The 71691-nt window shown below is 51.9% G+C and overlaps 1 protein-coding gene, 1 long non-coding RNA gene and 1 other non-coding gene across 3 annotated transcripts in view; 1 reads left to right on the plus strand and 2 right to left on the minus strand.

The window, feature by feature from the left end:
• Window positions 1-7281: 7281 nt before the first annotated feature.
• fbxl5 (F-box and leucine-rich repeat protein 5) lies at window positions 7282-46406 on the minus strand. The gene is made up of 11 exons (XM_063034735.1): window positions 46283-46406; window positions 37669-37905; window positions 35857-35952; window positions 28674-28863; window positions 24522-24704; window positions 21211-21324; window positions 14255-14391; window positions 13773-13855; window positions 12856-13467; window positions 10175-10323; window positions 7282-7566 (listed from the first exon to the last, which is right to left on the minus strand). Exons 1-11 carry the CDS (start codon window positions 46364-46366, stop codon window positions 7490-7492), a joined length of 1962 nt encoding a protein of 653 aa, XP_062890805.1. The 5' UTR covers window positions 46367-46406; the 3' UTR covers window positions 7282-7489.
• A 10936-nt stretch (window positions 46407-57342) lies between these two features.
• Window positions 57343-57414, minus strand: trnae-uuc (transfer RNA glutamic acid (anticodon UUC)). Its single transcript has one exon. It is a non-coding gene; the product is annotated as a tRNA-Glu (tRNA).
• Window positions 57415-69533: 12119 nt separating this feature from the next.
• The window catches only part of LOC134338795 (uncharacterized), a 12247-nt gene continuing 10089 nt past the window's right edge, over window positions 69534-71691 (plus strand). The window contains exon 1 of the long non-coding RNA XR_010016288.1: window positions 69534-69566. This is a non-coding gene — a long non-coding RNA (uncharacterized LOC134338795). The remainder of the gene's footprint in view (window positions 69567-71691) is intronic.

Genomic DNA, 71691 nt, shown 5'->3' on the forward strand with positions numbered 1-71691 from the left:
ACCTGCCCCGACAGACTCTCGGCCCTCCCCCCTCAGGGTCTGATCTGGGTCTCTGCTGGAGACGGAGAGGAGACGCGCTCCACGCCTGCCGCTGAGAACTTTCAACTCACTCTCTGGACTTTTCTTCAGGACTCAGTCCTCCTCACATCGGCTGTGGCGAGTCCACCCAGGCGCCGCAGTTCCCGCTGGTCGCCAGCAAGAGCCCCTTCCGCGCACCGCCCACCCGAGTCGTGCGTGCAAGCGTGGAGAGTGAGTCTGCCCCCTCCCCACCCACTCCTGCTGACCTCCAGCTCTTCTCCCGCACCATCCTCCCCTCCCCATCACCACGTCCTCTGTTCTCAGAACAACCCCCGGTTCTCCACAACAACACCAAAAGTGGAGGAACTCAGCGGGCCGGGCGGAAACGAATGAGCAGTCGACGTTTCGGGCCGAGTTCTTTCCTCAGGACCCCGCTGCCCAGCCTGGTTCCCCAGTCTCCCGGGCCCAGACTCGTTCCAGCAAATCTCTCCGCCATCCCCCCAGCAGCCGCAGTTTCCCCGGAGTGCAGCGTCCAGAACCGGACTCGACCCCCTCCCCCCACCCACCACCCCCCATCTGTGACCCAACCACCGCATCCGGAAGATATTCAGTTGCTTCTCGGCTCCCATTCCTCGGTCTGCAGAGTCCCACATCCGTCTGCTCTTCAACCTTCTCCGGCTGTCCTGCACTCAACTCAGAGACCCCTCGCCAAGTGCGTTGGCATCCAGATCCCCGCCCCACCCTGGCACTCTTAAAGGGACAGGCACCCCAGGAGCGGCACTCACAGGCAGCCGGGGGAAGCCGGGACGTCTTCAGGTGGACGCGACTCTGCGATGGGAAGTTGATGTTTGTTAATTTATGAATAAATGGCCGTGACCGGAATCCGCGTGTTGTCTGTTAATCACTGCTGCAGCGCACCGACCGGCAATATCACACAGAAAACAGGGACACAGTGAGAGTCTCACCATGGGGGACGGGCGCTTCACACCACGGGAGGGATACTCCCCACTCCAGGAGGGGCTGTGTGGGAGCTCCAAAATGTGGAAGGAGCACTGAGGTAGTTAAACACAGAGGGGCAGTCAGGGAGGGTGCAGTTTCATACAGCAAAGACCCATCACACCGGTATTACACAGTGACAGACCAGTCCCCACCGGTACCGTACCCCGGTGTTACACAGTGACCGACCCGTCCCCACCGGTACCGTACCCCAGTGTTACACAGTGACAGACCCGTCCCCACCGGTACCGTACCCCGGTGTTACACAGTGACAGACCCGTCCCCACCGGTACCGTACCCCGGTGTTACACAGTGACAGACCCGTCCCCACCGGTACCGTACCCCGGTGTTACACAGTGACAGACCCGTCCCCACCGGTACCATACCCCAGTGTTACATAGTGACAGACCCGTCCCCACCGGTACCGCACCCCGGTGTTACACAGCGACAGACCCCTCCACACCGGTACCATACCCCGGTGTTATACAGTGACAGACCTGTCCCCACCGGTACCATACCCCGGTGTTATACAGTGACAGACATGTCCCCACCGGTACCATACCCCGGTGTTATACAGTGACAGACATGTCCCCACCGGTACTCCCTCTATGGCAAGGATGTCTTTCCTCAGATTAGGGAACCAACACTCCAGGTGTGGTCTCACCAAGGCCTGTACAACTGCAGTAGTACCTCCCTGCTCCTGTACTCGAATCCTCTCGCTATAAATGCCAGCATACCATTCACCATTTTCACCGCCTGCTGTACCTGCATACCCACTTTCAATGACTGGTGTATAATGACACCCAGGTCTCGTTGCACCTCCCCTTTTCCTAATTGGCTACCATTCAGATAATAATCTGCTTTCCCTGTTCTTGCCACCAAAGTGGATAACTTCACATTTATCCACATTAAATTGCATCTGCCATGAATTTGCCCACTCACCTAACCTATCGGAGTCACCCTGCATCCTCTTAGCATCCTCCTCACTGCTAACACTGCCGCCCAGCTTCGTGTCATCCGCAAACTTGGTGATGCTGCATTTAATTCCCTCATCTACATCATTAATACATATTGTAAACAACTGGGGTCCCAGTACTGAGCCTTGCGGTACCCCACTCATCACTGCCTGCCATTCTGAAAAGGTCCCGTTTATTCCCACTCTTTGCTTCCTGTCTGCCAACTAATCCTCTATCCACATCAATACCATATCCCCAATACCGTGTGCCTTAAGTTTGCACACTAATCTCCTGTGTGGGACCTTGTCAAAAGCCTTTTGAAAATCCAAATATACTACATCCACTGGTTCTCCCCTATCCACTCTACTAGTTATATCCTCAAAAAATTCTATAAGATTCGTCAGACGAGATTTTCCTTTCACAAATCCATGCTGACTTTGTCCGATGATTTCACCGCTTTCCAAATGTGCTGTTCTCACATCTTTGATAACTGACTCTAGCATTTTCCCCACCACCGATGTCAGACTAACTGGTCTATAATTCCCCAGTTTCTCTCTCCCTCCTTTTTTAAAAAGCAGGGTTACATTAGCCACCTTCCAATCCTCTGGAACTAATGCAGAATCTAAAGAGTTTTGAAAAATTATCACTAATGCAGCCACTATTTCTTGGGCCACTTCCTTAAGCACTCTGGGATGCAGACCATCTGGCCCTGGGGATTTATCTGCCTTTAATCCCTTCAATTTACCTCACACCACTTCCCTACTAACATGTATTTCCTTCAGTTCCTCCATCTCACTAGACCCTCTGTCCCCTACTATTTCCGGAAGATTATTTATGTCCTCCTTAGTGAAGACCGAACCAAAGTAGTTATTCAATTGGTCTGCCATGTCCTTGCTCCCCACGATCAATTCACCTGTTTCTGACTGTAAGGGACCTACATTTGCCTTAACCAATCTTTTTCTTTTCACATATCTATAAAAGCTTTTACAGTCAGTTTTTATGTTCCCTGCCAGTTTTCTCTCATAATCTTTTTTTCCCTTCCTAATTAAGCCCTTTGTCCTCCTCTGCTGGACTCTGAATTTCTCCCAGTCCTCAGGTGTGCTGCTTTTTCAGGCTAATTTGTATGTTTCTTCTTTGGAATTGATACTATCTCTAATTTCCCTTGTCAGCCATGGGTACACTACCTTCCCTGGTTTATTCTTTTGACAGACTGGGATGAACAATTGTTGGAGTTCATCCATGCGATCTTTAAATGCTTGCCATTGCATATCCACCGTCAACCCTTTAAGTATCATTTGCCAGTCTATCTTAGCTAATTCACATCTCATACCTTCAAAGTTACCCTTCTTTAAATCCAGAAGCTTTGTTTCTGAATTAACTATGTCACTCTCCATCTTAATGAAGAATTCCACCATATTATGGTCACTCTTACCCACGGGGCCTTGCACGACAAGATTGCGAACTAACCCTTCCTCATTGCTCAATACCCAGTCCAGAATAGCCTGCTCTCTAGTTGGTTCCTCGACATGTTGGTTCAGAAAACCATTCCGCATACATTCCAAGAATTCCTCTTCCTCAGCACCCTTACCAATTTGGTTCACCCAATCTATATGTAGATTGAAGTCACCCATTATAACTGCTGTTCCTTAATTGCACGCATTTCTAACTTCCTGTTTAATGCCATCCCCAACCTCACTACTACTGTTAGGTGGCCTGTACACAACTCCCACCAGCGTTTTCTGCCGCTCTGTGTTATGCAGCTCTACCCATATCGATTCCACATCCTGCAGGCTAATGTCCTTCCTTTCTACTGCGTTTATCTCCTCTCTAACCAGCAATGCTACCCCACCTCCTTTTCTTTCCTGTCTATCCCTCCTGAATATTGAATATTCCTGGATGTTGAGTTCCCATCCTTGGTCGCCCTGGAGCCATGTCTCTGTGATCCCAACTATATCATATTCATTAATAACTATCTGCACATTTAATTCATCCACCTTGTTACGAATGCTCCTTGCATTGACACACAAAGCCTTCAGGCTTGTTTTTACAACACTCTTAGCCCTTATACAATTATGTTGAAAAGTGGCCTTTTGATTTTCGCCCTGGATTTGCCAGCCTGCCTCTTTTACTTTTCACCTTACTACTTTTTGCTTCTACCCTCATTTTACACCCCTCTGTCTCTCTGCACTTGTTCCCATCCCCCTGCTACATTAGTTTAAATCCTCTTGAACAACAGTAGCAAACGTTCCCCCTCAGACATTGGTTCCAGTCCAGCCCAGGTGCAGACCGTCCTGTATGTACCGGTCCCAGCTCCTCCAGAACTGGTTCCAATGCCCCAGAAATTTGAATCCCTCCCCCTTGCACCATTTTTCAAGCCACGTATTTATCTGAAATATCCTCCTATTTCTCCTCTGACTAGCACCTGGCACTGGTAGTAATCCAGAGATTATTACCTTTGTGTCCCTACTTTTTAGTTTATCACCTAACTCCCTAAATTCACCTTGTAGGACCTCATCCCATATTTTACCCATATCATTGGTACCTATGTGCACCCCGACCACTGGCTGTTCACCCTCACACTCCAGAATGTTCTGCAGCCGCTCAGAGACATCCTTGACCCTTGCACCAGGGAGGCAACATACCCTCCTGGAGTCTCGTTTGCGGCCGCAGAAACGCCTATCTGTTCCCCTTACAATCGAATCCCCTATCACTTTAGCTCTCCCACTCCTTTCCCTTCCCTCCTGTGCCGCAGAGCCACCCATGGTGCCATGAACTCGGCTGCTGCTGCCTTCCCTGATGAGACATCTCCCCCCAACAGTATCCAAAACAGTCAATCTGTTTAGGAGGGAGACGACCTCAGGGGACTCCTGCACTACCTGCCTACTGCTACGCTGTCTAGCGGCCACCCATTCCCTTTCTGCCTGTGTAGCCTTCACCTGCGGTGGGGCCAACTCACTGAACGTGCTAGTCATGACTTTCTCAGCATCGCGGATACTCCAGGATGAATCCAATCGCAGCTCCAGCCGCTCAATGCGGTCTGCCAGAAGCTGCAGCTGGACACATAGTCGTCAGGGACACTGGAAGTATCCCTGATTTCCCACATGCTGCATGATGAACAAACCACGGGGCCGATCTCAGCTGTCATGACCGACCCAATACGTTGCCTCAACTTTTTCAACGCTCGGTGCTCACCCGGCTGACGTCACGCGTCTGCGCACTGGTGCCTCGGAGTTGTTAAAACAACTATTGCTGCTGCCCAGCTCACTTAATAATCTACAGCCTCGCCGCCTTCCTTGCTTCAAATAAAATACCGTTGCAGACCGTTCTCCTATTAAAGGAACTTACCGGCCTTACCTCACTTGGAGTGAAGCTCGTCCTCAGCCTCTCAAGACAAAGCCTTCCTACTCTGTCTCCCTCTACTCCGTCGCCCACTCCGACAAACTGCTCTCTTTTAAAAAAAAGTGTACAGTGACAGACCCATCCCCACCGGTACCGTACCCCGGTGTTACACAGTGACAGACCCATCCCCACCAGTACCGTATCCCGGTGTTACACAGTGACAGACCCGTCCCCACCGGTACCATACCCCGGTATTACATAGTGACAGACCCGTCCCCACCGGTACCGCACCCCGGTGTTACACAGCGACAGACCCCTCCCCACCGGTACCATACCCCGGTGTTACACAGCGACAGACCCCTCCCCACCGGTACCATACCCCGGTGTCACACAGTGACAGACCCGTCCCCACCAGTACCATACCCCGGTGTTATACAGTGACAGACCTGTCCCCACCAGTACCGTACCCCATTGTTACACAGCGACAGACCCCTCCCCACCGGTACCGTACCCCGGTGTCACACAGTGACAGACCTGTCCCCACCAGTACCGTACCACGGTGTTAGACAGTGACAGACATGTCCCCACTGGTACCGTACCCCGGTGTCACACAGTGACAGACCTGTCCCCACCGGTACCGTACCCCGGTGTTATACAGTGACAGACATGTCCCCACCGGTACCGTACCCCGGTGTCACACAGTGACAGACCTGTCCCCACCGGTACCGTACCCCGGTGTTATACAATACCGTACACTGTTACTCATTCCTATGGATGAGCTGTGTTGCAGTGTGGACGGACTGACGAATTCTCTGTGACAAATTCTGTCCAGCAGAGGGCAGCAGCTGTCTGCAAGTGACTGCCACCTGCAGACTGGAGGCCGCCACTGCAGTGTGATTACTGACCGGGACACTCAGCACTCGGAAGGCAGAACCACGGTGAAGGTAGGTTTAATTCAATTGTACACACATTTTGCAAACTGTAGATCAGATCGGAGAGATCAGAAGCAGCAAGTGAATCCAGCCTACTGGACTGGATGGGGTGGACAGTCCGTCTTGCCCACTGTGTCCGAACCTGGGAGGGGCTGTGTCCTCTGCAACCACTGGCTCCAGGGGCGAGCGGGGATAGGGAAGGGAGGGGGGGATAGATGGGGAGTAGGGAAGGGGGGTGAGGGGGAGAGAGGCGTTGAAGGGGGGAGGAGGGGAAAAGATGCGAGAGTGGAGAGGGGGGAGAGACAGGAGAATGGGGAGAGTGTAGGGGGGCTCAGCTACCGGGTAGATGGGAGTGGGGTCCGTGTTCGCTCAGTTCCTGTGCCCTTCCTCCTACAGATGTAGTCATGAGGGGGACTGACTGAGGAGGAGGTGGTGCAGCCCCTCCCCTCGCTGAGAGGAGGAGGGATGGGGTGGGGTCAGCCCGGAGACCCTGCCAGTCCTTGGTCCTCCATATCCGCTCAGTGAAGGGCTGTAAAGTGCTTGGATGCCGAGCTCGAGATTGGGGTGGGAGCGTGGGTGAGAGAGTGTGAGTGCGTAGGTGAGTGTGTGGGTGGGTGTCAGGGAGTGGGAGGGTGGGTGTCAGGGAGTGGGTGGGTGTCAGGGAGCGGGAGGGTGTCAGGGAGCGGGAGGGTGTCAGGGATGGGAGGGTGGGTGTCAGGGAGTGGGAGGGTGGGTGTCAGGGAGCGGGTGGGTGGGTGTCAGTGAGTGGGTGGGTGGGTATCAGGGAGCCGGAGGGTGTCAGGGAGCGAGTGAGTGGGTGGGTGTCAGGGAGCGGGAGGGTGGGTGTCAGTGAGTGGGTGGGTGTCAGGGAGTGGGTGGGTGGGTGTCAGTGAGTGGGTGGGTGTCAGGGAGTGGGTGGGTGGGTGTCAGTGAGTGGGTGGGTGTCAGGGAGCGGGAGGGTGGGTGTCAGTGAGTGAGTGGGTGTCAGGGAGCGGGAGGGTGGGTGTCAGGGAGTGGGAGGGTGGGTGTAGAGGGGAGGACGGGTGGGGAGTCGGTCTCTGGAGCAGCAAGCCCGGCCTGAGCACTGAGTTGGGGAGGTGGCTGGGTGGGTGTCTTGGGAGTGGTGGTCGGTCAGACAGGGTTCTGGGTGGGAGTGTTAGGAGAAGAGGAGGGAGTCATTCTCCGGTGCGACCAGCCCAAGCACTGGACCGGGGAGGTGGGTGGGAGTATTCTGTGCAGAGGGGGGAGTCACTCTCCGGAGCGGCAGCAGGCCCGGCCCGAGCACTGCAGGTTCTGACAACCGCTGGCGGTGTTGGCGTGAGGGCCTGCGGGGACAAACACAGGCTCAGAACCCAGAAAGAGCCCCCCCCCACCAACCCCACTGACCAGCTCACACCACAGCATCCTTCTGCCCCTCCCCACAACTTCTCCCTCCAATGCCGACACCCATCCCACGAGAGGCTCAGGACACTGCGTCTCTGACAGATTAACCCACCACTTCCCAAAAGGCCCATCAGCTCCCCCACCCTCACACATCGAACAGTACAGCATGGGAACAGGCCATTCAGCCCACAACATTGTGCTGAACCAGCTAAAAATCAAATCAAAAACACCCAAACACTAATCCCTCCTACATACACCATACCTCCATATCCCTCCATCTTCCCTACATCCATTTGCCTATTCAAAAAGCCTCTAATGTATTTCCCTCTACCAACATACCATGCAGCATATTCCAAGCATCCACGATCCTGAGTGAAAAAAACTTATCCCTCAAATCCCCCTTGAACCTACCCCCTCTCACCTTCCATACATGCCCTCTGGTTTCAGACATTTCAACCCTGGCAGACAGATACTCTCTGTCCACTCTCCCTTTGCCTCTCACACTCTTATCAGATCCCTCTGCAGTCTCTGCCACTCCAGAGAACACAACCCGAGGTAATGCAGCCTCTCATGACAGCACGCGCCCTCTAAACCAGGCAGCATCCTGATGAACCTCTTCTGCACCCTCTCCAAAGCCTACAGTGGGGCGAACAGAACTGTACGCCAGACTCCAGAAGCAGCCTAACCAGAGCTTTATAAAGTTGCAGCATAACCTCTTGACTTTTGAACTCAATGTCCTGACTAAGGAACTAGGGCTTTACTCTTTGGAGAGGAGGAGGATGAGAGGAGACATGATAGAGGTGTACAAGATAATAAGAGGAATAGATAGAGTGGATAGCCAGCGCCTCTTCCCCAGGGCACCACTGCTCGATACAACAGGACATGGCTTTAAGGTAAGGGGTGGGAAGTTCAAGGGGGATATTAGAGGAAGGTTTTTTACTCAGAGAGTGGTTGGTGCGTGGACTGCACTGCCTGAGTCAGTGGTGGAGGCAGATACACTAGTGAAGTTTAAGGGACTACTAGACAGGTATGTGAAGGAATTTAAGGTGGGGGTTATATGGGAGGCAGGGTTTGAGGGTCGGCACAACATTGTGGGCCGAAGGGCCAGTACTGTGCTGTACTATTCTATGTTCTAATGGAATAAGCCTTCCTAACCACCCTGTCAACCCCTGTAGCCACTTTCAAGGAGTTACAAACTTGCACCCCAAGATCTCTCTGCTTAGCAACATTGTTATGGGTCTTCCCCTCAATAGTGTACTGTCTCCTTGCATTCAACACCTCACATTTACCTGGCTTAAATTCCATCTGCCATTTCTCTACCCATACCTGTCCAGTTGGTGCTGTATTCTCTGCCAATCTTCTAAACTATCCACAATGCCACCAATCTTCATATCATCCACAGGCTTACTAACCCACCCATCTACAATTTCGTCCAGGTCATTTATATACATCACAAACAGCAGACGTCCCAGCACAGATCCCCGTGGAACAGTCTAATTACAGACCGCCAGCTCAAATAAGTCCCTTCAACCAGTACCCTTCATCTATACGAAAGCCAGCTCTGAACCCAAAGAGCCAATTCGCCATGGACCCCATGAATCTGAACCTTCTGGATTAGCCTCCCACCAGGGACTTGCAAACGCCTCTCTAAAATCCATGAAGACAACAAATATTGCCCTACCCTCATCAATCTCTCTCGACACCTACAACAGCACGACCTACTATGCACAAAGCTATGTTGGCTCTCCAGAATTAGGGCATGGGTTTCCAAATGCTCGTATATGTTATCCGCCAGAATTTTCTCCAGATATTTCCTGATAACTGATGTCAGACTCACAGGTCTATAGTTCCCAGAACTTTCCCTTGTCCCTTCTTAAATTGCGGAACAACATCAGCCACTCGCCAGTCCTCCAAGACCTCGCCTGTGGCTAAAGAGGACTTGCAGATACTGGTCAAGTGCCCAGCAATCTCATCTCTTACGTCCTTCAATAACCTGAGGTAAGTCCCATCAGGCTCTGGGGACTTATCCACCTTAGGAGGCCCAACACTTCCTCCTCCTTGTCCTCTAAGCATCCTTATATATTTACACACTAGGCTGGTCCTCCATATCCTTTTCCTTGGTAAATACTGAAGCAGAAGTCTTCACCCACGCTCTCTGCATCCAAGCAAATGTTCCCTCCTTTATCCTTGAGTGGCCCCTAGTTATCCTCTTGCTCTTGATGTATGTATAGAATGCTTTGGGATTCATCTTAACCCTATTTGCCCCTCCTGGCTGTCCTAATTCCCTTTAGTTCTTTTCTGGCTTCTTTATACTCAGGTGCTGCGTTTGATCCCAACTTCCAAAGCTTTATATATTTTTTTTTCCTTTTGACTAAATCCATCACCTCTCTGAACAACAAGGGTTCTGTAATCTTTCCATCCCTGTCCTTCCTACTGGACAGATTCATTCACCCGCTCCCAAAGAGTCCATCAGCTCCCCCTACACTGGACAGATTCACACACACCCCTGCCTCCCACTCCCCGCCCCCCCCCCCCGCCACCGGGTCTCACCGCTGATGTTATCACAGTAGAAGAAGAATTCGTCGTTGAGGGTGGGGCAGGCGGACACCAGCTCCTGTAGCCCGGGGCCAGTCACCAAAAGGCAACCAGACAGATCCAGGTGTTGTAGCAAAGGTAGCCCCCCGTGTCGGGTCAGGGCCCTGGGGTGGGAGACAGGTTCAGTCAGCAGGGACACAGCGTTCCCTCCCCACCCCACCTCTCTCCCCGTGTCGAGTCAGGGTCCTGGGGTGGGGACATGGTCAGTCAGCAGGGAGACAGAGTTCCCTCCCCACCCTACCTCTCTCTGTCGAGTCAGGCCCCTGGGGTGGGGACATGGGGACATGGTCAGCAGGCAGGGAGACAGAGTTCCCTCCCCACCCCACCTCTCTCCCCGTGGGGTAGAGACATGGTCAGTCAGCAGGGAGACAGCGTTCACTCCCCACCCCACCCCTATCCCCGTGTCAGGTCAGAGCCCTGGGGTGGGAGACAGGCTCAGTCAGCAGGGAGATAGAGTTCCCTCCACACCCCACCTCTCTCTGTGTCGGGTCAGGGCCTTGGGGTGGGGACATGGTCAGTAGGCAGGGACAGTGTTCTCTCCCCCCCCACCGTCACAGACCCCTCACACTCCCCACCCAACTCCCACCAGTGAGGAGCAGCTCCTCGTGATCCAAAGAACAACACCGACCTCTGGAAACTGAAATGATCCCCCACAATCGTCCCTTCACCCCTCCGAATGGACTCCCCCTTCCTGCCCAGACCCTCGCCATCCTCCCCCACCAGCTCCGGTCGGGAGGAGCTCAGGGGCTCACGCAGTGAAGGAGGAAGCTCGGGGAGGTGGACGGACGGGAGGAGCTCAGGGGGTGACTCAGTGAAGGAGGAAACTCGGGGCAGTGATGGTCGGGAGGAGCTCAGGGGGTGACTCAGTGAAGGAGGAAACTCGGGGCAGTGATGGTCGGGAGGAGCTCAGGGGATCACGCAGTGAAGGAGGAAGCTCGGGGAGGTGACGGACGGGAGGAGCTCAGGGGGTGACTCAGTGAAGGAGGAAACTCGGGGCAGTGATGGTCGGGAGGAGCTCAGGGGATCACGCAGTGAAGGAGGAAACTCGGGGCAGTGATGGTCGGGAGGAGCTCAGGGGGTGACTCAGTGAAGGAGGAAGCTCGGGGAGGTGACGGACGGGAGGAGCTCAGGGGGTGACTCAGCGAAGGAGGAAACTCGGGGCAGTGATGGTCGGGAGGAGCTCAGGGGGTGACTCAGTGAAGGAGGAAGCTCGGGGAGGTGACGGACGGGAGGAGCTCAGGGGATCACGCAGTGAAGGAGGAAACTCAGGGCAGTGATGGTCGGGAGGAGCTCAGGGGATCACGCAGTGAAGGAGGAAACTCGGGGCAGTGATGGTCGGGAGGAGCTCAGGGGATCACGCAGTGAAGGAGGAAACTCGGGGCAGTGATGGTCGGGAGGAGCTCAGGGGGTGACTCAGTGAAGGAGGAAACTCGGGGCAGTGACAGTCGGGAGGAGCTCAGGGGATCACGCAGTGAAGGAGGAAGCTTGGGGAGGTGGACGGTCGGGAGGAGCTCAGGGGGTGACTCAGTGAAGGAGGAAGCTCGGGGAGATGGACGGTCGGGAGGAGCTCGGGGTGACGCAGTGAAGGAGGAAGCTCGGGGGGATGGACGGTCGGGAGGAGCTCAGGGGCTCACGCAGTGAAGGAGGAAGCTCAGGGAGTTGGACGGTCAGGAGGAGCTCGGGGTGACACAGTGAAGGAGGAAGCTCGGGGAGGTGACGGACGGGAGGAGCTCAGGGGGTGACTCAGTGAAGGAGGAAACTCGGGGCAGTGACGGACGGGAGGAGCTCAGCGGGTGACTCAGTGAAGGAGGAAGCTCGGGGAGGTGACGGTCGGGAGGAGCTCAGGGGGTGACTCAGTGAAGGAGGAAGCTCGGGGAGGTGACGGACGGGAGGAGCTCAGGGGGTGACTCAGCGAAGGAGGAAACTCGGGGCAGTGATGGTCGGGAGGAGCTCAGGGGGTGACTCAGTGAAGAAGGAAGCTCGGGGAGTTGGACGGTCGGGAGGAGCTCAGGGGGTGACTCAGTGAAGGAGGAAGCTCGGGGAGGTGACGGTCGGGAGGAGCTCAGGGGGTGACTCAGTGAAGGAGGAAGCTCGGGGAGATGGACGGTCGGGAGGAGCTCAGGGGGTCACTCAGTGAAGGAGGAAGCTCAGGGAGTTGGACGGTCGGGAGGAGCTCGGGGTGACTCAGTGAAGGAGGAAACTCGGGGAGGTGGACGGTCGGGAGGAGCTCAGGGGCTCACGCAGTGAAGGAGGAAGCTCGGGGCAGTGACGGTCGGGAGGAGCTCAGGGGGTGACGCAGTGAAGGAGGAAGCTCGGGGGGATGGATGGTCGGGAGGAGCTCAGGAACATGGATGAACAGGGTGTTGATAGGGGGAAGCTCACAGAGGGCAGACGGATGGAGGGGTTCAGACGTCGGGGCAGATGGACAGGGGGGGACTCGGTGGGGGGGTGGACAGGGGGGCAACTCGCAGGGATGGACAGATGGGGAAAACTCAAGGTGAGACAGACAAATGGACGGCTCTGTTGCCTCAAACCTTGTGGGGGGGGGAACATAAGGAATATAGAAGGAGCAGCACCTGGGGACACCTCCCCGTCCCTCCCCTGCCCTGCGGGATCACACTGTGCACCGCACCTACCTGAGGCCCTGGTCGGTGACGTGGTAGCAGCCAGACAGACTGAGGAAGCGCAGGGAGCGAGGGAGAGGCCCCCCCTCAGCTTGGACCTCCTTCCGGCGGCCAGGCGACCCCCCTGCCTCTGAGCCCCGGCTCCACACCATCCGGTTGCAGGAGGCCCAGCTGACCCCGGCCTCCGCCGTGCAGAGCGAGTGGCCGCACAGCGCCCGCCCCCGGGCTGAGCTCAGGTCCCGCTGGCAGCGGGAGGCGACGGAGCAGGCGGGCAGCGGGTGCCGGAGATGGGGCAGCCGGGACCCCCTCTGCTTTAGTTCGCCCGCCTCCTCAATGTCCAGTAGCTGGCCCTGGGGCAGGAGCCAAACCCGGCCGTGGCTGTCCTGGGTCCCGTGGTCCGCCTCCTCGGCCGGCAGGCAGTCATTGCAGCCGAGGGAGACCCAGCAGCAGGGATCTCTGTGACCTGCCCTCTCCTCCTCCTGCTCCTCCTCCTCCTCGCCCCCGACACTGGCAACCGGCAGCTCGCCCAGCGCCCGCGACAGGAGCAGCAGCGCGGCGTCCGTGATCCGCTCGCAGCCCGACAGGTCCAGGTGCTGCAGGGAGCGACAGGACCCTGGGCCGCACCTGTGGGAGAGCGAGAGAGAGCCAGACACTGGTGACCAGAATGAGGGGAGGGAGGGAGTTGAATACGGGGATAGAGGAAGGGAGGAGTGCGTGAGGCAGGGTTGAAGAGGGATAGATAAGAGGGTCGTGGAGCGGGAGACTGGAGTGACGGGGAGCTGGGGATGGGAGTGAGTGGGGAGAGGGAGATCACGAAATGGGAGTTGGGGAAGGGGGAGAACAGTTTGGGCAGGATGGGGGGATTCAGGGAAAAGTGTGGTTTGTTGGGGTGTTTGGGGGGTCAGTCTGATCAGGATTCAAGTCCATACCTGTTGAAGGCGGAGTCGGTCACCGGTGTCTGCGTCAGGTCCAGGTGCTCCAGGCGGGGACAGGCGCTTAGAATCTGTCGCACCTGAGGGACCGAGGCAGAGGTGTGGGTGGGATCGTACTGTGCAGTCTCACCCCATCTCCCCGTCACCTCCTCCTCCACCGGGGAGGGGGTCTCTCACCCCCCCCGAACACTCTGCAATCACCCATCAACCCCGACGGCACCCGGCCAAGGTCACGCCCGCAGGTTACTCCTCCCCAGGTGAGGTCACGACCTCAGGACCATCCCACCACCCAAGACAACACCCCCAGGACAAACCTCAGAGGGAAGAGAGCCCTCAGCTGCTGAGAGACATGAACCACACCTCCTCCAACCCCACCCCGACCTCACTCCTTCCCGCCTGCTTGTCCACACCAGGCTCAGCAAACCAGCATCCCCACCGCGTCCCACCCCACCCGCAACCGGACCCTCGGTGTCACCTACCATCTGGCTGGAGACGGTGGTGCTGTAGGCCAGCACCAAGCTGCGGACTGACGGGCCGACCTGCGGCAGGACGTGGTGCATCAGTCCCTGCAGCAGCTGCCCCTCCCTCTGCGCACTCTGCCTGTGTCCGTCCTCCTCTGTAGGCAACAAACCACAGTCAGGCACCAAGGCAAAACTCCTCCCAGAGAGGAGAGGAGGGGACAGGCTTCACCCCTACACGCCCCCAACAGAAGGACCTTCACTCTGTGTCTGACTCTGGGAGTGTGTGATGGGACAGTGTGGAGGGAGTTTCACTCTGTGTCTGATCCCAGGAGTGTGTGATGGGACGGTGTGGAGGGAGTTTCACTCTGTGTCTGACCTGGGGAGTGTGTGTTGGGACGGTGTGGAGGGAGATTCACTCTGTGTCTGACTCTGGGACTGTGTGATGGGACGGTGTGGAGGAAGATTCACTCTGTCTGACTTTTTTTTTTAAACAAAATTCTTTATTACAAATGTTGGTGCTATACAATATGTACAAAAACAGTGACTAACACACTTACTTAACTACAAACAGACAATACATGTTAAACCAATATATTACCATCTTCATCAATGATGGCATTTACACCCCGCAGAGCCCAATGGTCCCGGAACACCTCTACGGTCGCCGTGGACTGTGCGTATTCCTTTTCAATGTTCACCCGGGCACGAACATACCCCCTAAACATAGCCAGGCAGTCCGCCCGGGGAGAACCTCCTGCCACCCTTTTCCAGGAGCCACGGATGGCAATTTTCGCCAGCCCCAAGATCAAGTTGACAAGGACATCCTCATCCCTCTGTGGCCCCCCTCCTTACTGGATGACCATATATGAATAGGGTGGGACTGAAATGCGACCAGAAGGCGAGAAGCAGCCCACGCAAATACGCGAAAAGGGGCTGCAGTCTCGCGCACTCCATGTACACATGGTACACGGTCTCCGCCAGCCCGCAGAAGTGACATGCAGATCCGTGTACAAACTAAAGAATTTATTACAGGGCACCGCGCGATGCAGCACCCTCCAGCCGAGATCCCCAAGGTGCATGGGAAGGACTCCCTCGTAAAGGGACTTCCACTGGGGACCCCCCTCACCTTCAGGTGGAAAGACCGACCGCCATGGCGTGTCGGGACGGTGGACAAGGGCTAGGAAGTGGAGGGTGTGGAGCAGCAGCCCATAAAGGTACCTCGTACTTGCATCCCTGAACGGGATTGTGGGTGTCGATGAAAGACGGCTCAAGTTGTGTAGGTTCATCTCTCGGGTAAGGCTGCGGGGCCTGGGCCCGACGAGCAGCTCAGCCTGAGTCGATCCACACACCTGAGCCGCACTGACATCCGTTGAGGCAGGGCAAGGGTCGGCCAGGACCCCGCCCTCCGCCAGAGCAGGGGATTCCCGGCCTGAGGCAACCATGTTCCAGACTCTCAGTAGGTCCTGATAGAAGCCGGGCAGCCGCTGCAAAGCAGCACGGCTGACACCCGCCGGCGGTAGCTGCATATCTTCGTGAAGGCAGCAGCCCCTCCGGAGGAAGAAAGTCGCCAACACGTGCCACCTGGGAGGGTGCTCGGCGTACAGGAATCTCTGCAGAGTCCCGAGGCGGAGAGCCGCCAGTCGTGTGCGTACACACACCAGCGACTGTCCGCCCTCTCCTACTGGGAGACTCAGAACCGCTGCAGAGACCCAGTGTTTCCTGTTTCCCCAGAAGAAGTCCACTAGCTTCCTCTGCATTCTCGCGACAAAAGGGACGGGGGGGCCAAGGTTACCATCCGGTTTCACAACATGGAGGCCACCAGCTGGTTTATGACCACCACCCTGCCTCGATAGGAAAGCACCCTGAGAAGGCCTGACCAGCGCCCTAGCCGGGCCATGTCCTTTGTCTCCAGGTCCTGTCAGTTCGCCAGCCAGGTCTCCCCAGAAGGACTCAAGTAGACTCCCAGATAGAGAAGGCGTCTGGTGCTCCACTCAAAAGCTCTCATCTCCTCTGGCAGGGAGTCCACCTGCCACTGGCCTACTAAGAGTCCGGAACATTTCGCCCAGTTGATCCTCGCGGAGGATGCTGCCGAGAAAACATCTTGGCACTCGCGCATCCTCCGCAGGTCACAGGGGTCTGTCATCATGAGGAGTACATCATCGGTGTAGGCTGAGAGGACGACCTCCATGTCCGGTTCGTGCAGAACCAGACCTGTCAGCCTTCTCCAAAGAAGGCTGAGGAATGGCTCGACACAGATTGCATACAGTTGACCGGACATGGGGCACCCTTGACGCACTCCTCTTCGGAAGGGAATAGGTCCTGTCAATGATCCGTTAATCTTAACTAGGCACTCTGCGGCAGAGTACAGGAGCCGAACTTGGGCCACAAAGTGCGGTCCGAGCTCAAAAGCCTGCAGGGTGCCCAGCAGGAAACTGTGGTCCACCCGGTCAAACGCCTTCTCCTGGTCAAGAGAAAGAAACGCTGCCGGGGTCCCAGCCTCCTGGAGCAGGTGGATCAAGTCCCATACTAAGTGGACATTGTCCTGGATGGAGCGGCCCAGGACTGTGCAAGATTGGTCAGGATGGACCACCTGTCCAATTACCAAACCCAGACGGTTGGCCATTGCCCGGGTGAAGATCTTGTAGTCCGCGCACAAGAGGGAGACCGGCAGCTAGTTCTTTAGCAGGCGGAGGTCTCCCTTCTTGGGCAGTAGGACCACAACAGCTCTTCGCCATGAGAGGGGCATTTCTCCGGTGACTAGGCTCTCCCCTAGGACAAGGCTGTAATCATCCCCCAGGACATCCCAAAAAGCTTGATAAAACTCAACACTCAGTCCATCCAAGCCGGAGGACTTGCCCCTCCGGAGTTGCCGAAGGGCAGTGGACAGCTCCTCCCGAGTCAGGGGGGCATCCAGACGCACTGCGTCCTCTGGGCTGACCTTAGGCAAATCCTTCCAGACCTCATTACACGCCTCTGCATTTGACGGATCAGGCGAGAATAAGGACCGATAGAATGAACGGACTTTGTTGTTAATTCCTGCGGGGTCCGTGATGGAGGAGCCATCGACAGCCAGCAGCTCCACTAGCTGCTTCTGAACTCCCCGCCACCTCTCCAACGAGTAGAAGGGTGAGCCACGGTCCAAATCCTGCAGCATTTGGATCCGTGACCTCACGTACGCACCTCGGGACTGCTGGAGCTGCAAGTCCCTTAGTGCGTCCTTCTTCTCCTGGTATTCCTGCCGCAGCTGCTGGTCTCCAGCGGTCAGACCGAGACGGGACTCCAGGTCAAGCAACGCTCTCTCAAGCCGCTGAATCTCAGAGCCCCGCCCTTTGGTCGACCCCCTAGTGTACTCCCGACATAAAAACCGGATGTGGGCTTTGCCCACATCCCACCATAGCCGTAGGGAGCAGAACTCTCTCCGCCTCTCCTTCCAGGAGACCCAGAACGCTCGGAACGAATCCCGGAATCGGCTGTCCTCTGGCAGCCGGTTGTTAAAATGCCAATACCCGGATCTCACCCGAGGGTGTAGTGGAATAAATTCCATCCACACAAGGTGATGATCCGAGCACGACACTGGCCGCATGGAGGACACCGACACGTGGGAGGCGTAGGCCCGAGAGATATACAGGCAGACTATCCTGGAACCCCCCTCTCTAGACCTTCTCGAGAAGGCGCTAGAGTCGGGGTGAAGATTCCACCAGCTGACTACCAAGTCAAAGGAGCCGACTAGCTCCTTTAACTTTTCTGCCGATGCTGGGTCGCGTTGGAGGCCCGAGCGGTCCTCCGTCTGGAGGGTGCAATTGAAGTCTCCCCCGAGGATGACGCAGTCCCCAGGATCGATGGAGCTCAGCAGGGTGGACAGCTGACAGAATGGGCGCGTCTGCATCACCCCGCACCTGGGAGTGTACACATTGATAAAATGCAATGGTACACCAGCCAGGCGCACAGCCAGGTGGAGCAGATGGCCGGGCACAACGTCTTGGACTTTTTCGATTTCTGGCTGGAAGGTCGGGGCCAACAGGATCGCCACCCCGCTAGAGTTAGAGCTGAGGTGGCTCATGTAGACCCCGCTCCGCCACTCCAGGAGCCAAGCAGACTCGCCCCAGGGATGGTATGGGTTTCCTGCAGGAAACTCACCGTGTACTGCCCATCCCTGAGGACTGAGAGATTGTTATGCCTGCGAAGAGGACCCCTGCTGCCGTTTACATTGAGACTAGCTATGGTAAGCTTCATGTCGGGAGTACACTAGGCCTCAGCAGCTGTGCCCATTCCGGTGAGAGCGGAGGCGCCCTCCACCACACTGTCCCGAAAGAAAGCAAGGATACCTTTTGCCTTCCGGGCTCGAGCGGTACCAGCAACACCCTGTGACCCACCATCCCCCGTAGGAGCGAGGCTGCTTCTCCCTCTGATGTCCCTTACTAGGTCATCTGGGAAAGATTTTAGTTGCCGTCTGTCGTTCCCCGACACCGCATTCCTCTTCCCCTTCCCCTTCCGTCTGAGGATGACTCACAGGGACCTCACCAGCCTCGGCATGCTGGGCCAGCGAAGCGAGGCTAGTTGAGGCCGGTGCTTGGCACCCTCAGAGGTGAGAATGAAATGCTTAATTTCCTCCACAGGTATCAATGGGGATTTCTCAGGAGGGGTGAGGATGGCCATTGTTTCACTATCGAAGGAGTCCCCCTCCAACCCGTCACTGCAGACAGAATCCCCATCGGCCTCCCCGCATGTTCCAATAGATGGCTGCGCCTGTGACCCACACCGCGCAGCGGGCACCTCGCTCTTACTTGCCCGCTCCACCGTCGCATCAGCCTCATCCACATTTGCGACAGTGGAGGGACAATCCCCAGGGACTCTCTGCAAGCCATTAATTGCTGGGGTCGACGTGCATAGAATATCGTCCTCCCCAGGGGGCAGGTATGAAGGGGAACCCGGCACCTTTGGTCCAAGGGATTCACAAGCCGCCTGGTGCTGAGAATGAGAGAGCTTTGCCTCGTCTCCTCTTACACTATTTGATACGCTTGCCTCCAGAGAGGCGCTGACTTGTAAGTCCTGGGTGGAGGCCTCCAGGGCTGCCTCATTTGTGCAAACAGGGCTATCACAAGCTTTTTGCACAACCACACCATCTACCCCAGGACTGGTGGCTACCTCTGAGGACTCAGGTTTGGAACCAACCCCTACCCGGATTCCCACCCCTTCCTGGGACTCCCCCGCATCTACATCCCCTGCCCTCTTGCGGGAACGTTCCCTTCTCCTCTTCACGCTGGAGGAGCACACAGGTGCAGGCTTCACCGATGGGGCGGTGCTCTCTGTTTCCATCGCCCCGTCTGCTTGCGCACCTCCCCGAGCCCCACGCTCCACTTCAGGCGAAATGGGCGTGAGCTCTGCGGCCCCAGAGGTCGACTTCTTACTGTGTTTGGATTTCCCCTTTGCCTTCTTACTCCGCACAGACTCCACCCCGTCCCCTACCTGAACCACAGGGAGAGGAGCAGGGACCGACCCAACCGTAGGAGTAGGGACAGGGGTAGGGGCAGGGTGAGGGGCCGGGGCAGGATCAGGGGCGGGGGCAGGGTCAGATGCAGGCGCAGGAGTAGGATCAGGGGCAGAGGTAGCTGGGGCACTGGTGCTCGAAGTGGGCTCTCTAGGGTTTCGGGTGGTAGGACAGTCCCTCCGAAAATGCCCCACCTCCCTGCACGCATGGCACCGTGGGCACTCGGAGCTCCAGTACACCTGATAATCTACTCCCTCGTGCCGGACAGTAAACCGGCCCTCAACGTCATCCTCCCTTTCCAGCTGCATGAATACCTGACGCCGGAAAGAGATTACGGTGCGGAGGGTGCGTCTCTTAAATTTGTGTCGGATGGCAGTGATCTCCGACCTTACTTGCCCTAAACGGGCCAGTGGGGGAAGCAGGTCCTCATTGGGAATGAAAGGCTTAACATGCCCAAGCACGATACGTTGCGTGGGGGCTGTCACCAGCTCCATAGGTAAAAAGATGTTGTCCACCGTGACTCCCCTGCTTAGGGCCCGGTGCACTAGCTCTTCATTTGCCAGATAGAACAACGCCTTCCCGAACTCCTTTTCGGTGGCCAAAATACTACCTTTCCCCACCAGCTCATCCATTGCCTCCACTCACTTTTCTAGTGTCATTCCAGGGCGCAAAATACATTGCACCCCACGTTCCACCTTCACCGACCGAAACAGGGCGTTGTCAGAGGCCGGGGAGGCAGCCACCCTTGCGTAACTCCCTGAAGGCCCGTGACTCCCTGGAGACCGGTCTGGCATGCTGGCGCTCTTTCCAGTCCGCGAAATTTTACAGCGGTGTCGACTGGAAGTCCTGGAGCGAATCGAGTAACTGGCCAGGAGAGTTTGCAGTCGACAGTTCCTCGCTGGCTCGGCGCCAGGAAAGGCTCCGTCGGACTTGCAGAGACCCAGGCCGGGAGAGGTCGAAACGTCCTTTCAGATGCTCCGGCTCCGACACCGGACGAAAATCAGGAAAATAAATGAGGAGGAACGTTGTCCCAATGTTAGTGGGGGAACGACGGCGTTCATCTCCGGTTTTGGAGCGAACCGGCTTCCTGGCGAATTGCCAGCGGCCGCAGCTGGGAGCTGCGCAGTTAGCAGCCGCTGACAAACCCAGTCCAAACCGGCAGTAAAACTCCACACCGAGCTTCCACACCAGCGCCGTCACTCACTCAGTTGTCCAAGAGACTTTTAAAGCCACCTCCAAAGTATTCCACGAACTTTATCCAGTAGTTCTCCTTCGATTTCTCCCAGCTCAGTCAGCACAGCTCCACTCTGTGTCTGACCCCGGGACTGTGTGATGGGACGGTGTGGAGGGACATTCACTCTGTGTCTGACCCCGGCAGTGTGTGCTGGGATGGTGTGGAGGGAGCTTCACTCTGTGTCTGTCCCCGGGAGTGTGTGCTGGGATGGTGTGGAGGGAGCCTCCATCAGTGTGGACGCCCATTACTCACCAGATTCATCGACATCGGCGTCCTCATCCCATCGCCGGGCCCGACTCAGATCTTCTTCCCAGCATCGGTCGGGCCCCGTGCCAACACTGGAGGGCGGTCCATTGTACCAGAGACCTGGACAGAGGAGTGGATTCAGCCACCAAGACACGCAGCCACCAGCCCACACCGACTACACCCCTCGCCATCTCTGTTCACCCTCCCTCCCCTACACCACCTTGACCCACTCCCTACCCTACACCCCTCCCCATCTCTGTGACCCACCCTCCCTCCCCTACACCCCTCCCCATCTCTGTTCACCCTCCCTCCCCTACACCCCCCTGACCCACTCCCTCCCCTACACCCCTCCCCATCTCTGTTCACCCTCCCTCCCCTACACCCCCGACCCACTCCCTCCCCTACACCCCTCCCCATCTCTGTTCACCCTCCCTCCCCTACACCACCTTGACCCACTCCCTCCCCTACACCCCTCCCCATCTGTGACCCACCCTCCCACCCCGACATCCCTCCCCATCTCTGTTCACCCTCCCTCCCCTACACCCCCCGACCCACTCCCTCCCCTACACCCCTCCCCATCTGTGACCCACCCTCCCTCCCCGACACCCCTCCCCATCTCTGTTCACCCTCCCTCCCCTACACCCCCCTGACCCAACACCCCCTGACCCACTCCCTCCCCTACACCCCTCCCCATCTCTGTTCACCCTCCCTCCCCTACACCCCCCTGACCCACTCCCTCCCCTACACCCCTCCCTCCCCTACACCCCCCTGACCCACTCCCTCCCCTACACCCCTCCCCATCTCTGTGACCCACCCTCCCTCCCCTACACCCCTCCCCATCTCTGTTCACCCTTCCTCCCCGTCTGCGACCCACTCCCTCCCCTACACCCCTCCCTCCCCTACACCCCCCCTGACCCACTCCCTCCCCTACACCCCTCCCCATCTCTGTGACACACCCTCCCTCCCCTACACCCCTCTCCATCTCTGTTCACCCTCCCTCCTCTACACCCCCCCTGACCCACTCCCTCCCCTACACCCCTCCCCATCTCTGTGACCCACCCTCCCTCCCCTACACCCCTCCCCATATCTGTGACCCACCCTCCCTCCCCTACACCCCTCCCCATCTCTGTTCACCCTCCCTCCCCTACACCCCCCCGACCCACTCCCTCCCCTACACCCCTCCCCATCTCCGTTCACCCTCCCTCCCCTACACCCCTCCCCATCTCTGTGACCCACCCTCCCTCCCCTCCACCCCCCAACCCACTCCCTCCCCTACACCCCTCCCCATCTATGTTCACCCTCCCTCCCCTCCACCCAACCCACTCCCTCCCCTACACCCCTCCCCATCTCTGTTCACCCTCCCTCCCCTACACCCCCCGACCCACTCCCTCCCCTACACCCCTCCCCATCTCTGTTCACCCTCCCTCCCCGTCTCTGACCCACTCCCTCCCCTACACCCCTCCTTATCTCTGGGACCCACCCTCCCTCCCCTACACCCCCCGACCCACTCCCTCCCCTACACCCCTCCCCATCTCTGTGACTCACCCTCCCTCCCCTACACCCCTCCCCCTCTCCGACCCACTCCGTCCCCTACACCCCTCCTTATCTCTGTGACCCACCCTCCCTCCCCTACACCCCTCCCCCTCTCCGACCCACTCCCTCCCCTACACCCCTCCTTAGCTCTGTGACACACCCTCCCTCCCCTACACCCCTTCCCATCTCTGTTCACCCTCCCTCCCTGTCTCCGACCCACTCCCTCCCCTACACCCCTCCTTTTCTCTGTGACCCACCCTCCCTCCCCTACACCCCTCCCCCTCTCCAACCCACTCCCTCCCCTACACCCCTCCTTAGCTCTGTGACCCACCCTCCCTCCCCTACACCCCTCCCCATCTCTGTTCATCCTCCCTCCCCTACACCCCCGACCCCCTCCCTCCCCTACACCCCTCCCCATCTCTGTTCATCCTCCCTCCCCTACACCCCCCTGACCCACTCCCTCCCCTACACCCCTCCCCATCTCTGTGACCCACCCTCCCTCCCCTACACCCCACTGACCCACTCCCTCCCCTACACCCCTCCCCCTCTGCGGCCCACTCCCTCCCCGACACACCTCCTTCTCTGTGACACACCCTCCCTCCCCTACACCCCTCCCCATCTCTGTTCACCCTCCCTCCCCTACACTCCCCTGACCCACTCCCTCCCCATCTCTGTTCACCCTCCCTGCCCGTCTCCGACCCACTCCCTCCCCATCTCTGTTCACCCTTCCTCCCCTACACCCCCCCAACCCACTCCCTCCCCTACACCCCTCCCTATCTGTGACCCACCCTCCCTCCCCTACACCCCCCTGACCCACTCCCTCCCCTACATCCCTCCCCCTCTGCGACCCACTCCCTCCCCTACACCCCTCCTTCTCTGTGACACACCCTCCCTCCCCTACACCCCCCGACCCACTCCCTCCCCTACACCCCTCCCCATCTCTGTTCACCCTCCCTGCGCGTCTCCGACCCACTCCCTCCCCTACACCCCTCCCCATCTCTGTTCACCCTTCCTCCCCTACACCCCCCCAACCCACTCCCTCCCCTACACCCCTCCCTATCTCTGTGACCCACCCTCCCTCCCCTACACCCCTCATCTGTGACCCACCCCTTCCCCTGTGACCCTCCACCTCGCCTATACCCCTCCTAGTCTCTATGCCCCTTCTAGCCATTACAACCCTCCCATCTGAGAACCCCTCCCTCCATCCCCTACACCCCCTCAATGTCACCCTGTCCCTCCCCTACATCCCTCTGATTCTCTGTGACCCTCTCATTCCAGCTCTGTGACGTGTCCAGCCATTGCACACCTACCGTCTGTGACCCTCTCCACCCCCATACCTCTCCCTGTGACCCATTCCCTTTCCTACATCCCTCCCTGTCTCCGTGACCCCCTCATTCCCCTACACCTTTTCCTGTCAGTGACCCTACTCACAACCCCGTCTCCGTCACCCCTCCCTCCCCACAGTCCTCCCAGTCTCCATGACCCCTTCCATCCCCTACACCCCTCCGTCTCCGTGACTCCCTCATTCCCCTACACCTTATCCTGTGACTCTCCTCCCTCCCCTACTCCCAACCCCGTCTCCGTCACGCCTCCCTCCCCTACAGTCCTCCCTGTCTCCGTGACCCCCTCATTCCCCTGCACCTTTTCCTGTCAGTGACTCTACTCCCAACCCCGACTCTATCACCCTCCCTCCCCAAAGGTAGGCCATGCTGGGAAAGCCCCCACTCCTCACCGCCCTCCCTACATTGCTGAGCTCCACCCTCCCACACGTTCCGCAGACTCACCGCGGGCCCAGCTGACGGGGTGCAGGTGTCTCCACAGGGCGCCCGTGCGGGCCACACGAGCCCAGCGCGTGTTGACCTGTCGGGATCTGCACAGCTCGCGGGGATTCAGGTATCCCAGAATCTTCAGCAGCAGCTCTGGGGGCAGCTGTGACACATGCGTGTTGTTCACCTCAGGGTGGGGATCTGGGGGACAGGGTGAGAGACAGGGTGCAGGGACCAGTCAGTTAGGCCGACCCAAACCTACAAGCCAACCACCCCCCCCCCAGTCTGACCCTTGGACTCCCGGGCGGAGACCCACAGGCTGTTCTTGGTATACCTCACTCAGTCGCACAGCGCGATCCCAGGCACTGTGTGCTGACAGGTCAGGTACCAGTCTTGGGTCACCAACCTCCCCCAAGTGATCAGAACAGAGTCAACCGTCCACAGCGTGGTACGCTCTCCTAAACACCCCTCCCACAGCGTGGTACACTCTCCTAAACACCCCTCCCACAGCGTGGCACTCTCTCCTAAACACCCCTCCCACAGCACGGCACTCCCTCCTCACCACCCTCCCACAGCACAGAACTCCCTCCTCGCCACCCCTCCCACAGCACAGAACTCCCTCCTCACTGCCCCCCCACAGCACAGAACTCCCTCCTCACCACCCCTCCCACAGCACAGAACTCCCTCCTCGTCGCCCCTCCCACAGCACAGAACTCCCTCCTCACCGCCCTCAAACAGCACAGAACTCCCTCCTCACCACCCTCCCACAGCACAGAACTCCCTCCTCGTCGCCCCTCCCACAGCACAGAACTCCCTCCTCACCGCCCCCCCACAGCACAGAACTCCCTCCTCACTGCCCCCCCACAGCACAGAACTCCCTCCTCACCGCCCTCAAACAGCAACAGAACTCCCTCCTCACCACCCTCCCACAGCACAGAACTCCCTCCTCACCACCCCTCCCACAGCACAGAACTCCCTCCTCACCACCCCTCCCACAGCACAGAACTCCCTCCTCACCACCCCTCCCACAGCACAGAACTCCCTCCTCACCACCCTCCCACAGCACAGAACTCCCTCCTCACCGCCCCTCCCACAGCACAGCTCCCTACTCACCACCCCTCCCACAGCACAGAGCTCCCTCCTCGCCACCCTCAAACAGCACAGAACTCCCTCCTCGCCACCCTCAAACAGCACAGAACTCCCTCCTCACCGCCCCTCCCACAGCACAGAACTCCCTCCTCGCCACCCCTCCAACAGCACAGAACTCCCTCCTCGCCACCCCTCCCACAGCACAGAACTCCCTCCTCACCACCCCTCCCACAGCACAGAACTCCCTCCTCGTCGCCCCTCCCACAGCACAGAACTCCCTCCTCACCGCCCCTCCCACAGCACAGCTCCCTCCTCACCACCCTCCCACAGCACAGAACTCCCTCCTTGTCGCCCCTCCCACAGCACAGAACTCCCTCCTCACCACCCCTCCACAGCACAGAACTCCCTCCTCACTGCCCCCCCACAGCACAGAACTCCCTCCTCACCACCCCTCCCACAGCACAGAACTCCCTCCTCGCCGCCCCTCCCACAGCACAGAACTCCCTCCTCACCACCCTCCCACAGCACAGAGCTCCCTCCTCACCACCCTCCCACTGCACAGAACTCCCTCCTCACCACCCTCCCACAGCACAGAGCTCCCTCCTCACCACCCTCCCACAGCACAGCTCCCTCCTCACCGCCCCTCCCACAGCACAGCTCCCTCCTCGCCGCCCCTCCCACAGCACAGAACTCCCTCCTCACCACCCCACCCACAGCACAGCTCCCTCCTCGCCACCCCTCCCACAGCACAGAGCTCCCTCCTCGCCACCCTCAAACAGCACAGAACTCCCTCCTCGCCACCCTCAAACAGCACAGAACTCCCTCCTCGCCGCCCCTCCCACAGCACAGAACTCCTTCCTCGCCACCCCTCCCACAGCACAGAACTCCCTCCTCGCCACCCCTCCCACAGCACAGAACTCCCTCCTCGCCACCCCTCCCACAGCACAGAACTCCCTCCTCACCACCCCTCCCACAGCACAGAACTCCCTCCTCGTCGCCCCTCCCACAGCACAGAACTCCCTCCTCACCGCCCCTCCCACAGCACAGCTCCCTCCTCACCACCCTCCCACAGCACAGAACTCCCTCCTCGTCGCCCCTCCCACAGCACAGAACTCCCTCCTCACCACCCCTCCACAGCACAGAACTCCCTCCTCACTGCCCCCCCACAGCACAGAACTCCCTCCTCACTACCCCTCCCACAGCACAGAACTCCCTCCTCGCCGCCCCTCCCACAGCACAGAACTCCCTCCTCACCACCCTCCCACAGCACAGAGCTCCCTCCTCACCACCCTCCCACTGCACAGAACTCCCTCCTCACCACCCTCCCACAGCACAGAGCTCCCTCCTCACCACCCTCCCACCGCACAGCTCCCTCCTCACCGCCCCTCCCACAGCACAGCTCCCTCCTCGCCGCCCCTCCCACAGCACAGAACTCCCTCCTCACCGCCCCTCCCACAGCACAGCTCCCTCCTCGCCACCCCTCCCACAGCACAGAGCTCCCTCCTCGCCACCCTCAAACAGCACAGAACTCCCTCCTCACCACCCTCAAACAGCACAGAACTCCCTCCTCCACCCTCAAACAGCACAGAACTCCCTCCTCGCCACCTCTCCCACAGCACAGAACTCCCTCCTCGCCACCCCTCCCACAGCACAGAACTCCCTCCTCGCCACCCCTCCCACAGCACAGAACTCCCTCCTCGCCACCCCTCCCACAGCACAGAACTCCCTCCTCGCCGCCCTCCCACAGCACAGAACTCCCTCCTCACCACCCCTTCCACAGCACAGAACTCCCTCCTCGACGCCCCTCCCACAGCACAGAACTCCCTCCTCACCGCCCCTCCCACAGCACAGCTCCCTCCTCACCACCCTCCCACAGCACAGAACTCCCTCCTCGTCGCCCCTCCCACAGCACAGAACTCCCTCCTCACCACCCCTCCACAGCACAGAACTCCCTCCTCACTGCCGCCCCACAGCACAGAACTCCCTCCTCACCACCCCTCCCACAGCACAGAACTCCCTCCTCGCCGCCCCTCCCACAGCACAGAACTCCCTCCTCACCGCCCCTCCCACAGCACAGCTCCCTCCTCGCCACCCCTCCCACAGCACAGAGCTCCCTCCTCGCCACCCTCAAACAGCACAGAACTCCCTCCTCGCCACCCTCAAACAGCACAGAACTCCCTCCTCACCACCCCTCCCACAGCACAGAACTCCCTCCTCGCCACCCCTCCCACAGCACAGAACTCCCTCCTCGCCACCCCTCCCACAGCACAGAACTCCCTCCTCACCACCCCTCCCACAGCACAGAACTCCCTCCTCGCCACCCCTCCCACAGCACAGAACTCCCTCCTCGCCGCCCCTCCCACAGCACAGACTCCCTCACCGCCACCCCTCCCACAGCACAGAGCTCCCTCACCGCCACCATCCCACAGCACAGAACTCCCTCCTCACCGCCCCTCCCACAGCACAGAACTCCCTCCTCACCGCCCCTCCCACAGCACAGACTCCCTCGCCACCCTCCCACAGCACAGAACTCCCTCCTCACCGCCCTCCCACAGCACAGAACTCCCTCCTCACTGCCCTCCCACAGCACAGCTCCCTCCTCACTGCCCTCCCACAGCACAGAACTCCCTCCTCACCACCCCTCCCACAGCACAGAACTCCCTCCTCACCACCCTCCCACAGCACAGAGCTCCCTCCTCACCACCCTCCCACTGCACAGAACTCCCTCCTCACCACCCTCCCACAGCACAGAGCTCCCTCCTCACCACCCTCCCACAGAACAGAACTCCCTCCTCACCACCCTCCCACAGCACAGAACTCCCTCCTCACCACCCCTCCCACAGCACAGAACTCCCTCCTCACCACCCTCCCACAGCACAGAGCTCCCTCCTCACCACCCTCCCACTGCACAGAACTCCCTCCTTACCACCCTCCCACAGCACAGAGCTCCCTCCTCACCACCCTCCCACAGCACAGAACTCCCTCCTCACCACCCTCCCACAGCACAGAACTCCCTCCTCACCACCCCTCCCACAGCACAGAACTCCCTCCTCACCGCCCCTCCCTGAGCACCCACTGTACCTTTCCGTGCCTTCTTGCCAGGAGCGTTCTTGGGCGGTCTGGCCTCCTGGGACTGGCTCCAGAGGGGCAGCTCGGTCGGTACGTGGACAGGGTCGACGTGACCCTGGGAGCGGTGCTGGGCTATCACCTTCGTCTTAATGTCCTTCAGCTCCTCGTAGGTGAAGTACTCCATCAGCAGCGGCTGGAAAACCTGACACCGGGGGAGTGAGAGAAAAATGCTGAGGTGATGCAGAGATGTGCAAAAGAGATAGCAAGAGGAGGAAGTGGCGAGGGTGGGGAGGGGGCCGCGGACAGGGGAGGGTGACACGCGGGGGCGGGGAGAGACGAATTTGATGCAATGTTATGTTAGTGAAGGTGGATTTCAATATGCTGGTAGATTGGGAATTTAGATTGGTGCTGATTTTGGATCGCAAAAGATAGAATTTGTTGATTGACTATGAAGTGTAATTTTTGAGCAGCTCGAGGTTGAGCCCACTAGGGGATTAGCTATTCTGAACTGGGCGACCCAGAACTGATTAGGGAGCTTAAGGTAAAAGAATGCTTCGGAAGCAATGATCATAATGTGATAGAATTCACCCTGCAATTTGAGAGGGAAAAGATAAGAGTCAAATGTATCAGTATTACAGTGCAGTCAAGGAAATTACAGAGGGGTGAGAGAGGAGCTGGCGAAGTTGACTGGAAGGGAACACTAGCAGGGATGACAGCAGGGCAGCAATGTCAGGAGTTTCTGGGAGCAACTCAGAAGGCGCAGGATAAATGCATCTCATGGAAGAACCATTTTAAGGTAGGATGACACAAGTGTGGGTGATAAGGAGTCAAAGCCAACACACATAAAAGCCAAAGAGAAGAGTAAAAATTTGAGGGAAAAGATTAAGTATGAAGGCAAGTGAGTTAATAATATCAAAGAAGATACCAAAAGATTTTCAGATATATAAAGAATAAAAAAGAGGTGATAGTGGATATCAGAATGCTGAAAAATGACGCTGGAGAAGTAGTAATGGGGGGATAAGGAAACGACAAACAAAATGAATGAGTATTTTGCATCATTATGAATACCTATTTTAAAAACCATCCAAGAAGCTTGTGGGCCTGGAAAAGTCCAGGTGATAACACTAGAAATCAAATTGACTTTATTACTATAAACCAAAGATTTAGAAACCAGTGACTCACTGCAAAACATATCCAGGTGCAGACTGTAATAGTGACCATAACCCAGTAGAATGTCATGTAAAAGTAAAACTTAAAAAACTAAAGAAGCAAAAACCTGAACAATCCCTTGACTACTTGCAATTAATTAAAGAAAACTTAAGGCAAAAATTTACAATTGAAGTAAGGAATAGATTTCAAAGTCTAGAAACAGAATCTGTTGAAGATGATAGCAATCATATAGAAATGAAATTTAACTCTCTAAAGGATGCCTTGGTAGAATCAGCAAAGTCAGTGATTCCTAAAGAAGAAAAAAGCACAAAGAATAAATGGATGACAGATGAAATCAAAACTCTAATGGAAGAAAGGAGACGGAAGAAAGCAAATCCTATAGAATATACATCCTTAGAAAAAAAAGTTCAAAGCTTATATCAAAAAGCCAAAGAAGAATGGTTAAACCAGGGCAAATAGAAAGAATCCCTATTACTGATCCAACAAGGGTACATCAACAAATCAAGAATATCACTGGTAAAAAGCTCCTCTGTTCTTCAGGTGGGTGTTTGAAAGCAAAGGACAGTACCATTATCATGGAAAAAGATGAGATTATGAACAGATGGACTGAGTATATTCAGGAATTGTTTGAAGACGATTGAGGCAAAAAACCAGAAATTAAGAAAAACATTGAAGATCCAATTATTTTATAAGCTGAAGTTTGTAATGCAATAAATAAGATGAAGAAAGGAAAGGCAGCAGGTCCTGATGAATTAGTAATAGAACAAATTATCACCCTTGAAGATTATGGAATTGAAAAACTTACTGATTTAATCAATGACATTTATGAGACTGGAATAATACCAGAAGAGATGAAAAAATCAGTATTTATCACTCTTCCTAAGAAACCTGGAGCAATAGAATGTGAATTACATAGGACCATAAGTTTAATGAGTCATATCACCAAGATACTTCCAAGAATTTTGATGACACGAGCTAAAAGTAAGATACAAGCTGAAACAGGTAAAGAACAATGTGGTTTTGTGAAAGACAAAGGTACAAGAAATGCAATATTGATATTAAGGATACTATCAGAATGAGCTATTCAAGTGCAAAAAGACTTGTTTGTTTGTTTTATCGACTACACAAAAGCAGTTGATAAAGTAAAGCACAATAAGTTATTTGAAATATTACAGAAAACTCTTGATCTAGATTCGAAAGACCTCCACCTAATCAGAAATCTGTACTGGGAACAAACTGCTGCTATAAGAATAGATGGAGAAATGAGTCAGTTTACGAAAATCAGGAGAGGCATTAGACAAGGCTGTGTTTTCTCCCCTGATTTATTTAATGTGTACAGTGAAACAATATTACCAAAAATAAGAGACATCTTGGGAATCAAAGTTGACGGTGAAAACATCAATAATTTCACATATGCAGATGACATTGTGTTAATTGCAAGTACAGAGAAAGAGCTACAATTGATATAATTGTTGAAGAAGTGCAAAAATGGGTCTATCTATCACGCACACAAAATACTCTGCAGATGCTGGGGTCAAAGCAACACTCACAACACGCTGGAGGAACTCAGCAGGTTGGGCAGCATGCGTGGAAACGATCAGTCAACTTTTTGGGCCGGAACCCTTCGTCAGGACTGAAGAGGGAAGGGGTAGAAGCCCTATAAAGAAGGTGGGGGGAGGGTGGGAAGGAGAAGGCTGCTAGGTTCCAGGTGAAAAACCAGTAAGGGGAAAGATAAAGGGGTGAGGGAGGGGAGGCAGGGAGGTGATAGGCAGGAAAGGTGAAGAAGGAATGGGGAAAACACAATGGATAGTACAAGGAAGCGGAACCATGAGGGAGGTGGTAGGCAGCTGGGGGAGGGGGCAGAGTGAAATAGGGATGGGGGAAGGGAGGGGGAGGGAATTACTGGAAGTTGGAGAATTCTATGTTCATACCAAGGGGCTGGAGACTACCTAGACGGTATATGAGGTGTTGCTCCTCCAACCTGAGTTTAGCCTCAACATGGCAGTAGAGGAGCCCATGTATGGACATACCTGAATGGGAGTGGGAAGCAGAGTTGAAGTGGATGGCTACTGGGAGATCCTGTTTGTTTTGGCGGACGGAGCAGAGGTGCTCGACGAAGCGATCGCCCAATCTGCGTCGGGTTTCACCGATGTAGAGGAGGCCACACCGGGAGCACCGGATGCAATAGATGACCCCAACAGACTCACAAGTGAAGTGTTGCCTCACCTGGAAGGACTGTGTGGGGCCCTGAATGGTGGCAAGAGAGGAGGTGTAGGGACAGGTGTAGCACTTGCACTTACAGGGATAAGTGCCGGGTGGGAGATCCGTGGGGATGGACGTGTGGATCAGGGAGTCGCGGAGGGACCGATCCCTGCGGAAAGCGGAGGGGGTGGAGAGGGAAAGATGTGCTTAGTGGTGGGGTCCTGTTGAAGGTAGCGGAAGTTGTGGAGGATAATGTGCTGGATCTGGAGGTTGGTGGGGTGGTATGTGAAGACAAGGGGAACTCTGTCCCTGTTGTGGAGGGAGGATGGGGTGAGGGCCGAAGTCTGGGAAATGGAGGAGATGCGGGTGAGGGCACCGTTGATGACGGCAGAAGGGAAACCACGATCCTTAAAGAAAAAGGACATTTGAGATGTCCTGGAATGGAAAGCCTCATTCTGGGAGCAGATGCGGCGGAGACGGAGGAACTGGGAATAGGGAATGGCATTTTTGCATGTGGTGGGGTGGGAAGAGGTATAGTTGAGGTAGTTATGAGAGTCAGTGGGCGTGTAGAAGATGTCAGTGGACAGTCTGTCTCCAGAGACGGAGACTGAGAGATCGAGAAAGGGGAGAGAAGTGTCCGAGATAGACCAAGTGAATTTGAGGGCTGGGTGGAAGTTTGGAGTGAAGTCGATGAAATTGACGAGCTCAGCATGGGTGCAGGAAGCAGCACCAATGTAGTCGTCAATGTACCGAAGGAAAAGTTGGGGAGCAGTACCAGAATAGGTTTGGAGCACAGACTGTTCCATATAACCAATGAAGAGGCAGGCATAGCTGGGGCCCATGTGAGTTCCCATAGCTGCACCCTTAGTCTGAAGAAAGTGGGTCTATCTATCAATTGCAAAAAGACAAAAGGTGATATCCAAAAAGAAGGAGAATCCCATCTGAAGGCTGAGAATAAACGGGGAAGACATAAAACAAGTACAGAACTTTTGCTGCTTAGGAAGCTGGGTGACATCAGATGGCAGGTGTGACATGGACATCAAAAGAAGAATAGGGATGGCAAAAGACACCTTTACGAGAATGAAGAGTATACTGACCAATACTAAACTAAGCATGACAACCTGCTTCAGAGCACTGAAATGTTACGTTTCTCCAGTTATGTTACATGGCTCAGAATGTTGGACATTCTAGTAACATGAGGAAACAAATTGTAGCAGCAGAAATGTGGTTTTTGAGAGGATGCAAAGAATATAATGGACAAAACGAATATCTAACGAGGATGTCATGAACAGAGCAAACATAAAAAGAGAAATAATGTATGAGATCATGAAAAGGCAATGTAACTTCATTGGACATGTGATTAGGAAAGAGGAGTTAGAATGCACGGTAATTATGGGAAAGATTGAAGGGAAGAAAGCAAGTGGAAGACAAAGACAAATGATGATGGAGACAGCAGCCAGAGAACTGGAAATGAATACCAATGAATTGATCCACTTGACCCGAAACAGGAGTGTGTGGGCCATGGCAGTCAAAGCTCAAACTGGGCACAGCCCCTGAAGATGATGATGATGATGATTTTGCATCAGTCTTTACTGTGGAAGACACTAGCAGTATGCTGGAAGTTGCAGAGTGTTATGGGGCAGAAGTAAGTGAAGATGTGATTATTAGGATATCCAGTGCGGCCTCCTTTATATTGGTGAGACCCGACAAAGACTGGGAGGCCGCTTCACCAAGCATCTACGCTCCATCTGCCAGAAAACGGGGTATTTCCCGGTAGCCACACATTTTTCTTGAACTTCCGGTAATCTCCCCCCCCCCCTTCTCCACTACCACTCCCCATTCCTATTTCCCTTTCTCACCTTCTCTCCTTTCCTGCCCATCTCTCCCTTCCCCTTCTTCCATGGCCTCCTGTCCTCTCCTATCAGATTCCCCCTTCCCCAGCCTTTTATCTCTTCCACCAACCAACTTCCCAGCTCTTTACTTCACCCCTTTTCCCTTCCTGGTTTCACCTATCTCCTGCCACCTTGTACTTCTCCCCCCCCCCCACCCCCCACATCTTCTTATTCTGACTTCTCATCTTTCTTCCAGTCCTGATGAAGGGTTCTTGGCCCAAAACTTCAACTGTTTACTCTTTTCCATAGATGGTGCCGACCCTGTTGAGCTCCTCCAGCATACTGTGTGTACTGCACTAGGGAGAAGGAGCTTGGAAAGGTGAAAGGCGTGAAGATAGATAGGTCACCTGAACCAGACAGACTACACCACAGGGTTCTGAAAGAGGTAGCTGAAGAGATTGTGGAAGCATTCGTAATGATCTTCCAAGGATCACTAGATTTATGGTTCTGAAAAATTGCAAATGTCACTCCACTCTTCAAGAAAGGAGAGGGGCAGAAGAAAAGAAGTTACCGGCCAGTTGTCCTGACCTCAGTTGTTGCAGTTGATGAGGTTTAGGGTATTTAGAGGCAGATGGTAAAATAGGCAGAAGTCAGCATGGTTTAGGGGAAGATCTTACCTGACAAATCTGTTGGAATTCTTTGAGGAGATAACAGGCAGGACAGACAAAGAATTGATGGAAGTTGTGTGCTTGGATTTTCAGAAAGCTTTTGACAAGGTGCCACACGTGAGGCTGCCTAGCAAGATTAAAGCCCAGGGCATTACAGATAAGATACTAGCATGGACAGAGCATTGGCTGATTGGCAGGAGGCAAAGAGTGGGAATAAAGGGAGCCTTTTCTGATTGGCTGCTGCTGACTAGTGGTGTTCTGCAGATATTGGTGTTGGGACCAATTATTTTTACATTATATGTCAATGATTTGAATGATGAAATTGATGGCAATGTGGTCAAGTTTGCTGGCAATAAGACAGCTGGAGGGGCAGGTAGTGTTGAGAAGCAGGGAGGTTGCAGAAGGACTAGGATAGATTAGGAGAACGAGCAGATGAAACACAGTGTCGGGAGGTGTATGGACATGCACTTTGGTAGAAAAATAGAAGTGTGGACTATATTCCAAATGTTGAGAAAATTCAAATATCCAAGCCACAAAGGGACTTGGGAATCCTTGTGCAGAATACCCTAAAGGTTAACCTGTTGCAGGTTGAGTCAGGCAAATGTAATGTTAAAATTCATTTCGAGACTCGAATACATAAAAAAAAGATCTCCTTCTTCTTCTTCTTATCGTGTCCACAGACAGTCTATACATGGCCCAGCCAGAACTGGACACATTTTTGCGCCTTGTTGATGTAATGTTGAGGCTTTATAAGAGGCCAGTGAGGCTTCACTTGGGGTATTGTGAGCAGCACCCTTATGTAAGAAAGGATGTGCTGACATTGGAGAGGGTTCAGGAGAAAGATTCTGGGAATAAATGATTTAACACACGAGCAGCCTTTGATGCCTCTGGGCCTGTACTTGCTGGAGTTTAGAAGAATGAGAGGGGTTTCTTTGAAAGCTATCTGGATAGAGTGGATGTAGAGAGGATGTTTCCAAAAGTGAGGGCGTCTAGCACAAGAGGGCACAAGATAGAGGGAAGTCCATTAGAACGGAGATGAGGAGGAATACCTTAAGCCAGATGGAAATGAATCTGTGGAATTTGATGTCACAGGCTTCTGTGAAAGCCAGGTCATTGGGTGTATTTATGGCCAAGGCTGATAAGTTCTTGATAAGTTGGGGCATGATAGGTTATGGAGAGAAGGCAGGAGAATAGTGTTGAGAGGGAAATGCACGAGCCATTTCCCTCTTGATGGCCTAATTCTGCCCCTAGGAATGATGGTCTTATTGGCAGCTCAGTGTGAAGGTCACTGTTCCTGGACATCAGTAGTGGGCAGGGCATTACCTCCTCCTCTTCCTTCATGTGAGGGATGAACTCTTTGGTGAAGGCGTCCAGCCGTTCCTTCAGCTGCTGGCTGTAATTCAGCTGTTCGTATTCATTCTGGGAGGACAGATGGAGGCAGAGAGAGACATCAGTCACAGGAAACTTGCTTGTCCCTGACGACCCCGCTCAAGTCACAGTCACAGTCTGTTAACGCCCCAAACCACCGCCCTGTCCCCACACCAGTGTTCCTCACATCCCACACACTCACTCAGTCCACAAGCAAGAAAGAATCTGCGGATACTGGAAATCCGAGCAACACACAAAAAATTCTGGAGGAACTCAGCAGGCCAGGCAACATCTATGGAAAAGAGTACAGCCGAACTTTCAGGCCACGACCCTTTGGCAGGACTGGAGAAAACAAGATAAGGAGTAGTTTTAAAAGGCGGGGGGGAGGGGAGAGAGAATCACCAGGTGATAAGTGAGACCAGGAGGGGGTGGGGTGAAGTAAAGAGATAGGAAGTTGATTGGTGAAAGAGATACAGGGCTGGAGAAGGGGAGTGTGATAGGTAGGAATAGAAGGCCATGGAAGAAAGGGAAGGGGGTGGAGCACCAGAGGGAAGTGATGGGCAGGCAAGGAGATAAGGTGAGAGAGGGAAAGGGGGATGGGGACCGATGAAGGAGAGGGCAGGAGGGCATTATCAGAAGTTCAAGAAATTGATGTTCATGTCATCAGGCCTGACAGCTCCGTTCCTGACATCCCACACGCTCTCACAGTCCGTTGACATCCCAATCCACTGTCCAATCCCAAACACCTCTGTTCCTCACATACCACACTCTCTCACGGTCCGTTAACACCCCAATCCACCATCCAGTCCCAAACACCTCTGACCCTCATGTCCCACACTCTCTCACGGTCCGTTAACACCCCAATCCACCATCCAGTCCCAAACACCTCTGATCCTCATGTCCCACACTCTCTCACGGTCCGTTAACACCCCAACCCATGTCCAGCCCCAAACACCTCTGTTCCTCACGTCCCACACTCTCTCACTGTCCGTTAACACCCCAATCCACCGTCCAGTCCCAAACACCTCTGTTCCTCACGTCCCACACTCTCTCACAGTCCGTTAACACCCCAATCCACCATCCAGTCCCATACACCTCTGATCCTCACGTCCCACACTCTCTCACTGTCCGTTAACACCCCAATCCACCGTCCAGTCCCAAACACCTCTGTTCCTCACGTCCCACACTCTCTCACTGTCCGTTAACACCCCAATCCACCGTCCAGTCCCAAACACCTCTGTTCCTCACGTCCCACACTCTCTCACGGTCCGTTAACACCCCAATCCACCATCCAGTCCCAAACACCTCTGATCCTCACGTCCCACACTCTCTCACTGTCCGTTAACACCCCAATCCACCGTCCAGTCCCAAACACCTCTGTTCCTCACGTCCCACACTCTCTCACTGTCCGTTAACACCCCAATCCACCGTCCAGTCCCAAACACCTCTGTTCCTCACGTCCCACACTCTCTCACGGTCCGTTAACACCCCAATCCACCATCCAGTCCCAAACACCTCCGTTCCTCACGTCCCACACTCTCTCACAGTCCGTTAACACCCCAATCCACCATCCAGTCCCAAACACCTCTGTTCCTCACGTCCCACACTCTCTCACGGTACGTTAACACCCCAACCCATGTCCAGACCCTGACAGCTCCGTTCCTCATGTCACACACACTTCCACAGCCTCACTCTCTCCTCTCCCCCCTTCTCCTCTTCCCCTCAATCCCTCTCCCCCCCTCCCTCCGCCTCTCTGCTCTCCATCACCTTGATGTTCTTGAGGCCCTTCTCGAAGAGCCGTAACATGTCTGACAGCTTGTTGTCGGAATGCACGGTGGAGACGGAGCTGTTGCGGACAGACAGGGCTCGCAGCCTCTGTTGCAGCTCCTCCATGATGCACTCATTCTCAATCTGCTCGTGGGACTTGAACTCTGTGAAGGTGGCGTAGAGCGAGGTGAGCAGGGCCTGGAAGTCCCGACTGTTGGAGAAGTTGGTCTTGGATAACTAAAGGGTGGGGGGGAAGAGAGGAAATATGGGAGTTAGTCCCAAGCAAACTAACATCGCAGGGCTAGAGGACACACCACCGAGGTAATATGTTCAGTGAATCAACATTGCTTAATGCAATTTCCTGTACACAAGTGTAAAGGGGAACAAAATACTTGTTACTCCGGATCTGATGTAACACCAAAACTAACACACAATATATACACATAACATAATTTATACACATAAGATTAATTTTATGTCCATGAAGTGGTGCTAGGCACAGGAGTGTCTGTACATAGCGTGACAGACAGGAAATGACAAAGTAGTGGTTGGGGGTGTGGAGGTGGTAATCAGCCCTACTGCTTGGGGAAAGGAACTGTTTTTGAGTCTGGTGGTCCTGGAGTGAATGCTACGTAGCCTCCCTGATGGGAGTGGGACAAACAGTCCATTAGTAGGGTGGGTGGGACCCTTCACGATGAAGGGCAGGAGCAGATTACTGTAATGTGGCAACGACCATCTTCGGGACTCCGAGCATCTCCTTTGTCACTGACAGCCACATCAGGAGGTCAGAGGCTGCAGATTCCGTGGAGACTTGCGGCCCATCGCCCGCCCACAACCCGGGAGCGATCACCACATCCACTCAGCTCGTCAATGAAATACTACTCCATTCGTTCTCAGTTCTTCAGCCCGTCATAACACCATTATACCCGGCGCAGACAGTAGCCAGTGCGGGCTACTTTCCGAAAAAGAGTTCTGTTTCATAACATTCATTACAGCTGAGCCGATTTGGAAACGTGGGGTACACTGAAGAGGCAGCACCCAGGTCCAAGAGCAACGAATGGCCTGAGGTTTGAACGATTTAAGCTCTGGCCAGATTGAAGAGTTCAGGGCGAGGACTGGGCTGGTTCAATCGCTGCTCTGTGTCCCTGCCCTGAACTGTGGCCGTGGCCTGCACCTATCACAGCGTGAACTCACTATTACGAACTTCAGTTCTCAATGCTACTTGCTAACTTTTATTGTTTGCCCGGTTTTTTTCCTGCACAATGGGACAATCTTCTTTTTTAATGGGTTCTATTGGGTTTCTTTGTTTTGTAGCTGCCTATAAGGAGACAAATGTCAAGATTGTATAAAACAGACACACTTTGATAATAAATGTACTTCGAACTTTGAGTCCTGCCATCTGATTACCCATTCAGCAGTATCTGTAAAATTACCGTCTATAAATTTGCTGATGATACAACCATTGGTAGAATCTCAGGTGGTGACGAGAGGGTGTACAGGAGTGAGATATGCCAACTAGTGGAGTGGTGTCGCAGCAACAACCTGGCACTCAATGTCAGTAAGACAAAAGAGCTGATTGCAGACTTCAGGAAGGGTAAGATGAAGGAACACATACTAATCCTCACAGAGGGATCAGGAGTGGAGAGAGTGAGCAGTTTCAAGTTGCTGGGTGTCAAGATCTCTGAGGATTTAACCTGGTCCCAACATATTGATGGAGTTATAAAGGTGGCAAAACAGCGACTATATTTCATTTGGAGTTTGAAGAGATTTGGTATGTGAACAAATACACTCAAAGACTTTGTCCCACTGTGAAGGAATGGACTGAGGAAATCATTAAGATTTCATCATATCAACACATGTTGGGAAGAATTTACAGTGAGGGAAAAGATCAAGATGCACGGGATCAATTTTGGTTGTATGTTAATTTAAACTTAAAATTAGAACTTCTTTCTAAGATTATTTGTCTTCCTGTCATGGGATGGCTGTGTAAATATGCTGTACTGTATCTGCTCTGTGATATGCCGTGCCGCGTTGTAAAATAAGAATAAATAATAATAAAAATTTGAATTACAAAAAGAAAACTTCTATAGATGCACCATGGAGAGCATTCTGACAGGCTGCATCACTGTCTGGTACGAGGGGGCTACTGCACAGGACCGAAAGAAGCTGTACAGTGTAAATTTAGTCGGCTCCATCTTGGGTACTACCTACAAAGTACCCAGGACATCTTCAAGGGGCCGTGTCTCAGAAAGGCAGCATCGTCAGCACCCAGGGCATGCCCTTTTCTCACTGTTACCATCAGGTGGGAGGTACAGAAGCCTGAAGGCACACTCTCAGTGATTCAGGAACAGCTTCTTCCCCTCTGCCATCCGATTTCTGAATGGACATCAAACCCTTGAACACTATCTCACTTTGTTAATATAAATTATTTCTGTTTTTGCATGCTTTTTAATCTATTCAATATGCATACACTGTAATTGATTTACTTATTTATTATTATTATTTTATTTTTTCCTTCCATATTACGTGTTGTATTGAACTGCTGTTGCTAAGTACACAGATTTCACGACACATGCTGGTGATAAACCTGATTGTGCTCTCTCACAAGTGACCGGTAGCTTGCACAGTCAGACCACTTCTGAACACTGCTCCACACCTCATCCGCACACTGAAGGCCAGGATTCAAACCTCATCGGACAGATTCCCAGCCGGGCTAGCAACTTATCTCTTTAATTGTTTCAGCAACAATTCAAAATACAATCTGACCAGCACTGTGATTAAGTTTGCACCCTGAACTATCGCTGCAACTGCCAGTGTTGCAGAGAGTAAAATTAATCCAGATTGTTGACTTGGACGCAGGCACAGCGAGGCTGGCAGAGGAAAGAATACTCCAAATCTAAATTGTACATCCCCGTTCAGAGAGAGACAGAAATATAAGACCGCAAAAACAAATCTTCGTACAATACAAAGTAAACCAACGATCAGTTTGTGGTTGTACAAGAGGTGGTCTGTACTGCACTGTGCTGTGCTGAGCTGAGCTGAGCTGAGGGTGGTGCGGGTTGGTTCAGGAACCTGATGGCTGTAGGGAAGTAGCTGATCCTGAACCTGGTCGCTTGGGACTTCTGGTGTCTGTACCTGTGTCCAGTTTGCACATACCACCTGAGACCACGTGCATTACCCCATGTGCTCATCAACAGACGTGATTAATGGATAATCAAACTGCTGATAATGGTCCCTGATTAGCAGATGCTGGGGTGACGGGAATGTGAGGGGCCGGGTCAGTATATTCCCAGTGAGAGTTTGTCCTTTCCCACTGCGGTGACGGGAATGTGAGGGGCCGGGTCAGTATATTCCCAGTGAGAGTTTGTCCTTTCCCACTGGGGTGACGGGAATGTGAGGGGCCGGGTCAGTATATTCCCAGAGAGTCTGTCCTTTCCCACTGGGGTGACGGGAATGTGAGGGGCCGGGTCAGTAAATCCCCAATGAGTCTCTCCTTTCCCACTGGGGTGACGGGAATGTGAGGGGCCAGGTCAGTATATTCCCAGTGAGAGTTTGTCCTTTCCCACTGGGGTGACGGCAATGTGAGGGGCCGGGTCAGTATATTCCCAGTGAGAGTTTGTCCTTTCCCACTGGGGTGACAGGAATGTGAGGGGCCAGGTCAGTATATTCCCAGTGAGAGTTTGTCCTTTCCCACTGGGGTGACGGCAATGTGAGGGGCCGGGTCAGTATATTCCCAGTGAGTTTGTCCTTTCCCACACGGTCGACAGTGATGCCTCTTTCCTAGATAAATGTCTCCACATAAACTATGCTCTCTAATCCGGGACGCCTTGAGGAGGGGGGCAGAGGTGAACGGAGGGAACAGGTATGTTCCACTGATGTTGAGTGTGACTAGAACTGCAGGTTATGGGTTGGAGGGAAGAGGAGGAGGTGACACGTAGGGAAGGTGAGTGGAGGGAGGGTGACACGGTGGGATAGAGTCATGGAGATCTGCAGCACACAAACAGGCCCTTCAGCCCATCTTGTCCATGTTGAACCATTTGAACTACCTTGTAAGATCAACCTGTACCTGGACCAAATCTCTCCATACCCCCACCATCCACGTACATCCAAACTTCTCTGAAATGCTGAAATTGAGCTCACACTGGCACCTTGTTGCACTCTCTCATGACCCTCTCAGTGAAAAAGACCCCTCCCCCATGTTCCCCTTAAAATTAGAACTGGCCTCAACTGTTTCCTGTGGCAGAGAATTCCACAGATTCACCACTCTGTCTGTGAAGAAGTTTTTCCTCATCTCGGTCCTAAAAGCCTTCCCCTTTATCCCCAAACTGTGACCCCTCGTTCTGGACTTCCCCAACATCGGGAACAATCTTCCTGCATCTAGCCTGTCCAATCCCTTTAGGATTTTATACGTTTCAATAAGATTCCCCCCCCCCAATCTTCTAAATTCCAACGAGTATAAGCCTAGTCGATCCAGTTTTTCATCATATGAAAGTCCTGCCATCCCAGGAATCAATCTGGTGAACCTTCTTTGTACTCCCTCTATGGCAAGGATGTCTTTCCTCAGATTAGGGAACCAACACTCCAGGTGTGGTCTCACCAAGGCCTGTACAACTGCAGTAGTACCTCCCTGCTCCTGTACTCGAATCCTCTCGCTATAAATGCCAGCATACCATTCGCCTTTTTCACCGCCTGCTGTACCTGCATGCCCACTTTCAATGACTGGTGTATAATGACACCCAGGTCTCGTTGCACCTCCCCTTTTCCTAATCGGCCACCATTCAGATAATAATCTGTTTTCCTGTTTTTGCCACCAAAGTGGATAACTTCACATTTATCCACATTAAATTGCATCTGCCATGAATTTGCCCACTCACCCAACCTATCCAAGTCACCCTGCATCCTCTTAGCAACCTCCTCACAGCTAACACTGCCACCCAGCTTCGTGTCATCCGCAAACTTGGAGATGCCGCATTTAATTCCCTCATCCAAGTCATTAATATATATTGTAAACAACTGGGGTCCCAGCACTGAGCCCCTCATAATTGTCTATACTTCCATCAAATCTCCTTTCCATCTTCAAGAAAATAAAGTCCTAATCTGCTCAATCTTTCCTTTCAATTCAGGTCTTCCAGTCCTGGCAACATCCTTGTAAACTTTAATCTGTATGCTTTTAACCTTATTTACATCTTTCCTGTAGATTGGTAAACAAAACTGCACACAATACACCAAAATAAGACCTCACCAACTTGGAGTAAAATCACATCTGAACTCCTGCACTCAGTACTTTGATTTATGAAGCCCAATGTGCCTAAAGCTTTCTTTACAACCCTAGCAACCCGTGACACCACTTTTAATAAATTATAGACCGGTATCCCTCTGTTCTGCACTCTCCTCAGTGTCCTACCGCTCACCCTGCAAGACATACCCTGCTTTGTTCTCCCAAACTGCATCACCTTACACTTGCCTGGATTAAATTCCATCTGCCATTTTTTAATTGTTCTATACGGCAAGCTTTGACAGTCTTCCTCGCTGCATGTTGGTATCATTTGCAAATTTGATGATCCATTTAACCACACTATCATCAAGAGCACTGATACAGATGACAAACAACAATGGAATCAGTACTGATCCCAGTAACACACCACTAGTCACAAGTCTCCAGTCAGAGAGGCAACCATCTACTACCACCCCCGGCTTCTCCGAGAAACCCAAGGTCTAATCCAGTTCACTACCATATTTTGAATGACAAGTGACTGAGTCTCCTTGTCAAATGCCTTGCTAAAGTCAATGTAGACAACACCAACTTTCCTGGTACCATCCTTGAAAAACTTTATAAGATTGGTTTGACAGATCTATCATGTACAAAGCCATGCCGACTATCCCTAATCAATCCATGTCTATCCAAATACTTATATACGTAGTCCTTTAGAATATCCTCCAATAACTTTCCAACTACTGATGTCAGGCTCACCAGCCTACAATTCCTGGTTTATTCTTTTTTAAACAGCACTGGCCGTTCTCCAATCCTCCACTACCTCATCTGTGACTAAGGATTCCAGTATCTCTGCACTTGCCTCCCACAGGGTCCTCAGGAACACATGGTCGGGTCGTCGGGATGTTTTCACTTTAACCTGTCTGAAGACAGCAAATACCTCCTCCTCTATAACTTGTATTGGATCCATGCCCTCACTACGTCTGTCTCCTGAGTAAATACAGAGGCAGAAAATCAAGTTAAGATCGCCCCCATTTCTTTTTGCTGCACGGGGAAAGTGCAGTTAAGAAGAAAATAAGCAGCACCTCCACCGAAGAAAGCAAGGAGCTTATAATGTTTCAGCATGACATTGAAAACTTTGACAAACCTCAATAAATCTGTGGTGCAAAGTATATTGGCTGGTTTTCATCGCTATGGAAACAACAGTGCCTCTGAACAGAAAATGCTACAGCCCAGCCCAGCCCATCACAGGTAAAGCCCTCCCCAGCATCGAGCACGTCTCCATGAAACGCAGTCGCAGGAAAACAGCATCCATCACCAGGCCTCCCACTTACCAAGTACACCTCTGCCAGAAGACAGTCTGTCCCAATCCACACTTGCCATATCCTTTCTGATACCATCAAAATTGCCCGTTCTCCAATTTAGAATCTCAACAGCAGACTAACCCTATCCTTTTTCATAACCACCTTGAAACTAATGGCACTCTAATCAAAGTGTTCCTCCACACAAACTTCCGTCACCTGCCCTGTCTCAGTCCCGAATAGCAGATGAAGCATCACACTTGAGAGGGGATTGGGAGGGAGGGAAGGGGACAGGGAGGTAGGGGCAGAGGGGAGGGGAGGGGACGGGGAGGGGACAGGAAGGGAAGGGGACAGGGGGAGGGGCGGAGGGGAGGGGAGGGGACAGGGAGGGGGGCAGAGGGGAGGGGACGGGGAGGGAGGGAGGGGCAGAGGGGAGGGGACGGGGAGGGAGGGAGGGGCAGAGGGGAGGGGAGGGAGGGAGGGGCAGAGGGGAGGGGATGGGGAGGGAGGGGAGGGGGGAGGGAGGGAGGGAGGGAGGGGGAGGGAGGGAGGGAGGGAGGGAGGGAGGGAGGGAGGGAGGGAGGGGCGGAGGGAGGGAGGGAGGGGCGGAGGGGAGGGGAGGGGACGGGGAGGGAGGGGCAGAGGGGAGGGGAGGGGAGGGGAGGGGATGGGGAGGGGATGGGGAGGGGAGGGGAGGGGATGGGGAGGGGAGGGGAGGGGAGGGGATGGGGAGGGGAGGGGAGGGGATGGGGAGGGGAGGGGAGGGGATGGGGAGGGAGGGGAGGGGAGGGGATGGGGAGGGAGGGGAGGGGAGGGGAGGGGATGGGGAGGGGATGGGGAGGGGATGGGGAGGGAGGGGATGGGGAGGGAGGGGAGGGGATGGGGAGGGGAGGGGATGGGGAGGGAGGGGTGGGGGGAGGGGATGGGGAGGGAGGAGCAGGGAAGGGGATGGGGAGGGAGGAGCAGGGAAGGGGACGGGGAGGGAGGGAGGGGTAGAGGGGAAGGGAGGGGATGGGGAGGGAGGGGCGGAGGGAAGGGAGGGGATGGGGAGGGAGGGGCAGAGGGAAAGGGACGGGGAGGGGACAGGGAGGGGAGGGGAGGGGAGGGGACGGGGAGGGGGGAGGGAGGGGAGGGGATGGGGACGGAGGGGCGGAGGGGAGGGGATGGGGAGGGAGGGGCAGAGGGAAGGGGACGGGGAGGGAGGGGACGGGGAGGGAGGGTAGGGGATGTGGAGGGAGGGGTGGGGGGAGGGGATGTGGAGGGAGGGGTGGGGGGAGGGGATGGGGGGGAGGGGATGGGGAGGGAGGGAGGGGAAGGGAGGGGATGGGGAGGGAGGGGATGGGAAGGGAGGGGATGGGGAGGGAGGGGATGGGAAGGGAGGGGATGGGGAGGGAGGGGCGGGGAGGAAGGGTAGGGGATGTGGAGGGAGGGGTGGGGGAGAGGATGTGGAGGGAGGGGTGGGGGGAGGGGATGGGGAGGGAGGGAGGGGCAGAGGGGAAGGGAGGGGATGGGAAGGGAGGGGATGGGAAAGGAGGGGATGGGAAGGGAGGGGATGGGAAAGGAGGGGATGGGGAGGGAGGGGCGGGGAGGAAGGGGAAAGGGGTTGGGGAGGGAGTAGGGGACACGCAGGGAAGGTTGGGGGGGGTAGGGATGTGAATGCCAGAACACTGAGGAGTCATAGAATCGTAATCAGGCCAATCGATCCATCTCGTCCAGACTAACCCCTTACACATTTGTCCACCACAATCCAGGGATCGGACACATTTATTTATTTTGTTCCTGCGGGTTACCCACTACCCGCGCGGCATGCCGGGAGCTGTCGTACCACCCAAAGGGACTACAACTCCCAGTGGGCTCGACATAGAGCATGCGCGCTCGAGCCCCAAACTGCGGCTCGTTCGAAGCCTGAAAACCGCCCGACAGTATCTCTCTCGGGGTCCGGTCAGCAAACGAAGCCCCTAGGCCGTGTGCTGTGAGCCTGGAGTCGGCGGCAGCCGCGCTCTCCGCCGCTGTACCGTAACCGGAGGAAGCCGCCCCTCGAATACGGTTACTTGCTTCCTCTCCGTGGGTTCTGGGTCTCCCCGTCACCGTTCACCCTCACCTTCTCTGAATATAGGTTCACCAGCTTCTTCATGCGCCAGTGCGGCGCCGAGAACACGTCCACCTCGTCCGGAAAAGGCGCCATGTTACCGCGACTGCACTTGCAGCACCGCCCGCGGCCGGGAGGCGAACAACAACCGTATCTGGAACTGCAGCGCCGCCCGCGGCCGGGAGGCGAACAACAACCGGGACTGAGACTGCAGCGCCGCCCGCGGCCGGGAGGATCAACAGAAACCGGGACTGGGTCCAATGGCAACCGTATCTGGGACTGCAGCGCCACCCGCGGCCGGGAGGGACAACAGAAACTGGGACTATCCTGCCGGCAAATGTACAATCTCTGGTAAATTAAAACGTTAAGATCTCAGAGCAAGGGTGCTGTACCAGAGGGACAATAAAAGCTGTTGCGTGTTTTGTTCCACGGGCTCTCCTTCTTCCGTTTTGGACACAGTGGTTCAGATGGAAGGGTTCACAATATACCACCAAGATAGGAGTCTTTTAAAGCCAAAGGTGTGGTTTGGGGGGTAGGTCCTTCATGATCAATTCCTCATGGTGTACAAATGTGGCTGTGCAACCCCAATCCTTTTCACCAGGTCTGGAACACCTTGCCGACAAGTGCTGGACATTTTAACTGGAGATTTCAGCCATCATTTGTTCAGTGGGGTATATTCCACCCCAAGCTAATGTCAAACAGGCTCTAGACTGTGAGCAAATGGTATGAAACAGCACATCCTGATGCCTTCCCCATCAGCAGGAGTAATTTTAACCTGGCCAGCTTGAAAAAGTCACTAAATAATTACCATCAACAAATCACTCACTCACGTCTGCACCACTATCAAGAATGCCTACCATGCTATTCCACACCCTTACTTCGGGAAGTCTGATCACCTGGATGTACTTCTACTCCCCAAGTATTGGCAGAGACTGAAGACTGCAGCACCAGCAGTGAGGACCAAGAAAGTATGGACAAGGGAAACACAGGAGCACTTAAAGGACTGCTTTGAATCGGTGGACTGGACTGTATTCAGGGATACATTTTCGAATCTGGATGAGTATAAGTTGTTACTGACTTCATTAAAACCTGAGTGTGTGCCTATAAAGACTTGCTGTACATTCTCAAACCAGAAGCCGTGGATGAATCAGGAGGTTCATCATATGCAGAGGGCTAGATCTGTGGCATGTAAGTCTGGTGACCAAGGTCTGTGCAAAAAAAAACAGGTATGACTATTTCAAGAGCAAAGAGAACAATTTCAGGTAAGGTTGGCGGTGAATCAGATGTACGACACCTCTGGCGGGGTTTGCAGGACATTATGTCCTACAAAGTGAAACCCAATAGCATGAATGGCAGAGATGCTTCACTACCAGATGAGCTCAACACCTTCTATGCCTCTTTGAAAGGGAGAATATAACTACAGCTGTGAAGATCCCTGCTGCACCTGATGACCCTGTGATCTCTGTCTCGGAGGCCGACATCAGGCTGTCTTTCAGGAGTGTGAACCCTCGCAAGGCAGCAGATTCTGATGGAGTAGCTGGTGAGGCTCTGAAGACTTGTGGCAACCAGCTGGCAGGGGTATTTAAAGACATTTTCAATTTCTCACTGCTACGGTCAGAAGTTCCCACCTGCTTCAAAAGGGCAACAATTATACCAGTGCCCAAGAAGTGCAGGGCGAGCAGCCTTAATGACTATCGACCAGTAGCACTCACATCTATGGTGATGAAATGCTTTGAGAGGTTGGTTATGGCTAAAATGAACTCCTGCCTCAGCAAGGACCTAGACCCACTGCAATTTGTCTATCGCCACAAAAGGTCTATGGCGGACACGATATCAATGACTCTTCACGCAGCCTTAGAGCACCTGGACAATACAAGCTGCTTTGTCAGGATGATGTTAGTTGACTATAGCTCAGCATTCAACACCATCATTCCAACAGTTCTGAAAGGAAACTACAGAACCTGGGCCCCTGTACCTTCAATCTCTGCAGATTGGTGATAACATATCCTCCTTGCTGACGATCAACACTGGTGCACCTCGGGGAGGGGTGTGCTTAGCCCACTACTGTACCCGCTCTATACGCATGACTGTGTGGCGAGGCATAGCTCAAATGCCATCTATAAATGCATTTTTAGATGGCATTATTGGTAGAATCTTAGATAGTGATGAGAGGGTGTACAGGAACGAGGTATACTAGTTAGTTGAGTGTCAGTAAGATGAAACAGCTGATTGTAAGCAGGATGGTAAGACAAGGGAACATGAACCAACCCTCATAGAGGGATCAGAAGTGGAGAGAGTGAGCAGTTTCAAGTTCCTTGTGTCAATATCATTGAGGATCTAAAACAAGAGAAAATCTGCAGATACTGGAAATCTGAGTAACACACACAAAATGCTGGAGGAACTCAGTAGGTCAGGCAGCATCTATGATAAAGAATACGGTCAGCATTTCAGACCAAGACCGTTCTGAAGGGTCTCGGCCCAAAATGTTGACTGTACTCTTTTCCATAGATGCTGCCTGGCCTGCTGAGTTCCTCCAGCATTCTGTGTGTGTTACTCATTGAGGATCTCACCTGGTCCCAACATATCGATGCAGCTATAAAGAAGGCAAGACAGCCACTAAATTTCATTTGGAGCTTGAGAAGATTTGGTTTGTCACCTAAAACTCTCAAAAACCTCCACAGATGTCACTCTGACTGGCTGCATCACCGTCTCGTATGGGGGAAGGGACTACTACTGCACAGGATCGAAGTCAGCTGCAGAGAGTTGTAAAATTAGTCAGCTCCATCATGGGTACTAGCCTCCATAGTATCCAAGACATCTTCAAGGATCGGTCCCTTAGGAAGGTACGTCCAACATTAAGGATCCCCACCACCGAAACATGCCCTCTTCTCATCATTATCATCAGCCTGAAGATACCCACTCAGCGATTCAGGAACAGCTTCTTCCCCTCTGCCATCCAATTTCTGAATGGCCATTGAACCCATGAACACTACCTCGCTACTTCTTTTATTTCTATTTTTTACACTTCTTAATTTAATTTAACTCCGTAATATACAAGTATATACTTTCTGTAATTCACCTTTTTTTTCTATATTTATCATGTATTGCATTGTACTGCGCCGCAATATTGATTCTGACTGGGACTGCAGCGCCACCAGAGGCTGGGAGGAGCAACAGCAACTGGGACTACAGAACTGCCAGAGGCTGGGAGAGTCAATAGCAATCAGGAACGGGACTGCAGCGCCACTAGCGGTGGGGAGGGGCAACAGCAACCAGGACTGAGACTGCAGCGCCGCCAGAGGCAGAGAGGCGCAATAGCAACCAGTATTGGGACTGCGGTGCCGCCAGTGACTGGGAAGGGCCATAGCAAACGTCCATTGGACTGGCTGACTCTGTAGCAGGGGAGGAAAGCAGGTGTGTGGTCCCGTAGATCAATAGCAGACCCTTCAGCCCACTATGTCTGTGCTAGCCATGATGCCTAATGCACCAGTTAGTCGCCAGGACTATTCCAACACAACCTTCTGCACCAAGGAGCACAAGGGACTGAGAATGGCCCCTCCCACTGGATCCCTGGGGTGGTGTGTTCAATTATGAAGAGAAGCTGGCTTTGTTTTTCTTGGAGCACAGAAAGATGAGGTCTCGGAGGCGAAACTTTTACCTAGAGAATAAATGTCTTGTACTAGGTAAAATTTAGAGCAGATAGAAGATTTTTTTTTCTGAAGTCGAAGCTCAGCGTCTAACTATGCAAGATAACACTGCCTTCGAAAGGTAACTCCCTCCCTAGCGAGCAGCCACTGTCTGTAACAGCATCAGATGTGAAAAGGACTCTACAGAGAGTTGACCCTTCCGTAAAATGGCCAGGCCAGACAACATCACAGGCTGCATACTCATGAATTTGTTTAACAGCTCCCTGATGTCTTTACCAACATCTTCAGCTCATCCGGGCTGCTGTCCCCACATGCTTCAAATAGGGGAGGGAGGAGACGATGGCGGCGTGACGTAGCACGTGCGACCGCTCCGAAATGATATCATATTTGTGAAGTAGGATGCCATGCACAATCCTGATTTGATGGAGACAGCCGTGAGAAGCACGAAAGAACATCTGGCGAAACTTCTGAAATGCCCGCTTCGCTGCCGCTGCTACTGTGCGATCGAGAATCTCCAGAGACGAAGGCCCCAAATCCTCGGCTTTGCCTATTGCCCGTTGCCGGGGCCGGGGTCAAAGCGCTCGGCAGAGATAGTGCTCGGTGCTCGGTGTCGGAAGGCTGGTTGGAGGCTCGAAGTTTTCGGACAGACTGAAGAGTCGGCTGTGGCCGGGTGCTTCCAGGGTGCTGTATCGGCAAGTTTGCAGCGCTGGAAGTTCATGGCAGGGAGAGTTTCTTCCTTCTACCATCTGCGTGAGATGATGCGACTTTCAAAAGACTTTGAGACTTTTTTTTACTGTGCCCATGGTCTGTTCTTCATCAAATTACGGCATTGCTTTGCACTGTTGTAACTATATGTTATAATGATGTGGTTTTTGTCAGTTTTTTCAGTCTTGGTTTGTCTTGTGTTTCTGCGAAATCTTTCTGGAGGAACATTGTATCATTTCTTAATGCATGCATTTCTAAATGACAATAAAAGAGGACTGCGTGTCCTCATAATCTAATCTAATCTAATATGCCACTATCATCCTGAACAAAAGAACTCTACATTCAGAACTGAATGACCACCACCCAGTGGCACTGACGCCAATCATCATGAAGTGCTTTCCGTGGCTGATAATGGCACATTTTCAAAAGCTGCATTCCTGCTACATTGGCCACTCTCCAATACGCTTACCGACAGAACCACTCGAAGACAGATGCCATAGCATCAGTTATGCAGCTGGCCCTAACACAGCAAGTAAACAAGGACATTTGTGTCAGAACGCTGCTTCTAGATTTCAGTTTGGCATTCAGCACTATTGTCTCACAGACCCTGGTGAACAAACTCCTCCTCCTCGGTCTAAGCACACCACTGTGTTACTAAGAACCGTGATCGCCTCCAAGCTGATCATCAAACTTCACCAGCTTGGTATTAGCGTATCCCTCTGCAATTGGACCTTGGACTTTCTGACTAACAGACCCCAATCAGTTAAGTTAGACAACCTCTCCTCCTCCACTCTCACCCTGAACACCGGCGTGCCTCAAGGCTGTGTGCTGAGCCCTCTTCTGTACTCCCTTTTCACCTATGACTGCCTTCCTGTACACGGTTCTAACTCCATAATCAAGTTCGCAGACGACACTTTGATGGTTGGCCTGATCAGAGGGGATGACGAGACAGCCTACAGGGACGAGGTTCAGCACCTGGCCACGTGGTGTGCCAACAACCTGGCCCTTAACACCCAGAAGACCAAGGAGATCATTGTGGACTTCAGGCAAGCCAGGAGTCACACTCACGTCCCCATCTACATCAACGGAACTGTAGTGGAGCGTGTATCAAGCTTCAAATTCCTTGGTGTCCACATTTCCAAGGATCTCACCAGGTCCCTGAACTCCTCCATCCTGATCAAAAAGATGCAACAGTGCCTTTATTTCCTGCAGAGCATGAAGAAAGCTCACCTCTGTCCCAGGATACTGACGGACTTCTACCGCTGTACCATTGAGAACATATTCACCAACTGCATCTCAGTGTGGTACGGCAATTGTCCTGTATCAGACCGCCAAGCACTCCAGCGTGTGGTGAAAACTGCCCAGTGGATTATTGGCACCCAATTGCCCACCATTAAGAACATCTACCATAAACGCTGCCTGGGCAGGGTGAAAAGCATTATCAGGGATGCATCTCACCCTAACCATGGACTTTTTACTCTCCTCCCATCCAGTAGGTGCTACAGGAGCCTCTGCTCCCACACCAGCAGGCACTTGAAGAGCTTCTTCCCTGAGGCTGTGACCCTGCTGAACCTCACATCACAGCGCTAAGCAGTATTGCACCCATATTGTACTGTCTCAGTACTTCTATATTTGTGTGCTGTAGCACTTACTTTTTATTCACAGTTATTTTGTAAATAACACTATTCTTTGCATTTCTGGTCAGATGCTAAATGCATTTCATTGGCTTTGTATCTGTACTCGGCACAATGACAATAAAGTTGAATCTAATCTAATCTAAGAAACAGTAGTGGGTTAGGTTAGTGGGTGGAGGTGTTGATCATCCTTACTTCTTGGGGAAAGTACCATCCATGCCAGGACCACCAGACTCAGATGCTACGTAGCCTCCTCCCTGATGGGAGTGGGACAAACAGTCCATGAGCAGAGTGGGTGGGATCCTTCATGATGTTACTGGCCCTCTTCCAGCACCTTTCTGTGCATATGTCCCTGAGGGTGGGTAGTCTGGTGCTGGTGCTGCATTGGACAGTTTTGACTACCCGTCGTGGAGCCTTTCTGTCCGCTATAGTGTCGTTTCCATTCCATGCAGTGGTTAGGATGCACGTTACTGTAGAATGACGTGAGTAACGAACAGACCTCAGAAGGTCGGGATTCACAACCTCTCCTCCCTCCCCATCATCCTCAACACAGTCCCCCCACCACCAAGGGCTGAGCGCTGAGCTCATTGCTGTAACTCACATGACTGCATGACCAAACACCCAAGTGATCACTTTGTCAAATTTACTGATTACACAACAGTGCTGCTTGGAAGTAGGTACAGAGGAGATATCAGGAGTAAGTTTTTTTATACAGAGAGTGGTGAGTGGATGAAATTGGCGACGGTAGTGGAGGCGGATACGACAGGGTCTTTTAAGAGACTCCTGGACAGGTACATGGAGCTTAGAAAAAGTAACCCTCCGTAATTTCTAAGGTAAGGACATGTTCAGCACAGCATTGTGGGCCGAGGGACCTGTATTGTGCTGTAGGTTTTCTATGTTTATGTGGTGGGTTCATCACCGACAATGATGAGACGGCCAACAGAGAGGAGGTGGAAGAGCTTGAGGCCTGATGCCAGGCAGATAATCTCTTCCTTAATATCAACAGGTCAAAGGAGAAAGTTATCGACTTTAAGAGAACTCGCACCATTCACACTCTCCTTTACATTGATGACACAGCAGTGGAAACTGCAAGCAATTTCAAACTCCTAGGATGACACATCACACTCAACCTCATGCTCCCAGAACATATCCTATACAGTTTTTTTTTAAAAAAAGCTCATCTTCTACTTTCTGAGGAGGCTGAAGAGGCTTTTACACATCTACGCTCACGTCATTCTACAGTAACGTGCATCCTAACCACTGCATGGAATGGAAACGACACTATAGCGGACAGAGAGGCTCCACGACGGGTAGTCAAAACTGTCCAATGCATCACCAGCACCAGACTACCCACCCTCAGGGACATATGCACAGAAAGGTGCTGGAAGAGGGCCAGTAACATCATGAAGGATCCCACCCACTCTGCTCATGGACTGTTTGTCCCACTCCCATCAGGGAGGGGGCTACGAAGCTTCTGAGTTTGGTGGTCCTGGCATGGATGGTACTTTCCCCAAGCAGTAAGGATGATCAACGCCTCCACCCACTAACCCATCGCTCCACACCCCCAACCACCACTACTTTATACTTCCTGTCAGAGTCACCTCCTCTGCTTAGTGTCTCTTTGTGGACGTACAGTTAACCTATGTGTATAGGCTATCTTATGTTTTTATATTTATTGTGTTCTCTATCTTACTGTGTTTTTTTGGTGCTGCATCAGATCTGCAGTAACAATTAATCATTTTCCTTTACTGGAACTGACATGTGTGGCAGGGTGCAGTTATGTCTCTACCAAAGGAGGTGTAAGATGCTCCCTCCCTGGTTATGTGACCACTGACGTCAGGCAGACATTCCTGAAGAGTATTGATAATGGCCGGGGTCACCTGTCTTGTTAAGACATTGACCAGAAGAAGGCAATGGCAAACCTTGGTAGGAAAGTTTGCCAAGAACAATTATGGTGATGGAAAGACCATGATCGCCCACGTCGTACAACATGGCACATAATGATGATGTCATCTGATACAGCACTTAATGATGATGTCATATGATACAGCACCTAACAAATGAACAGAAAATGACATCAAACAATGTTGAAACTTCAAATATATTTCCTGAAAGGGTGGTGAAAGCAGAGACTCGCACAAAATTTAACTATCTGGCCGAGCATTTGAGCTGTCTAGGTATTGGAGAGGGATGAACCAAGTGCGGGTGTTTGGGATCAGCATGGATGTGGTGGGCCGAACGGCCTGTTTCTGTGCACAATAATCCATGCACCTTCCCAACTGGGAAATACAGGGTGATTGATAAGTTTGTGGCCTAAGGCGGAAGGAGTCAATTTTAGAAAACCTAGCACATTTATTTTTCAATGTAGTCCCCTCCTACACTTACACACTTTAGTCCAGCGGTCGTGGAGCACATGGATCCCGTCTTTGTAGAAATCAGCATCATGGACCTCCAGAAAGTGGTCCACAGCAGGGGTGATTGATAAGTTCGTGGCCTATGGTAGAAGAGATGAGTTATACAGTTCTCGTTACATGCACGTGCAGTTCAACTCTTGAAAGTTTGAAGTTAATAACTCATCTCCTTCTACCTTAGGTCACGAACTTATCAACCACCACCCCCGCCCCACCGCCCCGTATATGGTCATTCCGTCCACACCACTGTGTCGAGATGCTGGATCTCCTTCCGTGGCAGTGCTGTGGGAGCCCCTGTCTGACACGGACTGCAGCACTGCGGGAAGGCAGCTGACACCCACATACCCGGCAGTTACAGAGTAAACAATAAATGCCGGGACACGTTGGTTACCAAAAATGGAGAAACCGGAATAAATTTAAAAATTCTTTAAATTAAGAAGGAAATTGATCCTCAGAGATAAATAAATTGATTTGTTCTAACTCTGTTATTTCTCGTAACAAAATTGTGTACAGTTTATACTTAATTTTACATCCAATGTCAATTTATGATCTATGTCACGGTACACAACCCTGAGGTTCACTTTCTTGTGGGCATACTCAATAAATCGATACGAGAATAGTTACCATAATAGACTCAATGAAAGACTGCACCTGTTTGTGTGTTCCACCAGTGTGCAAAAGACAGCCAGCTGTGCAAACACAAAAAGGAAGAAATAGTAATAATGAACACGGAAACAATAAACATCGAGAACATGAGATGAAGAGTCCTTGAAAATTAGTCCAGTTGTTGTGGGAACAATTCAGTGATGGGGCACTGAATGCTGCTTTCCTGCTATCAACTCTCCATGTATATGTGCTCAGTGGTGTGGAGGGCTTTATTCTGTGATGGACTGGGCCATATCCACTACTTTTTGAAGCATTTTCCTTTCATTTCCACACCAGGCTGTGAGGCAGCCAGTCAAGAGTTGAGTGAAGTTACCCCCTTTGGTGCAAGAGCTTAATGGTTGAGGGGTAATAATTCTTCCTGAACGTGGGTGTGAGCCCTGAGGCTCCTGTACCTTCTTCTCGATGGCAGCAGTGAGAAGAGAGCATGTCCTGGGTAGTGGGGGTCCCTGATGATGGATGCTGCTTTCCTGCTATCAACACTCCATGTAGATGTGCTCAGTGGTGTGGAGGGCTTTATTCTGTGATGGACTTGGCCATATCCACTACTTTATGAAGGATTTTCCTTTCGTTTCCACACCAGGCTGTGATGCAGCCAGCCAAGAGCAAGAGTTTGGCACGGACTAGAAGGGCCGAGATGGCCTGTTTCCGTGCTGTAACTGCTTATTGGTTAATACACTCTCCACTACACATCTATAGAAGTTTGTCAAAGTTTTAGATGTCTTGCCAAACATCCACAGAGTCCTTAGTTGAGGCTTTCTTTGTAACCGTACTTGCGTGCTGGGCCCAGCAGATAATAAAATAAATTAATACCAGCATACATACTTTATACATATATTATTTTTTCTTGCGGGCATTCGTAGTAGATATAATAGAATCAATGAAAAACTGACACAAAGAAAGTCAGACGAACAACTGATGTACAAAAGGTCTTTGTAATTGAGTAAATACAAACTAAATTGCGGGAGGAGATAGAGCAGCGCACCGCGTGTGCGCAACCCTCTGGTGAAAAATGATGTCGTATCTGTTAAATAGGGGCCGTGGACAATTCTGATTTGATGGAGAATGGACGTGAAAGCACACAGGAACATCTGGAGAAATTTCCGAAACGCTCGTTCGCTGCTGTCGTTACTGTGTGGTCGGGAATCTTCCGGAGGGTAGTCCTCAAAATCCCCGGCTTTGCCTGCTGTTGGCAACCGAGATTGAGGTCGGATCATTCGGACAGAGATGGCGTTCAGTACTCGGTGTCGGAGAGCTGATTCGGAGGCTCGAAGTTTTCGGGTGACACAGAGACGCATTGTGGTCGGCATGGCAGGGAGAGTTTTTCTTCCTTCTCCCGTCTGTGTGAGATGTGGGACATTTGAGAGACTTTGAACTTTACTGTGCTCATGGACTTCTTCATCAAGTTATGATATTGTTACACTGTTTGTAACTATATGTATAATTATGTGGTTTTGTCAGTTTTTTCAGTCTTGGTCTGTCCTGTGTTTCTGTGATTTCACACCAGAGGAAATATTGTATAATTTCTTAATGCATGCATTACTAAATGACAATAGAAGAGGCCTGTGTGTCTTCATAATCTAAAACAATAAAGATCAGGAACGTGAGTTGTTAGGGCCCTGAAAGTAAGCCCATAGTTGTGAAATCAGTTTATTGTTGGGATGAGTTTCCGCTTCAGGAGCCTCCGTCAATGTGAGAAAAAGAAACCGACATATCCACAGATACTTGCTGAAGTCCTCCTGCAATTTCTCTGTGATGCTTTGGACTTCCCGCAGAATCTCGTGTCTGCAATTTCTCTGTGATGCTTTGGACTTCCCGCAGAATCTCGTGTCTGCAATTTCTCTGTGATGCTTTGGACTTCCCGCAGAATCTCGTGTTAATAATAAATTGCAATTTAAACACGACTTGAAAGCCGTACGAATTGTGCCAATGATTAGAGAAGTGAGAGGCTTAAGTCAATAGTATCCGCAAAAGGGATGGGGTGGGGGGGTGAAGTGCGCGGGTAATAAAAGTTCCCACACCGGGAGTCGAACCCGGGCCGCCTGGGTGAAAACCAGGAATCCTCACCGCTAGACCATGTGGGAGGTCGGAAAGGCGGCGCTGCCGCAGGAAGACGAGGCTCAGCCGCGGCTGGTGTAATGAGTCCGCCTGTCCGCCAGGGCGGCGCCAGTGCCACCGCTCACTACCGGAATCGCTGCCAGTATAACCTGAATTGACTGTGGTTCGATGCGAAGCGTAGGACACGGACAGTACTGTAACAGTGGCAACCAACAATTTTCAGGACTGTTGTGAAAACAGCCAACAGCATAAAACAATTAGCATAAGACCTGTCCTGGGCCCAGCATGTGAATGCCATTACGAAGAAAGCGCAGAATCGTTTGCGACAATTTGACATGACATCTAAAACTTTGACATAACTTCTCTAGCTGTGCAACGGAGAGTCTACTGAATGGTTGCATCACAGCCTGGTATGGAAACACCGATGCCCTTGAACGGAAAATCCGTCAAAAAAGTAGCCGATACGGCCCCAGTACATTAAGAGTAAAGACCCCCGCACCTTTGAGCACAACTGTATGAAACGCCGTGGCGGGAAACAGCATCCGTCACCAGGGACCCCCGCTACCCTGGCCATGCTCTCTTCTCGCTGTTGCCACCAGGAAGAGGAAGGAGCCTTGGGACTCGCACCACCAGGTTCAAGAACTGTCTTTACCCCTCAACCATCAGGCTTTTGAAACAAAGGATAATTTCCTTGGGGGACAGATCCCCTAAATGCCCCCGCGGGGATGGGTGGAGAGCCCAGCCCTAAACCCTCACTGGGTGGAGAGCGCCCTCACTGGAGGGAGACACTTTAAATCCCTTCATTGGGGGAGAGACCCCCTTAAATTCCCTCACTGGGAGAGAACCCCACCCAAAACTCAACCTCGTTTACCATGGGGGGGGCGGGAGAGGCCTCCCTAAATCTGTAGGGAGAGACCCCGTTCACTGGGGGAGAGAACCCTTAAACCCCATTAAATACCTCATTGGGGGTAGAGACCCCCAAACCCCTTCAAGGTGAGGGCGAGGCCCCACTAACACCCCAATTGGAGGGAGAGACCCCACTAAAACACTCACTGGGGGGGAAGGAGACCTATTAAATTCTTCATTGTTGGGAGACCCCCGAACCCCTTTCTATTACCCACTTACACCCTTCAGATCCACCTCGCCCTACACTCCTCCATGCCTAGAACCACCCTAATCCTCACCCTGTTCCTGTTGAGAGCTTTATGAACGGCTTCCCACCCTGTAGCCTTTTCGACTTCGTCAGCTTTGAGAAGTATATAGAGAAGCCTCCAAGTGGACTTGATATGAGAGTATTGCACCCATATTGTGCAGTCTCAGTACTTTTATATTTGTGTGATGTAGCACTTACTTTTTATTTGCAGTTATTTTGTAGATAACACTATTCTTTGCATTTCCGGTCAGATGCTAACTGCATTTCATTGGCTTTGTATCTGTACTTGGCACAATGACAATAAAATCTAATTTAATCTAATATAATCTATTAAAGTAGCATACAAATTAGCCAGAGAAAGTGGCTCACCTGAGGACTGGGAGAAATTCAGAGTTCAGCAGAGGAGGACAAAGGGCTTAATTAGGAAGGGGAAAAAAGATTATGAGAGAAAACTGGCAGAGAACATAAAAACGGACTGTAAAAGCTTTTATAGATATGTAAAAAGGAAAAGACTGATAAAGACAAATGTAGGTCCCCTGCAAACAGAAACAGGTGAATTGATTATGGGGAGCAAGGACATGGCAGACCAATTGAATAATTACTTTGGTTCTGTCTTCACTAAGGAGGACATAAATAATCTTCCAGAAATAGTAAGGGACAGAGGGTCCAGTGAGATGGAGGAACTGAGCGAAATACATGTTAGTAGGGAAGTGGTGTTAGGTAAATTGAAGGGATTGAAGGCAGATAAATCCCCAGGGCCAGATGGTCTGCATCCCAGAGTGCTTAAGGAAGTGGCCCAAGAAATAGTGGATGCATTAGTGATAATTTTTCAAAACTCGTTAGATTCTGGACTAGTTCCTGAGGATTGGAGGGTGGCTAATGTAACCCCACTTTTTAAAAAAGGAGGGAGAGAGAAACCGGGGAATTATAGGCCGGTTAGCCTAACGTCGGTGGTGGGGAAACTGCTGGAGTCAGTTATCAAGGATGTGATAACAGCACATTTGGAAAGCGGTGAAATGATCGGACAAAGTCAGCATGGATTTGTGAAAGGAAAATCATGTCTGACGAATCTCATAGAATTTTTTGAGGATGTAACTAGTAGAGTGGATAGGGGAGAACCAGTGGATGTGGTATATTTGGATTTTCAAAAGGCTTTTGACAAGGTCCCACATAGGAGATTAGTGTGCAAACTTAAAGCACACGGTATTGGGGGTAAGGTATTGGTGTGGGTGGAGAATTGGTTAGCAGACAGGAAGCAAAGAGTGGGAATAAACGGGACCTTTTCAGAATGGCAGGCGGTGACTAGTGGGGTACCGCAAGGCTCAGTGCTGGGACCCCAGTTGTTTACAATATATATTAATGACTTGGATGAGGGAATTAAATGCAGCATCTCCAAGTTTGCGGATGACACGAAGCTGGGTGGCAGTGTTAGCAGTGAGGAGGATGCTAAGAGGATGCAGGGTGACTTGGATAGGTTGGGTGAGTGGGCAAACTCATGGCAGATGCAATTTAATGTGGATAAATGTGAAGTTATCCACTTTGGTGGCAAAAATAGGAAAACAGATTATTATCTGAATGGTGGCCGATTAGGAAAAGGGGAGGTGCAACGAGACCTGGGTGTCATTATACACCAGTCATTGAAAGTGGGCATGCAGGTACAGCAGGCGGTGAAAAAGGCGAACGGTATGCTGGCATTTATAGCAAGAGGATTCGAGTACAGGAGCAGGGAGGTACTACTGCAGTTGTACAAGGCCTTGGTGAGACCACACCTGGAGTATTGTGTGCAGTTTTGGTCCCCTAATCTGAGGAAAGACATCTTTGCCATAGAGGGAGTACAAAGAAGGTTCACCAGATTGATTCCTGGGATGGCAGGTCTTTCATATGAAGAAAGACTGGATGAACTGGGCTTGTACTCGTTGGAATTTAGAAGATTGAGGGGGGATCTGATTGAAACGTATAAGATCCTAAAGGGATTGGACAGGCTAGATGCAGGAAGATTGTTCCCGATGTTGGGGAGGTCTAGAACGAGGGGTCACAGTTTGAGGATAGAGGGGAAGCCTTTTAGGACCGAGGTTAGGAAAAACTTCTTCACACAGAGAGTGGTGAATCTGTGGAATTCTCTGCCACAGCAAACTGTTGAGGCCAGTTCATTAGCTATGTTTAAAAGGAAGTTAGATATGGCCCTTGTGGCTACAGGGGTCAGGGGGTATGGAGGGAAGGCTGGGTTCTGAGTTGGATGATCAGCCATGATCATAATAAATGGCGGTGCAGGCTCGAAGGGCCGAATGGCCTACTCCTGCACCTATTTTCTATGTTTCTATGTTTCTATAATCTGATATTGCGAAATGAACCTGGCCTGGTGTCAGATCTCTCATTGGAAGAGCATTTTGGAGATAGTGATCACAACTCTATCTCCTTTACCATAGCATTGGAGAGGGATAGGAACAGACAAGTTAGGGAAACGTTTAACTGGAGTAAGGAAAATTATGAGGCTATTGGGCAGGAACTTGGACGCATAAATTGGAAACAGATGATCTCAGGGAAACGTACGGAAGAAATGTGGCAAATGTTCAGGAGACAGGTATATTCCAAAACAGAAGGAATTTTCGAATGGAAAAAGGATGCAGCCGTGGCTGACAAGAGAAGTCAAAGCCAAAGTTAAACATAGAAACATAGAAACATAGAAAATAGGTGCAGGAGTAGGCCATTCGGCCCTTCGAGCCTGCACCGCCATTTATTATGATCATGGCTGATCATCCAACTCAGAACCCAGCCTTCCCTCCATACCCCCTGACCCCTGTAGCCACAAGGGCCATATCTAACTTCCTTTTAAACATAGCTAATGAACTGGCCTCAACAGTTTGCTGTGGCAGAGAATTCCACAGATTCACCACTCTCTGTGTGAAGAAGTTTTTCCTAACCTCGGTCCTAAAAGGCTTCCCCTCTATCCTCAAACTGTGACCCCTTGTTCTAGACCTCCCCAACATCGGGAACAATCTTCCCGCATCTAGCCTGTCCAATCCCTTTAGGATCTTATACGTTTCAATCAGATCCCCCCTCAATCTTCTAAATTCCAACGAGTACAAGCCCAGTTCATCCAGTCTTTCTTCATATGAAAGACCTGCCATCCCAGGAATCAATCTGGTGAACCTTCTTTGTACTCCCTCTATGGCAAAGATGTCTTTCCTCAGATTAGGGGACCAAAACTGCACACAATACTCCAGGTGTGGTCTCACCAAGGCCTTGTACAACTGCAGTAGTACCTCCCTGCTCCTGTACTCGAATCCTCTCGCTATAAATGCCAGCATACCGTTCGCCTTTTTCACCGCCTGCTGTACCTGCATGCCCACTTTCAATGACTGGTGTATAATGACACCCAGGTCTCGTTGCACCTCCCCTTTTCCTAATCGGCCACCATTCAGATAATAATCTGTTTTCCTATTTTTGCCACCAAAGTGGATAACTTCACATTTATCCACATTAAATTGCATCTGCCATGAGTTTGCCCACTCACCCAACCTATCCAAGTCACCCTGCATCCTCTTAGCATCCTCCTCACTGCTAACACTGCCACCCAGCTTCGTGTCATCCGCAAACTTGGAGATGCTGCATTTAGTTCCCTCATCCAAGTCATTAATATATATTGTAAACAACTGGGGTCCCAGCACTGAGCCTTGCGGTACCCCACTAGTCACCGCCTGCCATTCTGAAAAGGTCCCGTTTATTCCCACTCTTTGCTTCCTGTCTGCTAACCAATTCTCCACCCACACCAATACCTTACCCCCAATACCGTGTGCTTTATGTTTGCACACTAATCTCCTGTGTGGGACCTTGTCAAAAGCCTTTTGAAAATCCAAATATACCACATCCACTGGTTCTCCCCTATCCACTCTACTAGTTACATCCTCAAAAAATTCTATGAGATTCGTCAGACATGATTTTCCTTTCACAAATCCATGCTGACTTTGTCCGATCATTTCACCGCTTTCCAAATGTGCTGTTATCACATCCTTGATAACTGACTCCAGCAGTTTCCCCACCACCGACGTTAGACTAACTGGCCTATAATTCCCCGGTGTCTCTCTCCCTCCTTTTTTAAAAAGTGGGGTTACATTAGCCACCCTCCAATCCTCAGGAACTAGTCCAGAATCTAACGAGTTTTGAAAAATTATCACTAATGCATCTACTATTTCTTGGGCCACTTCCTTAAGCACTCTGGGATGCAGACCATCTGGCCCTGGGGATTTATCTGCCAAAGGAGAGGGCATACAAGGAAGCAACAAAAGAGGATTGGGAAGTTTTTACAAGCTTACAAAAGGAAACTAAGAAGGTCATTAAGAGGGAAAAGATTAACTATGAAAGGAAGCTAGCAAATAATATCAAAGAGGATACTAAAAGCTTTTTCAAGTATATAAAGAGTAAAAGACAGGTGAGAGTAGATATAGGACTGATAGAAAATGATGCTGGAGAAATTGTAATGGGAGATAAGGAGATGGCAGAGGAACTGAATGAGTATTTCGCATTAGTCTTCACTGAGGAAGACATCAGCAGTATACCGGACACTCAAGGGTGGCAGGGAAGAGAAGTGTGCACAGTCACAATTACGACAGAGAAAGTACTCAGGAAGCTGAATAGGCTAAAGGCAGATAAATCTCCCGGACCAGATGGAATGCACCCTTGTGTTTTGAAGGAAGTAGCTGTGGAGATTGTGGAGGCATTAGCGATGATCTTTCAAAAGTCGATAGATTCTGGCATGGTTCCGGAGGACTGGAAGATTGCAAATGTCACTCCGCTATTTAAGAAGGGGGCAAGGAAGCAAAAAGGAAATTATAGACCTGTTAGCTTGACATCGGTGGTTAGGAAGTTGTTGGAGTCGATTGTCAAGGATGAGGTTACAGAGTACCTGGAGGCATATGACAAGATAGGCAGAACTCAGCATGGATTCCTTAAAGGAAAATCCTGCCTGACAAACCTATTACAATTTTTTGAGGAAAATACAAGTAGGCTAGACAAGGGAGATGCAGTGGATGTTGTATATTTGGGTTTTCAGAAGGCCTTTGACAAGGTGTCACACATGAGGCTACTTAACAAGATAAGAGCCCATGGAATAACGGGAAAGTTACATACGTGGATAGAGCGTTGGCTGATTGGCAGGAAACAGAGAGTGGGAATAAAGGGATCCTATTCTGGTTGGCTGCCGGTTACCAGTGGTGTTCCACAGGGGTCCGTGTTGGGGCCGCTTCTTTTTACATTGTACATCAACGATTTGGATTATAGAATAGATGGCTTTGTGGCTAAGTTTGCTGATGATACGAAGATAGGTAGAGGGGCCGGTAGTGCTGAGGAAACGGAGAGTCTGCAGAGAGACTTGAATAGATTGGAAGAATGGGCAGAGAAGTGGCAAATGAAATACAATGTTGGAAAGTGTATGGTCATGCACTTTGGTAGAAGAAATAAACAAGCAAACTATTATCTAAATGGGGACAGAATTCAAAGTTCTGAGATGCAACGGGACTTGGGAGTCCTCGTACAGGATACCCTTAAGGTTAACCTCCAGGTTGAGTCAGTAGTGAAGAAGGCGAATGCAATGTTGGCATTCATTTCTAGAGGAATAGAGTATAGGAGCAGGGATGTGATGTTGAGGCTCTATAAGGCACTGGTGAGACCTCACTTGGAGTACTGTGGGCAGTTTTGGTCTCCTTATTTAAGAAAGAATGTGCTGACATTGGAGAGGGTACAGAGAAGATTCACTAGAATGATTCTGGGAATGAGAGGGGTAACATATGAGGAATGTTTGTCCGCTCTTGGACTGTATTCCTTGGAGTTTAGAAGAATGAGGGGAGACCTCATAGAAACATTTCGAATGTTGAAAGGCATGGACAGAGTGGATGTGGCAAAGTTGATGGGGGAGTCTAGTACGAGAGGGCATGACTTAAGGATTGAAGGGCGCCCATTCAGAACAGAGAGGTGAAGAAATTTTTTTAGCCAGAGGGTGGTGAATCTATGGAATTTGTTGCCACGGGCAGCAGTGGAGTTCAAGTCATTGGGTGTATTTAAGGCAGAGGTTGATAGATATCTGAGTAGCCAGGGCATCAAAGGTTATGGTGAGAAGGCGGGGGAGTGGGACTAAATGGAAAAATTGATCAGCTCATGATAAAATGGCAGAGCAGACTCGATGGGCCAAATGGCCGACTTCTGATCCTTTGTCTTATGGTCTTATGAAGATATTTGCATGGAGTTTTGTATAGGTACGTTCCAATGAGACAGGGAAAGGATGGTAGGATACTGGAACCGTGGTGTACAAAGGCTGTTATAAATCTCGTCAAGAAGGAAAGAAGAGCATTCGAAAGGTTCAAAAATACTAGGTAATTTTAGAGATCTAGAAGATTGTAAGGCTAGCAGGAAGGAGCTTAAGAATGAACTTAGGGGAGCCCAAAGGGGCCATGAGAAGGCCTTGGTGGACAGGACTAAGGAAACCCCCAAGGCATTCTACAAGTATGTGAAGAGCAAGAGGATAAGATGTGAGAGAATAGGACCAATCAAGTGTGACAGTGGAAAAGTGTGTATGGAACCAGAGAAGATAGCAGATAGAGAAACTTAATGAGTACTTTGCTTCAATATTCTCCATGGAAAAGGATCTTGGTGATTGTAGGGATGACTTGCAGCAGACTGAAAAGCTTGAGCATGTAAATATTAACGAAGAGGATGTGCTGGAGCTTTTGGAAAGCATCAAGTTGGATAAGTCACCGAGACTGGACGAGATGTACCCCAGGCTACTGTGGGAAGCGAGAGGGGAGATTGTTGAGCCTCTGGCGATGATCTTTGCATCATCAATGAGGACAGGAGAGGTTCCAGAGGTTTAGAGGGTTGCAGATGTTGTTCCCTTATTTAAGAAAGGGAGTAGAGATAGCCCAGGAAATTATAGGCCAGTGAGTCTTATTTCAGTGGTTGGTAAGTTGATGGAGAAGATACTGACAGGCAGGATTTATAAACATTTGGAGATGTTTAGATAATTAGGAGTAGTCAGCATGGCTTTGTCAAAGGCTGGTCATGGCTTAAGAGCCTGATTGAATTTTTTTGAGGATGTGACTAAACACATTGATGAAGGCAGAGCAGTAGATGTAGTGTATATGGATTTCAGCAAGGCATTTGATAAGGTACCTCATGCAAGGCTTATTGAGAAAGTAAGGAGGCATGGGATCCAAGGGGACCTTGCTTTGTGGATCCAGAACTGGCTTGCCCACTGAAGGCAAAGAGTGGTTGTAGACGGGTCATATTCTGCATAGAGGTCGGTGACCAGTGGTGTGTCTCAGTGATCTGCTCTGGGACTCCTACTCTTTGTGATTTTTATAAATGACCTGGATGAGGAAGTGGAGGGATGGGTTAATGAATTTGCTGATGACACAAAGGTGGGGGTGTTGTGGATAGTGTGGAGGGCTGTCAGAGGTTATAGTGGGACATTGTTAGGATGCAAAACTGGGCTGAGAAGTGGCAGATGGAATTCAACCTCGATAAGTGTGAGGTGGTTCATTTTGGTAGGTCAAATATGATGGCAGAATATAGCATTAATGGTAAGACTGTTGGCAGTGTGGAGAATCAGAGGATCTTGGGGTCCGAGTCCATAGGACACTCAAAGCTGCTGCGCAGGTTGACTCTGTGGTTAAGAAGGCATACAGTGCATTGGCCTTCAACAACCGTGGGATTGAGTTTAAGAGCCGAGAGGTAATGTTGCAGCTATATAGGACGCTGGTCAGACCCCACTTGGAGTACTGTGCTCATTTCTGGTCGCCTCACTACAGGAAGGATGTGGAAACCATAGAAAGGGGGCAGAGGAGATTTACAAGGATGTTGCCTGGATTGGGGAGCATGCCTCATGAGAATAGGTTGAGTGAACTCGGCCTTTTCTCCTTGGAGCGACAGAGGATGAGAGGTGACCTGATAGAGGTGTACAAGATAATGAGAGGCATTGATCATGTGGATAGTCAGAGACTTTTCCCCAGGGATGAAGTGGCTAGCACAAGAGGGCATAGTTTTAAGGTGCTTGGAGGTAGGTACAGGGGAGATGTCAGGGGTAAGTTTTTTTACGCAGAGAATGGTGAGTGAATGGAATGGGCTGCCGGCAGCAGTGGTGGAGGTGGAAACAATAGAGTCTTTTAAGAGACTCCTGGATGGGTACATGGAGCTTAGAAAAATAGAGGGCTATGGGTAAAGCCTAGGTAGTTCTAAGGTAAGGACATGTTCAGCACAGCTTTATGGGCCGAAGGGCCTGTATTGTGCTGTAAGTTTTCTATGTTTCTAAGTGCATTCTCTGCATTCAGATTCGAGGAAGACACCAAGATTGAGCGAGGAAGACTATCAAAGCTTGCAAGAGGACCTGGACCAGCTGGAAAACTGGGCTGAAAAGTGGAGATGGAACTTAATGCGGGCAAGTGTGAGGTGTTGCACTTCGGTAGGGTATACAGTGAATGGTGGAGTACCAAAGGACTGCAATAGAACAGGTCCATCATAATTAATTGAAAGTTGTGTCGATAGGTTCACAAATAGATCTTGGTCAGGCCTAATTTGGAGTATTGTATGCAGTTTTGGTCACCTACCTACAGGAAGGATGTGAATAAGGCTGAAAGAATAAAAACATAGAAAACTTACAGCACAATACAGGCCCTTCGGCCCACAAAACTGAGCCGAACATGTCCCTAACTTAGAACTACCTAGGCTTTACCCATAGCCCTCTATTTTCCTAAGCTCCATGTAGCCATCCAGAAGTCTCTTAAAAGTCCCTATCATTTCCGCCTCCTCCACTGCTGCCGGCAGCCCATTCCACGCACTCACCACCCTCTGCATAAAAAATGTACCCCTGACATCTCCTCTGTACCTACTTCCAAGCACCTTAAAACTATGCCCTCTCGTGCTAGCCATTTCAGCCCTGAGGAAAAGCCTCTGATTAACCTTACAATCAATGCCTCTCATTATCTTATACACCTCTTTCAGGTCACCTCTCATCCTCTGCCGCTCCAAGGAGAAAAGGCCAAGTTCACTCAACCTATTCTCATAAGGCATGCTCCCCAATCCAGGCAACGTCCTTGGAAATCTCCTCTGCCCCCTTTCTATGGTTTCCACGTCCTTCCTGTAGTGAGGCGACCAGAACTGAGCACAGTACTCCAAGTGGGGTCTGACCAGGGTCCTATATAGCTGCAAAATTACCTCTCAGCTCTCTTAAACTCAGTCCCACGATTGATGAAGGACAGTGCACCGTATGCCTTCTTAACCACAGAGTCAACCTGCGCAGCAGCTTTGAGTGTCCTATGGACTTGGACCCCAAGATCCCTCTGATCCTCCACACTGCCAAGAGTCTTGCCATTAATGCTATATTCTGCCATCATATTTGACCTACCAAAATGAACCACCTCTCTCTTCTCTGGGTTGAACTCCATCTGCATACAGAGAAAATTCACAAGAATATTGCCAGAACTGGAGGACCTGAGTTATGAGGAAAGATTGAAGAGGTTCAGACTTTATTCCCTGGAATGTAGAAAATTTGAGAGGAGATTTGATGGAGGTGTACAAAATTATGGGTTGGTATAGATTGGGTAAGTGCAAGCAGGTTTTTTTTTCACCAAGCTTGGGTGAGACTACAACTAGAGGTCATGGGTTGAGGGTGAAAGTTGAAATGTTTGAGGGGAACATGAGGGGAAACTTCTTCACTCAGAGGATAGTGAGAGTGTGGAATGAACGGGCAGTGCAAGTGGTTTATGCAGGATTGATTGCAACGTTTAAGAGAACTTTGGATAGGTACATGGATGGGAGGGATATGGAGGGCTATGGTCTGGGTGCAGGTCGATGAGAGTTGGGAACTTAAATGGTTTGGCACAAACTAGATGGGCTGAAGGGCCTGTTTCTGTGCTGTACTTTTCTACAGCTGATCCATTTTCTCTCTCAGACCCAATCTCCTGCCTTCTCCCCGTATTCTTCATTCCCTGACTAATCTGTCAACTTCTTCCTTAAATATACGCAATGACTTGGCCTCCACAGCCACCTGTGTCAATATATTCCACAGATTCACCACTCCCTGGCTAAAAAAATTCCTCCTCATCTCCGTTCTAAAAGGACACCCCTCTATTCTGAGGCTGTGTCCTCTGGTCTTAGATTCCCTCACGATAGGAAACATCCTTTCTACATCCACGCTTATCAAGGCCTTTCAGTATCCGATAGGTTTCAGTGAGGTCCTCATTCTTCTGAGTTGCAATGAGTACAAACGCAGAGCCATCAAACTCTTTCAATCCCGGAAACATTTTCGTGTAACGCCTTTGAACCCTCTCCAACGTCGGCACGTCCCTTCTTAGATAAAACTGCTCACAATAGTCCAAGTGAGGCCTCCCCAGTACCTTATAAAACCTCAACGATACATCCTTATAGCTAATACCCTCTAATCCAGGCGGCATCCTGTTTAATTTCTTCCGCATATTTTTACAAAGCCTCCATATCACTTCTGTGATGGGGTGGCAGGGCAGATACAATGAACCAATTGGCCTAATTCTGCCCCGCTATCTTCTGACCTCATGACACATCTCCGCCTGTGCGACACTGGGACATATCTCCACAGGCGTGGGATCCCATTGGGAATGTGTACTCTGGGAGTGAATGGGAAGGGGTGGGGTCCTTTTCGAGTATGTGCAGTCGAGGTGTTAGTTATTTGTTTAAATACAGGGCCACATTCTTTGGTGCTCTGTAACAGTGTGCTCAAGGAGGGTCTCATCTCCTCACAGCAGCGGTAATACAATATATCTCACACATATCCTCTGTGGCCTTTGATCCGCTCGACAGTCAGCTGAGCGCAGCCCTTGTGACTTGGCCCGTCTTCCTCCTCATCTCCCCAGGACCTTGTTTACCTGCCAGCTCCACGACGAGGGCACGCTCCCGCAGGCACTCTGCCAGGGTGGTGGTAAATCTGGCAGCCCTCGCGCCCCCAGCGGGAGGCCCCAGACAGAGAGGGCGCGAGAACTGGTCGGGGAAGAACGCAGACAAGAGGTTAGAGCTTTCCGACCTCCCCACCTGGAGAGAAAGGGGTAGGGGAGGTCGCCAGAGGGGTCCTTGGGGGGGGGTGTTCCTGAGCACCTAGCGGGTGGCGGTGGCCCTGAGCTTTGGCACAGCTGGGCCCAGGGCACCCGTCCCTGCGACAGGTTTGGGGCAGTTTGATTACTGGCCTGGGAGAAGAGGTACGGCAAGGCAGGAGACAGCCACAGCTGCTGAGCTGATGTCATTTCTGCCACCCACGAGGCCGATTCATTTCAGCTCTGGCCTCCAGCCAATTCATTCCAGATCAGCAGCACCGCCCCTCCCCTGCACCCTGCCTCGAAGCGCGGGCTGTCCATCGCATTCCTCGCGGTTTCAGAGCCACAGGAAAAAAATATATCATCGAAACCGGCCACTCGGCCCATCTAGTCCATCCCGAACCATTTAAACTGCCAGCTCCCATCGACGGTCGCCGGGACCATAGCCCCCCACCATACCCCTGCCATCCATGTACCCGTCCAAACTTCTCTGAAATGTTGAAATCGAGCTCGCCTGCACCATCTCCTTTCACACTCTCACAACCCTCTGAGTGAAAAAGATTCCCCCCCCACCCACCCAAGTTCCCCTTAAACTTTTCACCTTTCACCCTTAATCCATGACCTCTTGTTGTAGTCTCACCCAACCTCAAGTGGAAAAAGTTTGCTTGCATTTACCCTATCTATACCCCTCATAATTTGGTAAACCTCTATAAAATCTCCTCTCAATCTTCTATGTTCCAAGGAATTAACTCCTGACCTATTCAATCTCTCCTTTCAATCTGTCCTCCAGTACTGGCAACATCCTTGTGAATTTTCTCTGCACTCTTTCAATCTCATTCACAGCTTTCCTGTAGGTAGGTGACCAAAACTGCACACAATAGTCCAAATTAGGCTTCACCAATTTCTCATACAACTTCAACATAACATCCCATCTTCTGTTCTTAATACTTCCATTTATGAAGAGCGATGTTCCAAGAGCTTTCTTTATGACCCTGTCTACCTGTGCTGCCACTGTTAATGAATGCTGGACCTCTATTCCCAGATCCCTCTGTTCTACCACACTCCTCAGTGCCCTACCGTTCACTGTGTAAGACCTATCTTGGCTAATCCTACCAAAGTACAGCTGGTTCAGACCCCACTGCAAGCCATGATAGCCTTCCTCACTGTCCACTACACCCCCAATTGTGGTGTCATCTGCAAATTTGCTGATCCAGTTAACAACATTATCATCCAGATCATTTACATAGACGACAAACAACAACAGACCCAGAACCGATCCCTGTGGCATTCCACTAGTCACAGGCCTCCAGTCAGAGAGACAACCATCTACTACCCCTCTGTGGCTTCTCCCACAAAGCCGATGTCTAATCCAGTTTACTATCTCATCCTGAATGCTGAGTGACTGAACCTTCTCGACCAATCTCCTATGTGGGGCCTTGTCAAATGCCTTGCAACATCCACCGCCTTGCCTGCATCTCTAACCATGTAACAATTACAGCACGGAAACAGGCCATCTCAGCCCTTCTAGTCCATGCCGAACTCTTACTCTCACCTAGTCCCACTGACCTGCACTCAGCCCATAACCCTCCATTCCTTTCCTGTCCATATAGCTGTCCAATTCAACTCTAAACGACAACATTGAACCTGCCTCAACCACTTCTGCTGGAAGCTCGTTCCACACAGCTACCACTCTCTGAGTAAAGAAGTTCCCCCTCATGTTACCCCTAAACTTTTGTCCTCTAACTCTCAACCCATGTCCTCTTGTTTGAATCTCCCCCACTCTCAATGGAAAAAGCCTATCCACGTCAACTCTATCTATCCCCCTCATAATTTTAAACACCTCTATCAAGTCCCCCCTCAACCTTCTACGTTCCAAAGAATAAAGACCCAACTTGTTCAATCTTTCTCTGTAACTTAGGAGATGAAACCCAGGTAACATTCTAGTAAATCTTCCATGTACTCTCTCTATTTTGTTGACATCTTTCCTATAATTCGGTGACCAAAACTGTACACAATACAGTACTCCTAATTTGGCCTCACCAATGCCTTGTACAATTTCAACATTACATCTACTTTCCTGGTAACTCTATAATTTGGTCCAG

Source organism: Mobula hypostoma, chromosome 28 (genome assembly GCF_963921235.1).
Source record: "Mobula hypostoma chromosome 28, sMobHyp1.1, whole genome shotgun sequence".
Classification (NCBI taxonomy): domain Eukaryota; kingdom Metazoa; phylum Chordata; class Chondrichthyes; order Myliobatiformes; family Myliobatidae; genus Mobula; species Mobula hypostoma.

Coding starts and splice junctions, on each gene's coding strand:
- fbxl5 (XM_063034735.1), bottom strand. CDS start 46,366: ATGGCGCCTTTTCCGGACGAGGTGGACGTGTTCTCGGCGCCGCACTGG. Junction 35,953..37,668: donor AGGGCCTCAAGAACATCAAG/GTGATGGAGAGC, acceptor CTGTCCTCCCAG/AATGAATACGAACAGCTGAA. Junction 10,324..12,855: donor GTCACCGACCAGGGCCTCAG/GTAGGTGCGGTG, acceptor CTCCCACCCCAG/GGCCCTGACCCGACACGGGG.